The 71,193-nt window shown below is 46.6% G+C and overlaps 1 protein-coding gene and 1 long non-coding RNA gene across 2 annotated transcripts; both read left to right on the plus strand.

Annotated features, from left to right (window-relative positions):
* The first annotated feature begins 914 nt into the window (after positions 1–914).
* On the plus strand, positions 915–20,138 carry Asb13 (ankyrin repeat and SOCS box containing 13). Its single transcript, XM_026391814.2, has 6 exons — positions 915–1,038; positions 10,156–10,343; positions 11,483–11,633; positions 12,245–12,379; positions 16,644–16,835; positions 17,479–20,138. Exons 1-6 carry the CDS (start codon positions 996–998, stop codon positions 17,604–17,606), a joined length of 837 nt encoding a protein of 278 aa, XP_026247599.2. The 5' UTR covers positions 915–995; the 3' UTR covers positions 17,607–20,138.
* Positions 20,139–23,975: 3,837 nt separating this feature from the next.
* On the plus strand, positions 23,976–47,707 carry LOC144256847 (uncharacterized). Its single transcript, XR_013344284.1, has 3 exons — positions 23,976–24,056; positions 26,294–26,378; positions 47,576–47,707. It is a non-coding gene; the product is annotated as an uncharacterized LOC144256847 (long non-coding RNA).
* The last annotated feature ends 23,486 nt before the right edge of the window (positions 47,708–71,193 follow it).

Genomic DNA, 71,193 nt, shown 5'->3' on the forward strand with positions numbered 1-71,193 from the left:
ATAAAACAAACCCTGATGAAGAGGTGTCCATCAAACCTGGAAAGACAGTCTCTGGGAAGAGACCGAAGCATTACCCTCCTGTGAACAAATTCTTTCCAGAAACCAATCACTGACCCCAGGGCCTCCATCAGGTCCAGTACAATAAATTACAGAAATTTCCCCCGGTAAAACAAACCCTAAATTCCTAAGCACTGACTCCTTCACTCATTGATAGAACTAACTCCAAATTCTTGGGTGCCCAAAGAAAATTGATATGCTCAGTAGACCACCTCTGAGAATAACCTATCTAAGCCCAGGCCCTTTCTTTGTTCGGGGGCTCCTTTTCCACCAGGAAAGTGGGTCCTACCATGGCGTCATTTCGTCTCTGCATCCCCTTCTCCTGCGTGAAACTTTATTCCTGAATAAAGCGCTGAGCTGCTTTGTGAAGTCTGCGATCCTCCCAGTCTTTTTGTGGCTAACACAAAAGAAACGGAAGAGTTCTGAAGGGAAGAGTTTCGTGAAAGTGAACAGAACTCGATCAGTGCAAAGCCTCAGAGTGAGTTTTGGCAGCTGGACACATTTTTCACATGGACACTCGTTTTGCGCGCCATGCATGTTTTGCACGTAAACACGCAGATCATGCTTTGCACATGCACACTCACACGGTTTGCACATGGACAAATTTCCACACAGGCAAACGTTTACACGGGAACGAGTGTTTTGCACACTGATATGTTTCGCACATGCAAGTATACACCTCAGTTGTTTGGCAAAGCGCGGGGGCACTTAGCGGAGGGGGACTCAGGGTTGGCATCAGGCGGTGGCCACCGTGTGGGGAATCGCGTCAACACAGTAGGAACTACAACTCCCGGCGCGCTGCCACCTCCGGCAGCTGACCGCCCCGCTCCGAGGCTGGCTCCGCCCAGTGGCCCGGCGCAGCCGGGCAGGTCTCGGATCTGGTCCCAGCGCCCGGAGTCGCGGGGCCGAGAAGTGCCGGCACCCAGCCAGAGAGCCGCATGGAGCCGCGGGCTGCTGACAGCTGCTTCCTGGGCGACGTGGGTATGAGCAGGGTGGCACGGAGGACGCGGGCGCGAGGAAGAAATCGCCTGCTGGCGAAAGAGCGGGGACCGTGGGAGCAGCTGTTAGAGGGGACCCAAGAGGCGCATCTGATGGCATTCGTTCCGGAGATGGGTGACCTGCTCTGTTGTTGTTGGTCGTCAGGGGCGTTTGGTGGGTGGGCCGCGAATAGAGCAGGGTCCTGGTGATCTTGAGCATCTCAGTCTCCGCTATGTGTCCGGCACCTTCACCCAAGTAGGGCTGGTCATCCGTGTGACGCACCAAGTGTGAGGTTTCAGAACCCCAAACCCACCGGAGCCCTGCGCACATTGGGGAAGCTGCGGGGTGTGTGGTGGTGGTGGTGGGGTGTCGTTGTACACTTGAGGGGAAGAACTTGGTACGTGTCCATCGGGTCCCTTGGTTGGTGGCCCTGGTATGAACCTCCCAGCCGCCTTCGAGACCGTGGTTTCAGTGTCACAAGCATCCTATGGACGCGGCCGGCTGTGGCAGGGAATTGACTCCAGAATGAGGGACCCCGTAGCACACGCGGTGATAAAGCGAGTATCAGTTCTACACGCTGTCATTTGGGTCCCTCAAGACTCAAATGGAAGAGAGGCAAAGGGACATTGTTAAGGGGAAGAAAACCTTTTTTTTTTTTTTTAATGAAGTAGTATTATGGCAAATGAAATGAACGCAGAAAGTACTTTGAAGCCTGAAAAGAAAAGAAAAAAAAAAAGCCTTAAAATGCCCCAAAATACTTTTACGCTGGTAAAAACTAATGCAAATGAAAGCTGAAAGTCATAAGGGTAAATTTATTTGAAAAAGAAATTGCAGAGATAGCAAGGCACAGATATTATTTGTTTTTGAGAAACAACCCCCTTCAAAATAGTCAAGGTATTTAATAAAACTTTTGTTTTTACTTGGCATTTCATTGTAGGCAGGCTTAAGACTTTGACCCTGATAGCGTGATCTGTGTTTGATTGGTTCAGTTGAATATGCTGTGAACAGCTAACCACTGAAGCTTATTAATTTATTTGTTTATTTTTATGCCATGTATTTTTATTGGTTCTTTTTAGTTATACATAACATTTGAATTCATTTAGACAAAATTATAAAGCATGGAATATGATTTGCTATAATTCAGTTTCCAGTACTCCTCCTTTTCTCCTCTCCTTCCTTGCAAAGCCTATTTAAATACACATTTTATTTTGTAGAGGATTCAAAATAGTATGGTGGCACTTCAAGCATGTTTTCTGCATAGTTAAAGGATTTATCAGTAGAAGAAAGGTATGTTCTTAGTTAACTGATTTCTAAACCCCTGGGCTCATGGCTGTTTTTGACATTGTCATATTTTAATTCAGTATATTTTTCTAAAAACACGTTTTGCTGACTTTTTAATGACCAACCCTAAGGAGTAAGCTGAATGTGTTAGATACAAAACAATATTGCTGTCCCAGTGGAGGTGGAGGACACCATAGGAGCTTTAACCCACTTTAGCATTGTGACCTCAAATTCTCTGATCTGTGGTGTACTCTAACCAAACATTTAGATTTTTCTTTTTTAAAAATTTTTTATGGGTACATTATACATAATAGAGGAATTTATTGTTATATAATTTTATTTACTTTATTTTTGTTCTTATGATTGAATCCAGGGGTGATTTACCACTGAGTCACATACCAAGTCCTTTTTATTAATTTTCAGACAGGAGCTCCCTAAGTTCCTGAGGCAGGCCATGATCTTGTGATTCTCCTGCCTCAGCCTCCTAAATTGCTGGGATTATAGGTTTGTGCCACAGTGCCTGGTTGTTGCCAAATTTTTTTGGGGAGGTTACATATTTTTAATATAACATCTCACAGAGGTATTGATTACAGTTCTTACACTTTGGCCTTTCAATAAGCACAAAGAATTTAGGTATTGTCACATGTCTGCTGTCCAGTTTCCCAAATTTTCTCAAACTCATCCCACAGCTTTTGTCTCCCAGCTTGCTTGATTTTTCTTTGCTTATGTGGATTTATACCTTCTCTTTCACCCTCAATGGAATGAGATCTTTGGGGATCTAATTCTAACATTCTTTACTTCTGTGGGCGGGGAGAAAAAAGAATTCAATAAGGCAGAAATCCAGGGCATTTTCTAAGGAGGAGAGACACACTTTGAGCAGGAAGTTTATTCTTTTTTTTAAAATATTTTTTAGTTATACATGGACATAATATATCTTTATTTTGTTTATTTATTTTTATGTGGTGCTGAGGATCAAATGCAGTGCCTCGCATGTGGGAGGCAAGGACTCTTCCACCCAGCGACAACACCACTCCTGAGCAGGAAGTTTATTCTAAAATAGGAATTCAAAGAAAACTTGTAAACAAACAAACAGAAAAACTTATTTAGGGCCAAAAAAGGTATCAAAGGAAATAATAGTACGTTACAAACACTGAGCACTCTCATGGGCAAAATAATGTAAATCATTATTTTATTTTCTTCATAAAATGGTCCTGTGAAACTATATCGCCAGTCAGAAGAAATCTGAGGCTTTAGTGGGTTTAAAATGAATAGTTTCCCTTTAGGACCAGAGCTCGGGTCTTTCTGAGGCAAAACCCAGGCTCAGTGTGCCTTGTTGGGTCTTGGGAACCAGGGGACAGGGAACCTCTCCTGGTAAGTGTCTTGGGGTGGCCAAAGGTAAGGGAAGTGGAGGTAGCAGGCTGCTGGATGGCTGAGTGAGGAGGAGAGGAAAGGGAGGTTTGGAGATGAAGGTGTCTAATAAGGTGGATTTTCCTCAAGGTCTTTGTAGAAGGCTCCTTTTCCATTAAGCAGAGAACTTCTTTCCTTCCTTCTGGCTTTTATTCCTTAGGCAAACTATTTTTACTTCCTTTCTCTTTGTCTTTCACTTTCATTTACTGTGTTTCACTTTCTTTTTCCCACTCTTATTCAGTTTAGACTGTTTTCTCCAAGAAGGTAAAAATATTTAATATTTTTAACCTCATCAAACACATCTTAAAACCATACTGTAGGTCATTTGATCTTAAGTCTACTGACAAAGAATATTTTAGGAATCATAATTAAAACACTTTAAAAGACACGGTTGAAAATATCTTTAAAAGCAACAAAAGACAGCTGGGTGCATACTTGTAATCCCAGTTACTCAGGAGGTTGAGGCAGGAAGGTCACAAGTTCAAGGCCAGCCTGGGCAACTTAGAAAGATCTTGTCTCAAAATAGAAAATAAAAAAGACTGGGGATGTAACCCAGTGGTAGAGCACCCTAGGTTCAATTCCCCCTTGGAAATCAAGGTGCCTGCTAATTTCTGGTCTGTTAAAGTTTAAATGCAGACTGCATGATTAAAGTTTGGTGATGACGATCAACACTATTAAGCACCTACTTCTCAGCACATGTCTTTAGTTACCACAATGATTCTGCCATGTAGGTGTTGTCATCCTTGAGCTCTGGGGAGAGAGGATAAACCCATAAGTGCCCAGGGCTAAATCCATGAAGACAGAGAGGCTGGTCTCCCCACCTGCACTTTATGATTGTTGTACTGCAGTTTGGGGAGCATGTGGCAATGAAAGGATGGTGTGCTTGCAGTCCTTTCCTGGGAGTGTCAGTCCTAAAAGATGTCAGAGATCCTCTCAGCTATAACAGTTTTTGGTGGTGTCAAGGATTGAACCCAGGGCCTGTGCATATTAGGCAAACACTACCAACTGAGCTACATCCCCAGCCCCTAACAGTTGTCCTTATGTGCACAGATCTTAGATGTCTGCAGCACTGCAGCACTTAGATGTCTGCAGCATACCAGACTTCTCTCTGAGAGCTAAAGATGAGCCAATTGAGACCTTTCAGAAAACCATCCCCTGCAGCTTCTGGTGCTTAATCATGGTGCTTCTGTTGGTTTCCCAGCATTTGGGGGTCCACTCCCATCTAACTACATCTAACTACATTTATTGATGGGGCATGTGGGAGAGCCCTCATTATTTCAAGAATTTTTTTTTGGGGGGGGAAAGGCTTATACTAGAACCCTCTTATTGTGTTCAGTTCTGAAATGACTGTTCTTTTGCTGGGACCCCAGATTTCCTTTAGTGACTTATGAACAAGATTCCCAGCCTGTACAACATTTAACAGTGCATCTTGGATATTTGAAAACAATTCAAAACCATAGTGCTGGATCAGCTTTCTGTTGAAGGTGTCCTTGGGTCTCTTGATCATGAAGAGGCTGAGCTGGGAGAAGAGTGGCTTGGGTCATGGTCATGGTCAAGTTAGGTCCATCAGAGTGGGCACAGACAGAACATCATGGAAGATGATCTCTGGAGAATTTGCTTGTAGGGCTCTTTCTGGAAGGGTAGACCTGGCCTGGGCTGAGTAGTTACTGATTGGGCTCAAAGAGTAGGACTCTATTCTCCAGAATGACTAAACAAGGTGCCGGCAAACTGGCTCTCTGTGTGGATGGGCGAAGAAAAAGAAGCAGAAATAAAACTGATTTGCTCTTTTTCCTGGTTTAAATACTCATTCCCTGGTTGTCTGGTCAGCAGAATTCCTAGTTATTTAGCAGTGGGATCTGGGGAGCTGGCCCCAGCAAAATCACTTTTAAAAGATTCAGGGCTGGGTCTCAGGGGACCTGGAAACTGAGTAGGTGGGAACTGAGCAGGTAAACTGGTCAGGGACTCAGTGAGTTGCCCGCTGGGGACTCCAACAAGGATTGAGTTACTGGGACTCAGTACAAGGTGGGGCTTGTTATGGAACAAAGAGAGAACTGGCACACAAGCTCCAAGCAGGACTCAGGAATAGTAATAATGATAATAAGGGTTCCTCAATAATTGCAGCACCTGTCACTTGCTGAGTGTTTTCAGTTGGCTAGGCACTGTATAAAATAATGTCCAGGTGTTAGTCCCTTCAGTCTCGGCCATCCTGTGATCTGGGCAGTAATATTTCCATTTTATAAGGGACGAGACAGAGGCTTTGAGAGAAGAATGGGTTGCCCAAGGTCACAGGGCCAGTTGTTAGTGACAGAGACTGATCTGAACTCACCAGTGGGTGATTCCTGGGTCTGGTCACTGTACCCATCAGCTCCCCAAGGGCAGACTGAGCAGCCTGATGTCCTCAGCTAGGGCTTTTCAATCTGGAGGGTCAGGCTTGGTCCTGGTCCTGGACTCTCAGATGTGAGAATTTAAGCAGTTATCTGGCAGTAGATATGTAGATGACATTCATGGAACTTTCTAGGTTCAAGGCAAAGATTTTTGCTTAGCCATTATTTGGGGGTGGGGGTGGGGCTACAAGCAACAGGTGACCTGAGGAACAATGTAAGCATCTCCGTGACTCTGAACTGAAGTGAAGGGGAGAGGCAGGAATGAACTGGAATCCAGCAGTCCGCGCTGGATCACACCCTGCCCTGGCTACAGCCTCCTCTCCTGTTACAACACAAATTCTTCTTTAATTGACGCACCAGTTCCTGAGTATGGCTGGCTGGCCAGAGTCTGCAAGTACAACCCTGTTGTCTCAGGTTATTGTCTGGTAGTGGGTAGATTTGTAAGGGGCTGGAAGTTGTTTGTGGTTTGGCTGAGCAGGGATAGAACTAGCTGCAGGGATAAAAAGCTCAGCCCAGCAAGTAAAAGATGCTTCTGGGGAATATTTATTCATTCAGATTCTTGTGTGTCAGGTCTGTGCTGGAGCTGGACGCCAATCTGCCATGGTCCCATCTCCAAGGTGCCCAAGGACTGCCTTAGGTCAGGAAGGGAAGAATTCGAATTAGCTATTTGTACAGAGATGAAGGGCAAGGGTGGGTGAACGACCCGCTGCTCCCGAGGCTTCTTGAAAGTGCAGACATTCCTCTGGGCCTTAGTGGTAGAGAAGGAATTTAGTCACTAGGCTGGAAAGAAGGTGGACCTGGGGCCTGGGGGACTGAGGGAGGGCAATTCAGGCAGCGGAGAACAGCACACACAGAGGCCTGACACTGTGTGACACTCTGAACCTGAAGGAGTTCAGAGATATTGTGTCACCGGAGAGGACAAGCCTCCGGAGAAGGATCATGCGGAATTCTGGGAGTGAAGGGGGAATGTGGCTCTGGACAAGCGGAATTCTTTGATGGCAAAGAATTTCAGCACATGCCAGTCAAAGGCACAGAATGATGTTTATTTAGGCAAGTAGATGGAGTATTCAAGGGAGAAGGGGGGCTACCTCAAGAGAAACACCTTTGGGGTAAAGCAAGAAATACACACTTGAGGTAGAAAGGTGGTGTGGGGGTCTCAATATTTAGAGTGGGACAGTTGCTGGGGTCTCGACTAGAGGTGAAGCCAAGGTGGATTGACACAATTCTTAGCCAGTTTTTCCTGTACTTGTGCACCACCCTCTTGTGGGAAGGCAAGGTGGGGCACAGGCGGTGGGCAAGTCGCTGGGGAGTTGCCATTGTTCCTGGTTGCTTTCTGCATCTCAGTGGTTCCTAGGTGTTTTCTGCATTTCAATGGGCACTTCAGTTGAGACTCAGTATCTTCCTTTATCCCCAAATTTCTGTCTCAGTTGGAGAAGAGTAGGGAGGGGAGGGAAACTGCCAGGATTGTGTCACAGCAGCAAGCAGGTCCTATGCTGGAGAAAGGAGCCACTGGAGGATTGTGAGCAGGGCCCACATGACCAACTTGTGATCTAGCTGTGTTAGAGGGAGAGGGATGAGAGGGAGCTTGTGACCAAGAGGGATTTAGGGGAGGAATCTAGCCCTAGAGAGAACTTGCCAGAACTGTGCAGGATCTCAAGTTTCCAAGGTGTCACTCCCTGAGGGAGATAGTGCTGGGAGGAGGGAACATCCTGTCACACCAGGGTCCAGACTCCAGGCTGTGGTCAGGTCTGGCCAGTCTATTAGTTAGCCACATTTCTTGTGCTTACTCTTCAGGGATAGATTTAAGGTTACCTTGTCCCAGGGCTGTCCCTGGGATGTCATCTCTGCATTGCTGGCTGCTGGTCTTCATGAAGGGAGTTGCTCCCTCTCCCTTGCATTACAACCCTAGAAGGGCCATCCAGTGGCTTGGGGATATCACCCCAGGCAGCAAGCACCCTCTCCTACTCCCATTGTAGAGCTGTCTCCTGCAGAGAGCCATCAGTAGGCGACTGCCCTCACTATGCCCCAGGTCCTCCTCCATCTTTTTGCTACTCTTTTAATTTTTTAAAAAATTAATAGTGGTAAAGAATATAAGACATAAAATTTACCATTATAGCCATTTTTAAGTATACAATTCCGTGCCATAAACACAGTCGCATATTGTATAATCGTCACCACCCCCCACTCAGGACTCTTTTCATCTTATAAAACTCACTGGATGACCCTTTAAACACTAATCTTCCATCATTCTACTTTCTGACTCTTTAATTTTGGCTGTTTTAGAGGCCTTGTGCAAATGAAAACATCAGCATCTGTCTTTTTATGACTGTTTTATTTCACTGAATGCCTTCAAGGTTTATCCATGTTGTAGCATGTGTCAGAATTTCCTTCCTTTGTGAAGCTGAATAATATTCCATTGTATGTGCACACCACATTTTGCTTGTCCATTCATCTTTTGATGGACACTAAGGTTACATCTATATTTTAACTACTGTGAATGATGATGATATAAACATGGATGTGCCAGTATCTCAGATCTCTGCTTTCAGTTCTTTTGAGTATATACCAGGAAGTGTAATTGCTGGACCTCATGGTATTCTGCGTTTAACTTTTTGGAGAATTGTCAATTATTTTTCACAGGGTTATATCATTTTACATTCCTACCAATGGCACACCGGGGTTCCAGTTTCTCTACATCCTTGCCAACACTTAGCTTTGATTTTTGATTTTTGTTTTTGATATAGTCATCCTAATGGGTATGAGAACATATGCTTGTTGGACATTTTTACGTCTTCTTTGAATAAATATCTCTTCAAATCCTTTGCTCACTTTTCAGATGGATTGTTTGCTTTTTGGTTGTTCAGTTGTAGAAGTTCTTTATATATTCTGGATTTTAACCCCTTATCAGATATGTGATTTGCAGATATTTTATCCATTTCATGGGTTGCCTTTTCACTTTGTTGACTATGCCCTTTAATGGAGAGAAATTTTTTTCTTTTCTCTCTTTCTGTTTTTCTTTCCTTTTTTTCTTTTTCTTATCATGCTGCTTCTTATCTCTGTTCTCAATTGTTGCCACTTCAGCAGGGGCAGCTGAAGTTTATTTGCTAGAAAGTATGGTTACCAATAGTTGCATTTCCTCTAAAGAGTAGTCATATAAAGAAACAAGGGCTGGGGTTATGGCTCAGCTGTAGAGCGCTCCATTCGCACTGGGTGCGAGACCCTGGGTTCGATCCTCAGCACCACATAAAATAAAAAAAAAATAAACAAGAGGAATAAAGGTGATGTGTCCAACTACAACAAAAAAAAAAAAAGAAAAGAAAAGAAAAAGAAATAAAATTAGATTTTCTTTTAAAAGCTAAAATTTCATTTAAAATGTTTACTTAGTAATTCATTTTAGTAATTCAGTTAGATTCATTCATTCCTTCATGCAGTCTTCGCCAAGCAGGTGGACATGGACGTCTTCTTTGAGACATAGGCCATGCCAGGTGCTAGGAACACAGAGATGGATAAACAAAACTTAACCTGGATAACCACAGCTTCCCCTCCTCTGTGATGCTTCCCCTGCCTGTCCCTGGGAACTTGGGAGAGTCTAAGTCTGAGTTCTCCTTACTTGAAAGGTTCTTCCACTACCATGGTGACCATGATTTGGATTGTTTCTACATTTTCTTTGCTCCTGACTGTGCACTACCTATTGCTGTATCTTATTTGTCTTTGAATATGGTAGTAGAGGGTACTAATTCCATCTTGATGAGCTGCTGAATGGACGTAAAGCAGGAGCTATGCATGCATGCCTCCTGGGCTCTACTCCAGGGAGATGGGATCACAGAGATGGGCGAGGTCCACTGACTTCCTTATATGCCTCACCAAGGACTTTGGAATCCACCCTCCAGGCAGTGGGGATCGCTCAAGAATTTTAACTAGAGTCCTGAGACCAATTATGTGATCAGGTGTCCTGCCTGGGGTGTCAGGGGGTCCCCGGAGTCCTTTGTGTGTTTATTGTCAAGGATCAAGTGTCAGGGTCTTAGCGCTAGCTTCATTTCCTCTCCAGGTTTCTGGGTGGAGCGCACCCCGGTGCACGAGGCCGCCCAACGGGGCGAGAGCCTGCAGCTGCAGCAGCTGATCGAAAGCGGCGCCTGCGTCAACCAGGTCACGGTGGACTCCATCACGCCACTGCACGCGGCCAGTCTGCAGGGCCAGGCGCAGTGCGTGCAGCTGCTGCTGGCAGCTGGGGCCCAGGTGAGTGGCTCTGGGCTGCAGCTGCAGGAATAGATGCGACCGACTAGGGAGACCTCTGGAGGGAGGGAAAGAGATGACTTGGGATTTGCCTTATGTGATGGGAAAGCAGCGATATGCAGGACACTTTGAGGCAGGCTGGGAAGGAAAGGCCTGAAGATCGGACAGGGTGTGCTTGGAAGTTCGGGAGGAGGGAGGCACAGCAAGTGTGCTGCGCACTGAGGACAGAGTGCCAGGAAGTGATCTTGCTCTGAGGGGTTTTAGCAAAGTTTGTTGGTGGGGGTGCTCTGCTCTGGGAGAGGAATGGGGGCCTGGGCTCAGAGCAGGGTTCCAGGGTTCAGAATGACTGGTTAGAGAGGCTGGCTCTGGAGGTAGAGGGAAGGAAAAAAAGGAACAAAACCAAAATTCTGATTTGGTGCCTTCCCTAGTGTAAGTACTCACCCGATGGCTGGTTTGAAGGCGCCAGCGTTTTCCAGTTGGCAGAATTCCTGTCTGTTTAGCTGCTGGCTCTGGGGAGCTGGCAGGTCCCCTCCCCCTCCCCCACTGAGTGGACTTATAAGGAATGTGGGGCTCTGGTCTCAGAGTTGGGGGGGGGTAGAAAGAAGTGCAGGCGATGTACCATCTACTTTTCCCAGAAGCTTGCAATGAACAAGTTTCAGCACATAGAAGCTGAATTTGGACAAATTATAAGTAGAATTTGCCAATTTAGGGAGTTGCCTTTTGCTGGCCCATGATTTTTGCACTAGAGGAGGCATGTTAAGCAGTCTTGGGCCTCCTTTTAGTGGAGGTTTCAGCTAAAACCCATTTTTATATCCTGCCTCCCCCAGCTGGCAACTTCAGCCTCTACTTTCCTGCTTTGTGCTTATTAGTTATTTGAGATAGCAGTGAGGCAGAGGTCTCTCCTGCCCCAGGAGAAAAGAACCTCCAGTGGGAGGACTTCTGTGCTTGGGATGCTGATGGGCACTCCCTCCTCCAACAGCATCTCTTTATCTTTGAACTTCTTTGTCTGGCTGATGCCTTGGTACATAATAGCAAACCAGCTTCTAAGACATGTCTTTGCAAAGATGAGTGCACATCAAGATGAGAAAGAAGTTGCACATGTTTGCTGTGCCCTCTGACACTTGTTTCTAATTCCCCCTGAGGTGGATGCTCGAAACATCGACGGCAGCACCCCTCTCTGCGATGCCTGTGCCTCTGGCAGCATTGAGTGTGTGAAGCTCTTGCTGTCTTATGGGGCGAAGGTCAATCCCCCACTGTACACAGCGTCCCCGCTGCATGAGGCATGCATGAGTGGTGAGTTGATGAGTGGTGAGTTGATCCAGTGCAAAGCGTTCACAGCCTAGAGTAGGAATGTGGCAAGGGATGGATTTATTTAAAAGGTTTTGGGGAAGAATTAATAGGACTTGGTGTGACAGAGAGCTGCATGGGGTCAAATATGGCTCAAGTTTGAGCTAGGAGCCATTCTGCGGGCTGAAAGGGATTAGCCAGGAGCAGGACCCCTGGGAAGGGGAGAGACAGGACTGTGTGGTGGTCACAGCATCCAGGTGAGCCGGGCCAGCACAGTTGTAGCTGTGGAGTTGTGTTTCAGGGCTAGAGGTGGAAACTGGGTAGTACCAACAATGGAGAGGTAATTATATGAAAAGTGAAGATGCAGTCTGGGGCAGATGTGCCAGGAGAGGAGAGCAGAGGGCCCTTGATCCAAACCTGCATCGGAGACAGAAAGAGGAGCCAGAAAGAAGCAGGGATACCTGAATAGTGGCAAAGGCTGAGTGAGTTCAGCCAGGAGGCAGGACTGGGATGCCCACAGCCACAGGGCCATCTGTTCCATTTGATGTTTGCCATGCTTATTATTTCCAATGCACATACTTATGGATGTTTCCATTTTTTTTCCCATTTATTCCAAGGGAGTTCTGAATGTGTGAGGCTTCTTATTGACGTCGGGGCCAATCTGGAAGCGCATGATTGCCATTTTGGGACCCCTCTGCACGTTGCCTGTGCGCGGGAGCACCTGGACTGTGTCAAAGTGCTTCTCAATGCAGGTGCGTACGTAGTTAATCACCTGAACTGGTATTTACCCACGTGGGTGGCTTATCTGAGCTATTATTTACCTGCATGAATGGCTTAGCCGTGCTGCGCCTGGCAAAGAGCTGTGCAGCAGCGTCAAACAGATCAGGGTTTGAAGCTGGCTCTCATACTTGCCAGGGAGAACTTGGCCTCCGTTTCTATAAAACTGGAAAAACAAAACCTATTTTGCAGGGTTATTGGGAGGAGTCTTAATTATGTCTCCACAGTGCTTGGTGTGTGGTTGGTGCTCATCAAATGCAAAAGACTATTTTTAGAGGACACAGGCAATCATGCACAGTTGCTGCCTGATAGCATTGTTGTCTGAATCCAAAAGAGACAAGGGAAAAATGGGACGTGGAGTCTGCAGTCTTAAGAGAATGGAGCATTTGTAATCCAACCATTACCAACGTGTCTGAAAGGCTCACTCTTTTTCGAAGGTGGGGAAAAGTCTGTACATGTTTAGTACAGACACAATCATTTTTTTCTGAATATTTTTGATTCTTGGTTGGTTAAATCCATGAATGTAGAACCCATGGATAGGGAAAGCTGGCTGTAATCAGAAAACAAGGAACAACTGGAGAAACGATAAAGGGTACTTCTTGGCTCAGGGGACTTAAAGGATGAGAAGAAGAGCAGGTCTAGGGTCACTTTGACTTGGTGGTTTAACATTATCACTAAGACCTCCATTTCTTTGAGTTTTGCAATTCTGTTTCCCTACGTATTAGCTATATCCTGGGGTAGTAGTCAGGTGGCTGTAGTAGATTCAGGCTTCATATCTAAACACTGTACTTTTTAAAGCTCTGGTAGCTTTTTCAGAAGAGTGAGAAGTCTCCTTTCCAGATGTCTCTGGCATCCTCCCCTAGTGTTCCATTGGCCCAAACTGGATCCCATGTCCAAACCCGAACTGATCCCTTTGTCCCCAACTTGTCCAAAATCTAATTGGCTCTAGTCCGGATCACCTGAACTAATTACTGTGGTAGCGGTAGGTGATAAAACCAGTGAGCACTCACACCTGCAGCTGAGGTTAGGTGGGTCCTCTCACTCCACCCAAGTACCCCCACTGCACGTTGCCAAGTGGCCACAGTGGAGGAGAGTTGGAAAGGAAGAGGGGACAGCCATAATGTCCACTATAGTCTTAAAAAAGGTTACCTACTAGTTTTTTTTTTCTTTTCTTTTTTTTGTGGTGCTGGGGATTGAACCCAGGGCCTTGTGCACGGGAGGCAAGCACTTTACCAACTGAGCTACATCCCTGGCCCTTACCTTGTAGTTTTTAAAGGGAGTTTCCATATTCCTGGGAAATTGCAGATGACCAGGGTTTGGGGAAGCCTCTGCAGTGTTCAGTGCTAGCTCAATGCTTGCTGATACTCACACAGTCAACTCTGTGTGTGATCCTCTGTGGCCATTCTGATCTTCTCAGATGGTCTCCTTTAACAGCCTTTCTTGGATCAAATGGATTATTATAATTTTTTTTTCCTCGAAAACTAGTTTTTCATTGTGGAACATTTCAAACTCACAGAAAAGTAGAAAGAAGCAGTAGCATACTGCTACATACTCAAAATTGCATCGTCTTAAAGTATGATTCTGAACTGTTGGGGTTGGTTTTTTCCTGGAACATCTAAGGAAAGCCATGTTCCAAGCCTCTAGAAGAACATGCAGCACTTCCACTATGATTTCAGCGCCATCCTGAGCAAGCTGAGCTGTGGAGCTGCCACGTCGCACTGGGTGGATACCGAGACAGATCTACTTTTTGTTCTCCGTTAAGCAGTGCAACCAAGTCAAGGAACTAGATTCTATTTGCAAAGGAGGAGGAATGGTGAGGGTGAAAGTCCAGTTATTTTGGGGATGTCATTTTTTTGATCTAAGCACTGCCAGTAAATATTTAACTCTGCTGGAAGCATTTGGAAGTTGCTAAAGGAGGACTGTTTTGTTTCTGCCTTCTCAGCCAGTCCTCTTCATGATTTTTTTTCCCCTGTCTATCGTGGCAGAAAGCTTGCATTGAGCTATTTGTGTTTATGTTCCAGAATTGTGCCGGCTCGTGGCATGCTAGGGTGTGTTAGTCCCTTCACTTTGCCGGCTGTGGTTCTTACTCTGAATCCACTTTGATCCTATTTCGCTTTGAAGTCAGGACTTTGGTAATGACCCCTTTCTCTGAAGCATGACGCTGAGAGTTGCCCACATGAAACCGGTTGTTTTGCCGGCATCCCTGTTCTCTGTCTCTGTCTCATACTACTCAGTTCAAGGCATGCTATCATCATTGCGCTGCACAGAGTCACTTTGTTCAGAACCTCTCCTTCCCTTCCTCTCTGCCTTCCTCTTTCTTTCCTCGGTCCCTGTCCCTCCATGAGTATCCATATATGTTTTCTCTCTTTGTGTTTTTGTAGGATACACATTATCAGTTGCAGTACTTATCTTTAATGGACATAAATGCTATGGGGCTATATATGTCTCTTTTTCCATCCAGCACTGTGTTTTCAAGACGCATTCCATATTGCTGTGTGCACATCCGGGTTGCTGTTTCTAACAGCCACTGAGGCTTCCAGCTTCTTTCCTCATTTATTCATCTTTCTTCCTCTAACACCCAGTCACATGATGCCAGGTGCACGTTTTAGAAAGATCCCATTGTGCTGGGTGTGGTGGCACCCAGCTGTAATCCCAGTGAATTGGGAGGCTGAGGCAAGTTTGAGGGCAGCATCAGCAACTTAGTAAAGCCCTCAGCAATTTAGTGAGAATCTGTCTCAAAATTAAAAGTAAGAAGGGCTGAGGATTAAGCGCCCCTGGGTTCAATCCCCAGTGCAAAAAAACAAAAACCAAACAACAACAACAACCAAACCCCAATGTATATCTTGGGAAGGCTGCTTTAGAAGAGTCTTCACCTGGGCCTCATCTGTGGAGTCACTGTGGCAAATAGCATGGCAGGCAGAGATCATTTTTAGGTTCTTTCCAGCCTCAGTTTCCTCTCTGACCTTGGGAGTATAGTTTTGCTTCTCTTATGCCTCTTTCTGTTGTTAAATAGAGACAATTGCTTTCCTTCCCAGCTGGCAAGAATATTGACAGAATTAAAACAGGAGAGAAGCTACCTGCACTTTAGATACTGTAAACCTTATGCTGGGGACATTTTAGTGTGCATTTAGCATTAAAATTTACATTTGAGTTATGATTGTACAGGGTATTTATTCTTATAAGCAAGCATTGGAAGAAAATCCCTAATGTGACATAGTGGTTGGATATAGGGGGAATCTTTCTTTAATTTTTACTTTTTTATATACTTTTTTGTAATTCATTTGTGCCAAGCTAAGTATATAGGTCATCTGAACCAGGTGTGGTGGTGCATGCTGAATTCCAGCTGCTTGGGAGGCTAAGGGAGGAGCATTACAAGTTGGAGGGCAGCCTGGACAATTAGTAAGAACCTATCTCAGAATAAAATGAAAAAAAAGGTGGAGTGGGGGTGGGGAGCTGGGAATGTAGCTTATTAGTAGAGGGCTTGCCTAAAAAGCATGAGGCCCTGGGTGCTGGGGAGGAAAAAATTCACTAGTCTAGCCTTTTTCTTGATTGATGGATATTTTTCCTGACCTGAGCTCTGAATTTTGGCTGTGAATTTTGACTGTGGGAAATGGGAAAAGTGTTTATCTCTTGTTCTATTCCATTGGAGTGCTTGCTGTATTCTTAGCAGCATGAACGCAGTTCTTAAATTTCATTAGGATGTTAAAAATATTTTAAATCAGAAAGCAGGATGTTTCAATACTTTTTGAGTGCATACTGCTGCCATATTTTATAATTTTATGATTGTGGCTTGAATTTGTCACTTAGAGGGATTACTTATTGATGCTAGGGGATCTATATATTTGAGCCTGGTGTGCCCATGCCAGGAGGGAGCACTGTGACTTCTTCAGGACACAGGAATACTTGGGTGGCTCAGCTGAGATTCCAGACATCTGTGGCCCTCTGAGGGCATACTGCATCAGAACTGACAGTAGACTCACAAGGAAGCCTGTTGTTTTTTCTTCTTTTTGGTTCTATTTCCAGTTATTTTTACTTATTATTGTTGCCTTCTCATAGGGGAAAAAAAAAGTAATTTTACCCTTGGAGTTTGAAAAGCATCTTTGAAGAGCCACGGAGGAGTCTGCCTTGATTTTGCTTTCTGGGTGGGGATTGCTTGGCACGTGGTGCCACGTGTACCGGCTAGTTTTCTCTTGGCTTCAAGTTCTCTCCTTTGACATTTTCTCTGCGCTGGACCTCCAGGAGCCAATGTGAATGCAGCAAAACTTCATGAGACGGCCCTTCACCATGCGGCCAAGGTAAAGAACGTGGACCTCATCGAGATGCTCATCCAGTTTGGAGGCAACATCTATGCCCGGGACAACCGTGGGAAGAAGCCTTCGGACTACACGTGGAGCAGCAGCGCCCCAGCCAAGTGCTTTGAGTACTACGAAAGTGAGCCCCACCTACAGGCACCCTTACCTCCACCCTTGGCCTTAGGCTAGTCTGCCAGTTCTTCCTGAGCTCCCACTTAGAGCTTAGTAGTTAGTCCTGAGCTCCTGTTCTTTGCCTCTGGGATGTCATTAGAGTACTCCATCAGCAGGAGCTGTTTTGTGCAGGCACACCAGTTCTTCCCACGTTTTTTGTGGCCCATGGTATCACCGGGGAAAGAGGGCCTGGGACCTGGAGCCTGGAGCAGTGCTGCCAGCCATTAGCACATGCCCCAGAATAAACCCTGAAGCTGTGCATCATTTGGCTATTTGACAAATGGGACTACAGCTACCAATTAGTTCTTCGCTGACAAATCTGTGTGGAGAATGTTCACAGTGGTTCAGAAAAAGAAAAACAAACCCCCTGCTCAAAGCTCCAAAACCACAAAATGAAACCCCAGGGGCCCTGCATTCTGTTTCCTGGTCTTCTTTCCTTAGTCCTTGGCCATCCTCTCTGCTAACTCTGCTGAGGAGGCATGCAGGCACGTTCTAATTCCAGGGGACAGGGAGGCTTTTCCAATTCTGCCTTAGTGTCTTTTAGGTTGAAGGACGTTAGGCTCCTTGCTGAAACTAACCTCCTATACTTACTTCCTCATTCCCTTTTCCAGAGACACCTCTAACCTTGTCACAACTCTGCAGAGTGAGCTTAAGGAAGGCCACCGGTGTTCGAGGACTGGAGAAAATAGCAAAGTTGAACATCCCTCCCAGGATCATCGATTATCTCTGCTACAACTGAGCTGCAGGAGCGTGGCCTGGGGCGGGCTGGCCACTATCCTGGGCTGCCACCCTTGCTGTGCCCAGTCTCAGACTGGAGAGGGTTCTGCCTGCTTGTCTGAAACACCGTGATTGCTGTAGGATTGAACAACATTCTTTGAGTCTCTTTCAGCTGTCCTGTTTGGTCTTCTCTCTCAAATCCTAGAGAAGATTTCCAAGGCCTTGGAAAGGCCTGTCTCAGGTCATAATTGTGGATATGACCCTGTTCTGGTCCTCTGGAACTGGTGCTGTCCCTCTGTGTGGGCCCAGGTGTCTAATTTTCCTCTTTTTACCCACCTCTCTCAAAGGCTCGCTCAGGACAGGAGACTCAAGGAGCACAGACAGGGGAGGCCAGGCAGGACTGGGGACTCGGGGCACTGCTGTTGTGTCTGGGTGGCATGCCATAGAAGCTCCAAGTCCTAGCACCTGATCTTGTGGTCTGGGATGACCACTATGGTGATGTCTTGCCACCTAGATATTTTTGGGGGGGCAGCAGTTGGCACTTTCCAAGGCCTACCTGCACCCAGGTGTATCCACCACTCAGGGGCTTCATACGGGTCATAGTGGGGAAAGGCTCAAGCTTTGAATTCCCCACAACTAGCAGTGTTTCTTAGGAAGTTTGTCTTTAATGTTAAGTCTCAACTCTTTTAAGAAGTTTATGTAGGATGAAGAGCCTTTACAGGAGGTATGGGCTGCAACACTAAGGATTTGTCAATGAGCCATAAAAACAATAGGTGATGGGAAGACCCTTCATGCACATTCTCAAGGCTGGTGATTCCCAATGTAAAGGGCTGTTAGGAGACTCTTTAGGGACTATTTTTCAACTGTTTCTACAGTTGCCAAATGAATTCTTCTACCCTTTCTCACCAACTCCTTAAAGCAGTAAAACTGGCAGGAGATGGTGGCCTCCCCTGAAGAGCATCAGTACCTATTTACTCATTCATCTTGCAGATGCTCGTGCAACCTATGTCATCTGTAAGACTGGTCCAGGGCTGTGAACTGAGTAGGAATGAGACTCACGGGGCAAGGCAGGAAAAGAAAGTGAAATAGTCAAATAGTAATAGAAACCAGTCCTTCTAGTTTTTAGGCTATGAGGTGAAATATTAAGTAGTGTATTCAGATAACATTTGCCTGGCTGACATTCTGTATCATAATTAAAAAAAAAAAAGAATATGTACGACAGGAGTTGAACTCTGGAATTTTGCATAATTAGACATATTTGGTTTCTAGGGAAACAGGAAGCAGCACTTGGAAATGCTCATGTGAGCTATGCCTGTTCTGAAGCCAGCATGCCCAGAAATGGGGGCAAGGTGGCCACCAGACACTTCCAGGCTGGCCTGGGCCTCCCATCCACAGTGTGGAATAGAAGGAGACTGAGCTGGACACGGTGAGGCCAGTGGTGCCACCAGATCATCTGCCCACATGGTTTCTTGGGTAGGGCCACAGAGCTGTTGAAGCATCTCAGGCTGGTGGCCACGGGTGTTTCCATCTCCGAGTTTTAGCCATTGTTATGGTGAAGCTTTGTCTTATACTGGGAAATTGTTCTCAACAAATCAATGTTTCTGCATGTAATGACAATAATAATTTTAAAAAAGCATTGGGTTCTGCCTCTTTCATCTCTAATAGAAACTTCCCTTTAGTAATGAAATCTGGTATCATCTCCAGATGGTATAAATCTTAATATATTCAGGTGCTGGTAAACTTAGTGCTCAATAAAAGGTTGAATAAAGTGCCTTGCATTCATGTGACCCTTTTCTTCTGGGGCAGAAACACTGGATAGGCTTCCTCCTGTGTGGATGAAGACGGTTCACTCCCTGTATAAGGGGCCAGATGACTAAGGTATAGCTTCTCCACCTTATACAGGGCTGTGATGGAAGACAGTTTTCTTACTCCTTTGGGCCTGGGTTGTCCCAGCTGCCAAATTGGAATAACAGGTCAGACCTAGATCATTAAAAGGATCTTGACCAACTATTGACCAATCCCTTCTCCCCACAGGTGAGGAAATGAGCCCCTTTTAGCCACATAGGTTTTTATGAGGCTGAATTTAGATGATTAAAGGATACTTTGAAAAGTATAAAGTGTTCCTCAAGTGTGAAAATTATGTGGCTATGACTTCTGAGGTTTTGTTAATGTTTATAGATCCTATGGCTTTCGGGGATGCTAGTGTCAGAAAACCTTACAGTTTGCATTTTGAAACTCAATGTGCAATTGACTTGATTTGGAGAAGACATTTGCAATACAAATGACAAATAACTGTAATCAAAATAGAAAAAGATCTTCTTATAAACTGGTAAGAAAAACATTTAACAACCCAATTTGAAACTGAGCGAAGAAGATGAACAGAGAATTTATGAAAGTGGAATCTTCAAATGTCCATTCACAAGAAATGTAAATTAATGAATATTTAATTCATCAAAATGATGCCATATACCATCATCTTGAAAAAATGTTGAAAGATCTGACAGTTTTCTAATGTTGATGTACCTTATGGACAATTAGGAACTATTGATGGGGAATAAATTGGAACATCTATTTTGGAGAATGATTGGATGGTAGCATGGTTAAAAGTGTGCTTAGCCCAGGTCTCCAGGAGCTCTACTCTGATATAAATATACCTTAATGACATCACAAGGAGATGTTCATGAGGATTTGTACTGCAGCTATATTTGTAGTGGTGAAAGATGGTGTTCAGCGGGGACTAAGCTGTAGAAGGTACTTGCATAACGTCTACATCCTGGAACATTTAAGATGAATTAGAATTACATGTTTTAACGTAAGCAAATCTAAAAAAAATATAATGGTGGATGAAAAAAGTTGCCACACACACACATCTATCTACAGTATGAACCTTTTGCATAAATTTAAATTTGGAAGAGCCCAAGCATCTAATACATGCATATGAGGCACACATATGGAAACCACACCTGGTGTCCTTGTCCTGGCTCTGGGAAGTCAGAATGGAATATCTCTATGCATAAGAACAAAGGGAAACTTAACTCTGCAACATTCCCGTCTTAAAAAATGATAATAAATAAACATGGTAGAATGCTGCTATTTGTTCATGTTGGGTAGTGAATAGAATCAGCTGTTATCATGTGTTTGGGTATTTAATTTTTTTTCATAAAAATTGAATGTGTGGAGGAGCAACAAGGGGTCAAATGTCTTTATAAAGAGAGAGAGAGACAGATATCTATGTGACTCTTTCTTTTTTAAATATTTATTTTTTAGAAGTAGTTGGACACAAAACCACATTTTGTTTATTTATTTTTTTTATGTGGTGCTGAGATCAAACCCAGGGCCTAGACGAGTGATCTACCGCTGAGCCACAATCCCAGCCCCTCTGTGTGACTCTTATAAACTGAATCCTGCTTTAAAAATCCCCTCAGCTTCCTATTGCTGTGAGTTTGTGGTTTGGATTATAAGATCTATTCCACCATCTCTTTTTGGATCTCCCTTTGTCAAATAAACAAGGCCTTTAAACTCCTTAGTCATACCCCATGGCTCGCAGACTGAGCTGGTAAGAAAAACATTTACATTCACAAGAAATGCAAATTAATGAATATTTAATTCAACAAAATGATGCCATATACCATCATCTTGAAAAAATGTTGAAAGATCTGACAGTTTTCTAATGTTGATGTACCTTATGGACAATTAGAAACTATTAATGGGGAATAAATTGGAAATTCTATTTTGGAGAGTGATTGGATGACCCTCAGCTTGTCTGAAGGAGAGTGATGCATGAAGTCTTATTCCCCAATCAGCCTCATTTGCTCTGACTTAGCTTCCTTGGCCTCCAGGTGATGAGGAGCCTTCCAGATATGGTTCTGGACAAAGGCCACAGTTTCACAACCTACCCTTTGGAGAGATCAAAAATTGCCTCCAAATAAGGGCCCACCCCGCAGCTGCACCATCTGTCTCCAGCCAGTGCTGGTCTGGGCACTACCTGCCCTCTGCAAGTAAAAGGCTTGGGGCAGAGAGGGGGAGGGGCTTCATGGGATCCCAGCCGCAGGTGTCCATCCCTGGGTTGCTTGTGGTCTGCTGGGGAGGAAGTCTGGCCTCTACCTGGACTACAGAAAAGCTACCTGCATTATCCCATCTATACTTCTAGATGAGTCTGCAGAGAGCTTGGAAGTCACTTAGGACAAAAAGAATGTCCACTTCTGCCCCTTATTTTGTTAGAAGACTGCTTGTGCTTTCTTTCTAGGGGCAACACTCTTCCCTCCTAAGTGGTTGAGTTCCTTTATTCACCAAAGTGAGCATATAACTGGCTCAGAGAATAAAGCTCCTCAGCCCACTCATGTTGGGAGCAGCTGAGCTGCAGGCAGGCTCCGGATGATGCCCCCACCTCTTCACGGCTCACTGTCTCTGCAGTGGCCTAGAAAACATTTCCAGATCTTGGGGCCTTTGCTTTTTCTCTTTTCTCCATTATAGTACCACATGGCTTTGATGACTAGGCCTTAGTTATGTTGGCAGGAAAGTCCTGTGATCTCTGGCAATTTGAATGAAAGTATGTCTTAAATTGGCCCAATCTAAACAGGGTGCTTAGTAAAAGCCTAATGTCTCCAAACAATAATAAAGGGAGAAAAGATTCATGAAAGATATCTCTCTCTCTCTCTCTCTCTCTCTCTCTCTCTCTCTGTCACACACACACACACACACACACACACACACACACACACACATTTATTTGCTTAAATAACAGTTGATTTCCTAGAAGATGGTTTCCAGGTGTGTGGTTCTTGTGAAGAGAGATTTTGAAGCTGGGGGGAGTTTGTCCCTGACTCTGAGCCAGGATGTGTCCTTCATTTACCAGTCTGTATGCCAAGCTCTTGCTTGCTTCTCGGTGTTAATCGAACCCTGAAGCTAGCTCATTCCGCTGTGCTTGGGACAGAGGCCAAGAGGGACAAGAGGGAATGGGTGTTCACTCTGCTTCTCTGTCTCCTTTCCTTCCCATTCCTCCTCACCCTTCTTTTGTTTTCTTTTTGATCATTGTTGTATTTTAGGTTCCTTGATGGGCGCTAAGGATATGAAAACATAAAACAGCTCTCGGCCCTGAAGGATCTCCCAGTCTGTTTCTCAGGGAGTGGGCCCTGGAACAGATACTGCCTCCAGGGACATGCAGGGTAGGGGTGATGCTCTTATAGGTTGAAACCCTCACCCCCAGCACAACGGTATTAGGAGGCCAGGACTTTGGGAGGGAAGAGGTGATGAAGAGGTTTTGTGAATGGGATCCACGCCCTTATAAAGGAGGTACTTGAAATCTAGCCCTGTGTCACACAAGGGCACAGTGGGAAGGTGCCATTTGTGAACCACAACACATTTTTGGGGGGGTACTGGGGATTGAACTCAGAAGCACTGGGCCACTGAGACACATCCCCAGTCCTATTTTGTATTTTATTTAGAGACAGGGTCTCACTGAATTGGTGAGCACCTGCTTTTGCTGAGGCTGGCTTTGAACTCACAATCCTCCTGCCTCAGCCACCTGAGCTGCTGGGATTACAGACATGTGTCACCACACCCCGTTCAGAACACATTTCTTCACAGAAACAAGTATTACAAGTGATATTTGGATACCCAGTCCAGACTACAACAATAAACTCTTTGCCTTCAAGAAACATTTAACTGCTGGGTGCACACTCATGTAATCCCAGTGGCTTGGGAGCCTGAGACAGGAGGATGGAATTCAAAGCCAGCCTTATCAAAACAGAGGTGCTAAGCAACTCAGTGAGACCCTGTCTCTAAATAAAATACAAAATAGAGTTGAGGATGTAGTTCAGTGGCCCAGTGCTCCTGAGTTCAATATCTGGTTCAAAAAAAAAAAGAAGAAAGAAAGAAAGAAAAAGAAACATTTAATTGGTTCTTAAACCAATTATCAGCATGATCTGGAGGGCTTGTTAAACTACAGATTGCTGGGCCCTACCCCCACAGTTCCCAATGATTAAGTCTCAGAGGATGCCTAAGAGTTTGCATTTCTTGTAAGTTCCAGAAGGTGCAGGTGGGGTGTCGGGAGGAGCCACACTTTGAGAACCACTTTTCTAATCTACTGCATTTTCCTGTGCACCATCTTCTCTCATTTTAGTTTCTAGACTCATTTGAATTGATGGCCTTTGAAGTATAGTGTTCTAAGGAGCCCTCTGTGGGAATCTAAGAGAATTAGGCATGTCAGGCCTCAGCAGAGGTCCCTTTTCCATTATGGACTGTGTTCCTTCCTTTCCTACTTCCTAGAGAAATTGCTCCACACTAGGTTTCCTGAGCTGGAGTCCCTGGAAATGGGCTTTGCAGATCTTGGCTGCAAAGAGTCTTATTGTGTTTCTCTCTGTTGCCCCTTGTTAGACTTCCAGCTGCAGCCAAGCATCGGAGCCCTGGAAACCAAACACTATAATCATTTGCACTTTGTGCCCACAGATGACCGCTGGTTACCTCTTGCCAGGTGTGAATCATTTTCCTCGTGATGTTCAGAACACTGAAGTAAATGATTGATGAATGGGAGAGATCTAAAGACCTTGGATAAATCTCTCTCGTATCTATGTATCCTTGAGGACAAGCCACCTTGAATTGTGTTGTTGTCTTATTTCCAAACCATTCAAGGCCCTTGTAAAGTTCTGCCCCTGAGCAGTGGCAGTAAGAGCTGTTCCATTTTGCACATGGGAAAATACTGAGAAGCAGAAGAAAAATTTAACTTGCCGAAAAAGTTCCTCTGGCTAATGGTCCCTGCAGCCAGGGCCTTGGCATGTCACTGTGAATGCCAGGATGGAACACCCCATATTGGGAAGCCATTGCTTCCAGGAAGAGTGGCAGGGTGGAGACAGTTCCTCTACCTTCTGGCAATAACTTGGAGTGAGTCCTTGGTGGTATGCTCTTTTTTTTCCAAGAGGTCCTTTTGCCCAAACTAGGACATCTGGTCCTTTAGGAAAACAGGACATTCACCTGGGCTAGTGGTGTGTTCCCAGCCTCCTGAGCTGCTGAGATTGCATGTGTGTAACACTGTGCCCGGCTTCTAGGGGAGTCGTTTCTAAGATGCTTCTTGATCACCCACTCTAATCTGTTTCATGTGGAAGTGCTTACTGAGAAGGCAGGACTTCTCTGAGCCCAGGCTTTGTTTTTTCCAAACCAGAGCTGACACCCTGCAGATACCCGCCCCCAGTGCTGTGGGGTACAAGGTGCAGTAGGAAGTCCGTAAGCCCCCAGACCCAAAGAGCTGAGTCCTCCAGGGACACAGCCTGGTGGTCTCTCTGTTCTTTCCCATCACTCCTGCCCACCCCCAGAGTGGGTCTGGGCTGAGGACAATTCAGCATGATAGTGAAGGAGAACTGAAAGAGAAAAGAGGGATCTGCACCCTCCAGGCCTCTCCTTGAGTTTGGGGATGCCTGGATGGTGCTCTGGGTTTCTGGTATCACCCATCTTGGCAGCACTCTGGGAAGCCCGTCTTGGACATGGCCTCTTCCTGTCCAGCTCTTTCCTTACTGATGTTCTCTCTTTTCAACTTGGCCTTTAAAAAAAAAAACAACAACAACACATTTCTGGGAATGTTTTTTATGGAGTGAACTGTGTCTCTACACCATTCACCTTTTGGAGATCTGACTCCCCATGTGACTGAATTTGGAGGTAGGGTCTTTAAGGAGATAGTGAAGGTTAAATGTGGTCATAAAGGCAGGTCCTGATCAGATAGGATCTGATGTCCTGATCTTGGACTTTCAGACTTCAGAACTGTGGGAAAGTGAGCTCCTATTATTTTAGCCACATAGTCTATGGTACCTTGTAATGGCAGCTGGAACTCACTAGCTAAGACCATGCCCAGAATTCCTAATGGGAGCAGACTTATCTGTTGATTCTGATATTTATGAGTTTGGGGACTGAACATTTTTTTATTTATTATTTTTTGCAGTGCTGGAGATTGTAACCCAGGGCTTTGTGCATGTGAGGCGAGCACTCTACCTACTGAGCTATATCCCCAGTCATGGGACTGAACATTTTATTTTTAATTTTTTAATTTTTTTTAACAGTGAGGCTTGTACTTTATTATTTTAGTAATTCTCAGAGCGAGGCTATGAGGTAGATATTACAATTGGGCTCATTTGTGGAGAAAAACATGGGAATTTAGAGGGACTGAACATTTTAAATTCCAGTGTAATCTGAACACTATTCTCAAACAATCGTGTTAATGGGGTGGATTGTGGGTGTGAAACATGTCCAGGTGTTCACTGCCCATCTCTATTTCATTTTGAAAGATATTTCAGACTGGGATGAAGAGGAGAATCCTCTTGATCTTTCAGGGCTCAAAAATCATTTCCCACCCTGTAAACCTTTCCTCCAAGGTTCTTCCTCAAACGTGTGAATTCTTCCTGGGCTTACAACTTTACCCAAAGCACTTGATTTTCAATTCTATAATTCATCTCATACTTGATTCTAATTATTTATGTGTCTGTAAGTTTCTCCATACTGGGAGTGTGCTTTAAGGCTAGGGACCAGGTCCTGCTTCCCATCATCCTGTGCCCAGCACATGGCCTGGCTGGGAGAACAAGCTCTGTAATTGTTTGCTGAATGAAAGGCAGGATGAACAGTGGTTTCTGGGGTCCCTGGCTGCCCCCGCTGTGTGCTGGTCCCCCTCGATCTTCTAACTGTACCTGGCTCTGCACATCTCAGCAATTTTTTCTCTTTCATTTCCAGGTGGACACTGAGCCCTGATGCAGCCATCGGGGAGACCTGGTGCGGGCAGCAGAGGGAACCCATGGAGATGCCAAGGGGTCCAATGGTCAGTGCTTGGTCAGGAGCTTCTGCGGTTAGTGGGTAAATGTTTTTGCAGTTTCAAGCTGGAATGTGAATTTCAGTGACTGTGCCGAGTAGATGGGTGAATTAGTAACTGTCCCAAGATGGTTCAGACTTGGGGCAACCAGGACACCTGGGCAGAGAGGCCCAGGATTTCTGATGCAAAGAGCCTGGAGGGAGGGTCTGAGAAGGTATAGCACCAGGCCGCAACCAGAGTCAGCAAAGCTAGGGACAGAGGGACGACATTTATGTCAGAAGCATGGCCTTCTGCAGTCCCTGGTACCTCCACAGCATTGTTCTCACAGCAGGGGCTCCTCCTGCCACTGGTGGAGGCTCAGGGCCTACCTGAGAGACAACAGCAAAGACAAGTGTAGGTATAAATTGTGTATGCAGGCACACATGTGTGTATATGTGTGTGCAGTTAAGATGGTGCCCACTCTGGAGTGCCCACTGTGTCACATCTCCTCACCTCGCCCATTGGGGAAGTGCTGCTCTCTTCCCTAATTTGCACACAGGAAGGTCTAGGAGCTGAAACTTTCCATTCTAAGGCAGAGTGGGTACAGCGGAGGACCTCTGTACCTGACCCACTTTCTCACTGCTTCTGCATTGTGGGGAGGCATGGATCTCTTTGTCTCAACTGTTCTCCTGTGACTTCACCATCCTGGTGGTGGCCTGGCCACAACTCCTCAGGATCTGTTCTCAGAGAAGGGGAAAACCCACAAAGCAAAGGAAAATGGCTCATTGTGCTCCTTATTCCTGGACATGTATTTTTTTTTTTTTTAGTTTAATAAGAACTTGCTGGAGGCACAGCTCTTTGAGGGACCCCTGTGATACAGTGGGACCTGGTCCCTTGGCTTTTATGACCTCTATTCATATTACTCAATTCAAGAAGTAATTTCTTAATTATTCAATTACCTTGTTAATTGAGTCAATAGGGAAAATTATTCAATTACATGTTCTCAACTGTAGTTATCCCACTGTGCTATAGAACATTAGGAATGATTCCTCCTATCCCACTGCACCCCTGTACCTTAATAAAGCTAGCTTTTAAGTGTTGCCAACAAGCTCCTTTAAACCCAGGGTTTTCTGTGTCTTTGGTTTTCATGAATGAGCCAAAGGCTCATCCCACAGTATTTTACAGCCTCTAGATAGGTACAAATTTATAGTCTTAATTCGTTGATGTACAGGCTTCCTTAATGTTGCTGACTGTGACCCTGGGAAGGGGTAAGGTGTAGGTAGGGGTCAAGCTGGTAGGCAGCCCAGGCCCGATTTGCATGCAGCCTGTTGTTTAGATGTTTGGTCACACGATGGCGCTGGGACACCAGCCTGGCCTGCGGAAGGGACTCCCGTGGGGGCCAGGTCAGCTCTGGTGCTGTCTGGACCTGGGCTGACTTAGCCTGTATCTTACAAGGCCTCTGCTCTCTCAACCCTCAACAACCCTTGTGAATCCATGGCACTGTTGCAGGAGATGGAGACTGGGCACAGGCTGTTAGGTGACTTCAGAATCTGGAGACTAGACCTTTCCACCTTTCTGCTGCCAAGCCTGGAGGAGCTGCTGAGTTTGGGTAAAAAAAAAAAAAAAAGCAGGAGAATAGACCCCCACCCCCGTCCCCCAGAACAAATTCCACCCATTCACTCCAGCACTTGTAGTCACCGACAATAACTCTCAGGTGGCTTTGTTCAGACGCCACTGCAACCAGCAGTTGTGATTAGTGGCTTATTTATAGTGCGTCTAGAACGCTGCTGTGGATTCTGTCGCATTTAGACCTCTCAGTGCCTTGACATCTGGCCCCTTATTTAGGGTGCAGAGTCAGCATGGTGCTGCTGTGGAGTCCTGGGGTCTCCCCACCCCACCCCACCCCATGCTGGAGTGGTTCTGTAGGTCTGGGGCGGGGTGGAACATGCATCTTTTAGTTACCCAGGGGGAAATAATGCTGTAGAAATGTGTTGAAGGAATAAATCATTTTCATTAGTGGGTTTTCCCTCCACCCCCCACTCTGTATCCTTTTGATTACCTTTTTCTTTCTTTCTTTCTTTCTTTCTTTCTTTCTTTCTTTCTTTCTTTCTTTCTTTCTTTCTTTCTTTCTTTCTTTCTCTTTCTTTCTTTCTTTCTTTCTTTCTTTCTTTCTTTCTTTCTTTCTTTCTTTCTTTCTTTCTTTCCTTCCTTCCTTCCTTCCTTCCTTCCTTCCTTCCTTTCTTTCTTTTTTTTCTTTCTTTCTTTCGATTGTATTTTTTTAGATTGTATCAACCCTGACCCTAACCTGCCTTCTCGGTGGCACCTTCTGCTTGGTACCCTGAAATTCTGGGAAGAGAGATGTAAAAATAGCAATTTTCCTGAACCAGTGTTTTCCTATCTTCTGTTTAGTCTGAGGCGGTGTCTTCGGCATTTCCCAGGCTGCGGTCACTGTGGAATGCTGGTGGTGCCCCCAGTGCCTCTCTGTAACCCTGGCCACACGTGCCCCGCCTGCTCCTGCTGTCACCTCCAGGAGGGGGTAGTGGGTGTCACCAAGCATAGGGCGTCTCAGGGGCTCCTGGCATTTCTTTTGTCCTAGTGGGCTCTAGAGGCCAGAAGCTAAACTCTGACTTTGTGCTATTCCAAGCAAATGAGAAACTATTGGCTCAAGGTGGATGACATGCTGCCTCAGCTCTGCACAGTCCAGGACACAAGGGGAGACCAGAGTCTCCTCTAGGACCCTCTCTCCTCCTGCTCTCCCTTCTCTGTCTCCTTTGCTCATCAACCCTGACCCTAACCTGCCTTCTTGGTGGCTCCTTCTGCCTTCCTTTTGCTGCTCCTGGGACTCTGTGGCCTGTGGGCCACCCCAGCATCCCTGTTCACAAGACTAAGGGATCCTGTCCAAGGCCTCCCTGCAAGCTGAAGCCCCCTCAGGGGGCTGGACCACTTTCCCGACAGCCTGCGCAATCTCCTTCCCCCTGCGGGCCCCAAACCCAGTCACAACAAGTTCACAGAGAAGGAAAAAGGCAAAAAACTAAAAACATGCATCTTGGCCTCAGAACAAACCCAGAAGTGGATTCACTTCCAAACCACTTTCAGCAATGATGTCAAGAGCCGTGGATGCCTGGGCTGTGGGGCTCTGCTTCAGTGGGGTCTTCCCTGTCCTAGGAGAAAGGGGCTGCGTGAGGGGCATGGGAATCGGGTAAGGAGAAGGGAGGGGATGCCCGGTGGAGGAGGGCTGAATGTTTTGCCTCTGGCTGGCGCTTCCCACATGAAACCCTCCAAGGGGAGGAAATGTGTCTGGAGGAACAGGCTGCATCCTCCCGGCTGAGGGCAGGCGAGCCTTCAGTCCCCTGTTCCCACCACCCCTTCCTCACCTCCAGGCAACCTCAACCTCTCTGATGAGGGCCTGGCAGGGTTATTTTCCTGTTAACTCCTTCCACATGTTCTGCTCAAGGCCTGTGCAGTTTAGCTATTTACTCTCAGGTCCCAGCGCGTGGGGCCCAGGCTCCCTAACCCAAGTCTCCTGCTTCCTTCTGAATGGGATTTCCTCTTACTCCTCTGCAATGTTGAGCAGCAGTGGCCTTGGGCCTGTGCTGGGGCTTGGAGACATTATACTCCCCACGGTGTGGAGGCTGACCCTGCGGTGGGCAGGAGGGTGAGCGATCCTGCAGGAGGAGAGGTCTCGCCGATAGCCAGCTCTGTGTTGCTATAATCTGTGAGAGTTGGGGCTGGGTACTGAAACTGAGCAGTCCCTTCTTAACACAGTGTTTCGAAGTCCATTAGGTTCAGACAGAAGTTGTCCAGAGACTACCTTTAACAGGAGAAGGGGTGGATTCACGTATTCATTCATTCATTCACTCCCTACTTCATTCATTCATTCACTGGCTTATCCGTCATTTCATCATTGAATAGGGACCTACACTGTTCCAGTTTCATTCTGGAGATTGACAGGTGGGCTGTTTCAGACAGCTGGCTTGAAACAGAATGGGGCTCTGTGCATGGAGACCTGGAAGCTCTGCCAGGCTACAAAACCACAGGGCCAAGTGCAGGGCTGGAGCCTTGACCCTCGGCCAGCAGAGGCCGCAGCTGTTACTGATTACCCGCCTGCCTTGGCCTGGAGTGCTGGGTGTCCTTTCTCCAAAGAGGAAATGCTGAAGCTCCCAAAATGTGTGGCAAAAAAGTTCAGGCTTGTGGTTTCACAGAACCAGCCAGGGCTCTGCCTCCACGGCATTTGCCCAGTCAGCTGCCCGTCACAGTCCACCCACCCAGTGCACTGGCCCCGGACAGCTGCTCCAAGGGCTCAGGCAGTGGCTGCAGGCATTTCTTATTCTCTTTTCTTTTTCTTTGTGTTTGGTTCCAGGGAATTGAAGTCAGGGGTGCTTAACCACTGAGTCAGATCTCCAGCCCTTTTTATTTTGAGACATAGTCTTACTAAGTTGCTTAGGGTCTCACTAAGTTGCTGAGGCTGGCTTGGAACTTGGGATCCTCCTAACCCAGCCTCCTGAACCACTGGGATTACAGGCGTGGGCCACCATGCCCAGCTCTTGTCCTTCTTTCTAACACTAGCTGCTTATTAAGGCTCAGTAAGAACTGACCTCCCCACCATATTTGAGAAATCAGTTGCCATCCCAAATGAGCCTTTCTGAGGCTCTGCTTCCTCATCAGGAATGTGGGATAGTTGTACTTCCTACTTCCAAAAAATAAAAGATAATTGTTTTTTTTTTCTCTCCCTAAGATAATGTCTTGCTATGTTGTCTAGGTTGGCCTTGAACTTGAGATCTTCCTGTCTCAGCCTCCTAGTCACTGGGATTATAGGTGTGTGCCCCCGTGCCTGGCTGAGGGCACTAGCTTGCTTGATGGTTTTGGAGTTGCTGGGTTTCTCTGGGTCTTCTACTTGCTCTGTATCTATGACCTCTATGACCTCTGTAGGATGAGCTGCCAGAGTCTTCCTGCCTCTGTTTTTGCCATATTCTGTCAATATTCTGATAAAAGCTCTTGGTCCTCAGGGTAAACTTGAAATTCCTTCATATAGCGTCAAAGGCCCTGCCTACCTTTCCCGTCCCTTCTGGTATCGGCCATGGGGAAGCCAGTCTTCCCTGGCTTAGCTCACCCTCCGCCACTCCTCCTGTTCTATTGCTGCCCCCCCCCCGCCCCCCAGCAGTCCTTTGCTGCTCTCACAGTGTACACAGCTGTCCTCATCTACCTGCCCCAGTGGCTCTTTAGGGAAGTGACCCTTCAGAAACATTTTCCATTCCTATTGGACATTGTGGAAGGCCAGGCATGAGTGACCATCTCACAGATCAGTGATGGAAACCAGAGATGAGAAGGGATTTATCATCCATTATCAAGAAAATCAACAGGAGAGATGGAACTGGAGCCCAGGCCCATCGAGTGTGGGGTAGAGTTGTTCAGGAAGCCTCTGAGGCTTCCTACCCACAGCCACCTGCGTACACTGAGAAGCCAGGAAAAGAAAACCCTCTAAGCTGGGGGCAGACAAAGGATCCTCAGAGTCCAAGATACTGTACTCCCTCATAGTACATTCCTTACCAAGGAAACCTGCCTTCCCCCTCCCTGGATCCTTATATCCAGACAGAGTGAGGGAATGCATAAAATAACAAAACAAAACATGTATCCTCCCCCAAGTCCCCAGACATCCTTTATGACAGTTTTCTGAAGGATTAAATGATTGGTGGGGACCACACAATTTTAAACTCTGCTCACGTGATCAGACCTACATCTGATCCTGAGGGGAGAAACCCAACAGCCTGAGAAGACGAGAGAACCAGTCAATGGAAATTTGGCAAGCTCCGCGGGCTGCTGGTGGTGGCTGCAGCCAGACAGGAAAAATGAGACGGTGTGAGCAGAAATGGCTGGAAGGAGAAGGCTTTTCCAAAAAATTACAGAGGGATCTTTTTCCAAGGGCCTGGGGACCTCTGCAGACATGATCTCATTACTCCCCCAAAGTCTCCTTGGGACTGGGGGCCAGGGGTCTCTGCCCAGTCTAAAACTCAAAGAAAATGCAAAACTTCACCAACTTTCCTACATTTTCTGATTTCAAGCTTGGCTCTGAAGTTGGCTCACTGGCAGTGGAGAAAGTCCCCCTGACATCTGATGACATCAAGCTTCAGGGGTTTGTAAAAATACTTGAATCCCTGAGGACAAAAGTGACTGGGGCTAGGGAACTAGCTGTTCAAAAGAAATCATTTCATTTGGTACCTGGAGGCCAGGTCTGACTGTCTCAATTAGCTTTGATAGGAAGAGAGGGACTAGGACCCAGCACAGTGGAGGGGGATGAGAGGTGCCTGGTGTTGCAGGTGGAGAACATTTTGGGATTGACCTGCTAGTGTTTTTGAGTCTTTTCTATGCCTTGAGCACTTGACTAGATGCCTATGGGTACAGGGTGTGTCGGAGCTGAACTTTATTAGCAAGTGGGAGACAGATTCAGAACAGGTGCTTGAGGAGGGTCGTGGAGTTGGTGTAGAAGAAGAGAGTTTGGCAGCCATGGGTGGTCCGGGAAGGTTTGGAGGAGCTATTGTTACTAGCCAGCTCCCATCAATGGATGCCAACTATATGCCAGGCGCTGGACTGAGTGATCTAGACACATCATCTCATTTAATCTTCATGACAATCTGGGGGCTGCTTCCTATTTGCTGCCCAAGCACCTTATCAGGTGCAGGCCATTGACATTCTTTGAGTGCATGATTGATAACAAAGCCTCCTGCAAAATAAAGAGGTAGAAAAATTACTTTTCATGGGAGAAAAGTAATTATGAATTGATTTAATGTCAAGATTTGAACCCAGGGCCTTGTGCATTCTAAGCACATCTCTACCACTGAGCTACACCCCTAGCTAGGAGAAAAGTAATTCATCCCAGCTGCTGAGTATATGACCAGGGGAATCAGAATCAGAAGCCAGGACCCCAGTGGTTAAGAGCCCCAGCCTCAATTCTAGGCAGTCCAGCCAGACTGGAATATGCCCTTGAGTCACCCTGTGTCTCCCTATGCATTGATTTGAAATGAGTTTAAAAATATTTATTACAGAGCTGGAGGTGTAGAGATGTAGCTCAGTGGCTGAGTGCTTGAGTAGCATGAGCAAAGACCTGGGTTCAATCCCCAGCACAGAAAGAAAAAAAAAATTACTGGAGCTATTGGGAGAACCAAATCAAATAATATATAAACCTGTTTAGCCCAGGACTGGCATAGAGTTATTATTGAATACCTTATTGTTATTCTTATTTTGTTTTTAGCAGTATTAGGGATTGAACCCAGAGCTTCACACATGCAAGGCAGATGAGCTGCATTTCTAGCTCTTTTATCTTTCATTTTGAGCCAGGATCTAAGTTTCCCAGGTAGGCCTCAAACTTGTCATGTTCTGCCTCAGCCTGAGCTTACAGGCAGACACCACACACCTGGCCTAATTAATTATTATTTAATGAGTTTTACTCTAGTGCTGTGTCTATGAAAGCCCATTTGAGGAATGCTGCATGTTATCAGGTAGCTTTTTATCATTCCTCCTTTGGGAATCACTTCTTCATAAACTTTGGAGTAGGCTTCAAAGTCTTCCTACATCATTACAAAATGACTTGTTTGGGAACCGAAGGCTTTTTAGCATATACATTCATGTTTTTGAGTGAAAACAGGCCTAACTAAGGCCCCTATGTGTGATTTAAGGGTAGAGTCTGGATAGGACCGGCTAATTGTGGTCACTGAACAACATGAGAATAAATGACCAAATGCTTGTAGGAACCCACCTTATCTAAGTACTCTCGAAAACAAAATAAATATTCATGCTAAAGATGAAAGAAAAGGAAGAAATAGCTGAAACATCACAACCAAGAAGAATGAAAACCAATTGCTAAATGGAGTGCCATTCGAATCTCAGAGTGGTAAAAATATCTGTTAACTTCATGAAGATTGTTTACTTGCATTGAGTTGCCGTAGGAGAACATTAGTTGAATCTTAGCTTTGGCTATGAAATCTGAGATCTGTGAAACTCCAGTACTAGCCAGGGCTCGCAGCTGAAGTGCAGGTGGGGAAGGGGTGCGGACTGCGGAGAAAAAGGTGCCAGCAGACACTCCCTTGGAAAAGTCCTCCTCTGTTCCAATTCCCAGTATTTATTTTGGCTTTGGGCAGCAAACTCCTCTGGGGAGAGAGAAACCTAGTGGAACAGAGTCAGGGAGGAGGCATTTGAAAACCACAGGGTTAGTGATGAGATGGTACAAAACACACCGAACCAAAATACTGAGCTTAGGGTGGGTCGGTTATGTGGATTTCTGGATTGTTCCATGATTGCCAAGGCCAGTGGGTAGAGCTAAACACAGCCAGGGTCCTGCTTCCTGGATGACCTCCATTTCCTGAAAAACCTTCCATAAAGTGGTCCCAAAGTTTAGTTAAATGGCCATGAGCTCCCTCCCTTCCCCCTACAACATAAGCAGCACTTTTGAAGTTGATGAATTTCCCTATGATAAGCAAGGCTTCCAAAGAAAGACCAGTGGAGGCTTTTGTTTGCCTGAGAGTAGAGTGGCACAGACGTGACCTATAGCCTTCTCTTGTCCCCAGGGATGTCCATCTAAGTACTCAGACTGGCAAAGCAGCATGTCTCTCATCTGCAGCCTCCAATCCTTCACAGAAGCTGGGGTTCATCTGGAATAGGACAAGGTCAGAAGCAGCCCCATGGTCACAGCCTGGACTGGGGCCTTCCACTCATCCTTGTGAACATGCATGAATTGTTTTACTGTCTACCGGAAGGAGAAGTAGAGACCTGGAGGGAGGGTCAGTCTCCTATGGGGCTCAGTATGGAGAAGAACTTTTCCAGGTGCAGGGACTGTGAATGACCAGGTACTGTCTCTCTGGGAGCTGTCCATCATGCAGACCTCCACCACAGTTCTGTGGGACCTGTAAACACAACCCACAGGCCGCTGGCCCCTCTTATAAGCATGGTTTTCCAAGACTCCGTGGGTTGTGTACTTGTTTGCATTGTATTTCCTCATCAGCAAGGCTAAGGGAGTCTACCTGTCCCTCAGCTTGCTAGGTTCCTCACACATTTGGACGTTGGGCACCAGGACCTTAAGTGAATAAAATTCAAGTCCTCATGCTATAGTTTAGATTATGAATATCTCCCCAAATCCCATATTTTAAGGGCTTGGTCTCCAGTGTGGCACTAGTAGGAAGTGGTAGAATCTTTAAGAAGTGGGGCCTAGTGGGAGGTCTTTAGGTGATTCGGGGTGTGTCTTTGAAGGTGGTTGTGGAACCCCAGCCTTCCTCTTTCTTATGCTTCCTGGCTTCGAAGTGGGAAGGTTTGTTCTTCCATATGCTCCCACCATGATGTGCTGCCTCAATGCAAGCCCAAAACAACCAGGTCAACTGAATATGGATTGGAACCTCTAAGACTATGAGTCAAAATAAACCTTTTCTTTTTATAAGGTAATTCATGTTTCCAAGTAAACCCCAAAGCAGCCCAGATTTCTGGGACTGGCCAACTCTTTAGACTGTTGATGTGCAAAAAGAAATAGATATGGACTTGGTTTCTCCACCCCACTTCTCTTTCCTATTCCTACCACCTTTCAATGTGACTTGAAGGCAAGCTTTTCCTCTTAGCTGGGCTTCAGTTTCGACCTCGAGGGCTGGGATGTGGCCTAGTCATCTTTGTATATTCAGGGACAAGCATAAAATTGAGCACAAACTAAGTTCTCAAATGTTGAGTGAAGAATAAATGAGGGACAGGAAATAACAGAGAGAAGGAAAGACAGAGAAGTTGCCCACAGAGGGCGTGCAGGGTAGGGACATGGAGGTGGGAGGGAGTTGGCAATTTGGCTGGTGAAGGTAGACTGTTCTTTGTTCTCATCTTTCTGATGCTATTTGGAAACCTAATAGATTTCCTTTTTGGAGTCTTTCCTAGATTTACTAAAGAAGGCCAAGAGAGAGGGAATTACCCAGAGAGACAACAGGTATCTCTTCTCAGTTGTCAGGAGTTGAGGCTGAGAGAAGAGGATAGGGCCTTCAGACTCTTGCTTTCTCTCCCTTGGCTGAGAGACTGAGCTCTGCATAAGCCTTCACGCTGGCAAAGCTGGCACAGAGAAGCAGACCATTCATTCTCCATGGCAGAGCTGCTGCCTTCTGGGAACTTGTGTTAGACACGTACCACAGTACCACATGCACACAAGAATGTATAGGCCAGGCACACCAACAATAGACCTGTGACACAGGGCTGACGTGTTCACCCTTCACTCGGTGCTGGGGTCCTGCAGAGCCTGGGGGTGCCTGGAGGGTGAAGATGAGGTGCAGACAAGGCTTGTCAATGGGCTATTCTGGTGCTAAAGTGACTGGACATGGATCCAGGTTCCCTAGTGGCTTTAGCATTGGTGAGCAGAAATGAAGACTACCAAAGTCTACAAAAATATTCTAATTAACAATATGCCTTAGGGGCTGTGAACAAGACGAAGAACTTAGGGGCTCGGTGAATCTGTTTGGCTGTTGAATTGGTTCTATCCACATATAGAACAATCATTCACTTAAGATATATTCTGTGCACTCTCACCATGATGTGCAGAACTGGACCAGGGTCTGGGATATAGAAAGGAACAAGGCAGATTTGGTACCTGCCCTCAGGGACATTAGCATCCTTCCATGCCCACATCTGTATATTGATTGAATACAAACATTACACCATAGCTTGTACATTTTGAGTTCTTACACAAATAATTTCCCCAAGTATACAAACCAAAAGAAAGAAGCTCTGTTATTTAACCTAGATCCATCAGAGATGGATGGGTTCTTGGAGATCAACCAGGGAGTGCTTCTTTAGGTCCTAAAAGTAGCCTGGTGAAAATATAGTGAAGGATTAACAGATTTAGGAGATGCAGCTCCAGGTCTGAATGCAAACCTAGGACCTGTTCCACTATTGGAGCCTGTCCTGGATGGGGAATGGCCAGCCAGACCAGCCGTCACTCAGGTGGTGAGGAACAGCTCAGAGTCGGGCAAAACCATGCTGCCCCCTAGGTGGGCAGTAAGTGGAGGTCCAGCAGGGGAGGTTGGACTCTGCTCAGCTCTGCCCCTGAGTATGGAGAGAGGTCTGCTTTTCTTTTCTGGGTCTTGGTTTTCTCACTTTTAAAAAGAATGCACCAGTCCTGCCACATTCCTTCTCTCACCTGTCCAAAGGTGAATGAAAACAACCGAGCAGCGTGCACAGGTTCCCAGAAGGGAGAAAAATAGGGGAAGCTGAGATATGACTCAGGGTCCCTCATACCTTTTAAATATTAAACTGTGCCAGAAAGCCCTCCCTTTTTTTCTCCTTGGCTTCGAATTCCTGAACTGCCAAACAAGGGCTTGCCTCACACTTCCTGACCGTGTACTCTCCCCTCACAACTCCGAGGGACACCTTGGTGATTGCTGTCGGTCATGGCTGTTGAACCTGTGCTTGCAAGTGCTTAGTGACTAAACAACTGTGTGTTGACAGCGATGAGATAAGCAGCCCCTCCCATCTGCCTTACGGCTCTAACAGCGCCTTTGTGATCACAGAGTTCAATAAGTGAACCTAGAACTTTCTAGGTCAGGAGTGTGAAAGGATCAGGCACTCCAGCAGCCCCAGATATGAGGCAGGGACCCGGGTGACTCATTGGCCACAGAAAGGGACAGAGAAATTATTTTCTCCCCTCTTTTCTCTCTCTTTCTTTTCTGTAATCTGTTTTGTTAATTCATAACTGTACATACGGGGTCCAGTGTGATAGTTCCTATTTATATACAGTGTGCATCGGTCAAATCTAACCACCCTTCTTCCATCTTCCCTTGCCACTATCCCTGGCCCCTTTCCTATCCCTAGTACTCATTATTCAACTTTCAGGTTGACATTTATTTACTTATTTAGCATTACATGTGGTTCTTGTCTTCCTGTGTCTGGATTATTTCATTTAACATAATCTCCCCAATTCCATCCATTTTGCTGCAAATGGGAGAGAGGAGTTCTGAGTGGCAGACAGCATGTACTCTATCTCCTGGAAAGGGAGGCCCCCCTTCCCAGCTCCCCCCTTGAGCTCTGAGACATTTTTCATTCTAATCTCAGTTCACTTCCATGGATCTTAGAGCAGACTCATCAAACCTGGTGACCTGGTGGTTGGTATTTTTCATTTGTCTAGTCTCTTAAATCCTGGGCTAACATTTGAGTCATCAAGTCATGTATTGCCCCAACTAGGCCCTTTTCAGAGGTCAGGAATGATGCAAAGAGACTGGGAAGGGAGGGTCACCTGAGCTGTAGTGGAGGATATTTGTGTAAGGGGTCCTCTTTCTGGGCCTCAGTTTCCTTATCTGTCAAACGTTATTTTAGTGTGATGCTTCTTGCCTTCAGTTACCCAATACATTTCAGTGGGTTTACAGTAAGTAGCATGTCTCATGTTGGGAGAGTTCATTTCACAGATTTTAGAATACCTTCTAGAAGACAAGACCTTCTTAGTTGAACTTGCCATTGAAGGACCCAAGCAGTATTGCCAATATGTGAACGCTGGTGATATTTGCCTGCATGGCCCATCGGGTGTTCCCAGGGAAATACCGGACTGTGTTCCTCCTCGTCTGTATTCCTTCTGCTCTTGGAGGAGCAGCAATTTCTCACATCCCCTTTCCCGTAACTCTCCCCACTTGGTACTCTGATGTCCCACCGCCTTCAGCCAAACTAAACCAAACAAAAACACGCTTAAGAAAACTGAAAATGATCTAAGACCCAGAGAGATCTTTCTCCCTTTCGACCTTGCAGGATTTATGGTTCATTTACCACAATGGCCACATTTGAGGTGCCAGCATACGTGGCCTTCCCACAGCACTCTGATTTTTGTGAAAGATCTCACAATGGGGGGCTAATACCCTACCTCCTGCCTGCCCCCCCAAAAGCTGAACTTCTGAGGCTGAAAGTTCTGGCTCAGCAAGGGAAGAAGTAGGTTTGAGAGATAGTTGGGGTGAGAGGGAGGGCTTCCCTGAAAGTTACTTTTTCTTTGAAAATGAAGAGACAGCAGTTCTAGAAAGACTCCTCCTTTCACAGTCAGAATTGGGTCCAAATGTACAACTCATATATGGGAAAGAAAGCAGGCACAGGTCCAGCTTCTCACCCTGTCCTAGGGCCCCTGTGGTGTCCAGCGCCTACCTGCAGGATGGAATGGCTCACCTTTGCTTGTGCATACCTCTGCCCCTCCTCCTGCAGGGCTGGATATTTTCCTTCTGCATACATATTAACTCTAGCTCACGTGACCATGGAAGGGTCAAAAAGTACCTTCCTGTCTCAGTTTCCCCATGGAAAACATGAGAAAAGCTTCTTTATACCAGCCTTAACCCTGAGGACCAAACTGACAGGTAATTTTCCTCAGAGCCCAGTCTTAGAAAACCTCCACCTGCCCAGTTGGTGATGATGCGTGGACTCTTCATTCTTTGCATTCTTGGATTGGAAATGACAAACAGCACCTCACTGCAGTCTACGTTCAGCTCAACCCCCTTTCCTATGTTGCAAAACTCCCATCATCTCGTGAAGAAAAGATGCTACAGCCTGTAACTAGGCCCCTTGTTCGTGCTGAACCCTGGCCTACAGGTGTGGGGGGACATTTATTAGGAGGCAGGCTGCGCAAGCAGAGGAACTCATGCACACACCTGGGCCATGGCAGTGGGAGCCACTGAAGCAGTGGTGAAGTGGGGACCCACATGGCTCCATCACTGGACACCAGAAGACACCATTGCTAAAAGTTAAGCTGGAGTGGGATTTACCCAGGAAGACCAACTAGGTGCTGGCAGAACCAGAAGGGAACTTAGAGGTCCCCATTCCCTCCTTTGAGTTTATACGGAGGGAGATGGAGGCTCAGGGAGGGGACAAGACTGACTCCCAAAATAAACACTGGAAAGTGATGGAATTTGAATGAGCTTTTGTCTTCTGATCTCCAGTCCTGGGCTTGTCATTACAAATATATCACGTAAGTGGATATACTTGATTCTTTAAAGAATTTATGGCTCCAATAATATGCATTATTTTAAGTCCTGAAAGCAACTCAGACAACACCATCCCTCCCTAACTCTTGGCTTTCTTTGCTAGGATGTAACAGATTCTCATTTGTTGAAGCAATCTGAAGCCAGAGAGGCCATTAGGCCTCATTAAGATTCTTAGAGCAACTTCATCAACTTCTGCTAAAGCAGTTCTGAGTACAAATGTCGTATACAGGAGCTGGTTTGCACAGGTGTGGATCTCCCCAAGTCTCAGTGCTGTAAGCAAGTAGGCTGGGATTTGAGAGAAGAAGCTAAAAGACATATTAACCAAGCCAGCAAGGTCTTCTGGAGGCATCTGGGAATCATCAGGGTCTATGTTAGGGGAAATTGTGGCCACAGAAGAGACAGTAAGAGCACAATGAAGATCTTTATAGGGCTGCTCCACAAGGTCCATGCTCGCTGGTTGGCAAGAGTTTTTGTTTTTGTTTTAGAGAGCAGGAGCTCAATCTTTCCATTTCCCTTGCCCCGTGTGCTGTATATAACCCTGTAGGCTTGTTTTGAAGCTGGATTTTATTTTTAGGTGCAGATATGTATTGCTTATTAGGTTTTATGAGGAATGGTACTTAGTGTGGCAGATGCCTGTTCTGGAAACTAATGGGGTATTTTCAACCGAGGTTTGGGAATCAAGCTGCGTGAGGAACATTGTTCAAATCCCATACTGATTCTCTCCTTGGGCCTCAGTGTTAGCCCCACATTCCAGGTCTTCCCCAGAAACATGGACACGCTAATGAACACTTCAATCTTCAACAGTTTCACAAATGATGGGACCTGTGCATTGAAATGTTTCAGCAAGTGCCCCCAGTGGTAGCTCTCCTACCCTCTTCCCCTCCAACAAGAACTTGAGCAGATTCCACAGCTTTCTGGTCACTCTTGGTAATTAAAATTTAGTTGCCCAATTTGAAGCTACAATTATGATCTAACTCAAAGCCTCTCTTTGCACCCTGCCTTCAGGAGGCTGTCATGGACATCTGGCAGAGTGGCTCAGGTGGCAATCACATGTGCCTTTTCCTGCCCATTCACCTCTGTCTTTTCTTTTGAATTCTTGGCATAATTGAAGCAAACCCCTTAAGCACAACAGGCTTAGTTATTGAAAAAATTTCTCTCCTAAAAATTAAGTAAGGGAGAAAAATCATCTCCTTGATCATAGAAAATATTTTCAAATTTCAGTATTTAAGGTCTTTTTATCTGGTCTCGTCCCAAACTCATCCTTCCACGAGACCCAAACAGTATGAACTCTTTGCCTTATATTCTGAAGTACTGTCTGTGTTAAACTTGATTTATTCCACTCCCAGATATAGCCATATAATTGCCAGTAGGGAAACAATACACACAGTGTGTAGATAATATTAAGTGGAGTGGTTTTTTAATACAAATGGCACAAATCATATTAATAAGTCCTAGGAAGAGGCCGTTTCTTTTACTCCAAACTCATTCAAGCTTAGGATGAGGAGAAGGTGAGTGTGTTACAAAAACATTTTCTCTGCATGGCTTGTTGGGGATTCAGATGGCTGCATATGGTGGCGAAAAGGCTCATGAACAAAGGTCATAGTCTGAGATTTTTCTGGACCAGTTGGTTTCACTTTGCTGTATAACCACAGACTCTTTCCTCAATTCTCTGAGACCTCTTGCAAATGTGTATCCTCAGTCCAAGAATATGAGAGAATCTGGTCTCTTTCTGTCTTTTCTACCAGGGGCCAGTTACTTCATTTTGGAAGTCAAGCTCATCATTATCTCACAATCTATTACAAATTCCAACCTGTCAGGACATATAATTCAAGATCTGTTGGAGGCTTTGTGACCTGCAGTCTCAGGGTGTTAGCTTTTGGGGTAGCTGCCGCTCAGGGTTGTGTCATTTATGGGAGCAGCTCCGGAGGAAGGCCTTAGTTAAGACTTGAAATGTTTTCTTGCTTCATTGAAACTAATTTTTTTCTTTTTCAGAATGCAAAGAATACCCAGGAAGGTGAATGAGCTTCCTGTGAACACTTCATCAGGAGGGTCAAACCCTAGATGTTGGATCTGTGTAGAGGATAGAACAGGAATAACGTGTTTGGGGCTTAAAGCAGAATACTGATGTATGACCCTAATTCTTCAGGAGCAAGGGGTTCTATTAAGAGCTTGTTTGCCTAGGGTTGGTTTAGCAGAGGGTATGGAGAAAGAAAGAAGCTTGTGTCCAATGAGATCCTCTGGGGAGAGCTGAGACCAGGAGGGCCAAAAGCAAAGTCAATCCACAAAGTGCCAGAAGCCAACTGCAGCTAGGGAGATAGCCAGATATGGTCCAGGTTGGATGAAGGTGGAGTCTAGAGAGTAAATTAGAAGCAAAGGAGGGGATTCGGTTGATCCTGAGACTGCTTTAAGGATTCCAGCTCCAACTTCTTAGGAAGATGGTGCAATGTCTGGCCAGTATTAGGACTCTTGGGTCCTTGTCTTATAAGGGAGAACCTGGCCAGGAGGAATTTCAGCTGCGTAGGATTGTGTCCCCTGAGATATGGAGGGCACAGTTGTGTTTCACCAGCCTTTCCCAAGAACAAGGTCAACATTGCCAGTATCAACTTGCTCATCTAGTACTGAAAATATTTTCTTGGCAATGCCCCAGTAAATCTGCTGAACATGTTGAGTCTTAACAGTCAAGGGAAAAAAAAAATGGGGATTGTGTGGGCATTGCTCTTTTCCTGGAGATGAGAACACTTTCTGATGCACCAAGTCAGCTCCAGTATTTACTATGGCTCCTCTTTTTTATCTCAGCTATTTGTATTTCCATTTGTAGTCTGATTCTTTGGGGATTTGAAAGTTTATAGCATTCCTCTATGGCTTACCCGCCATCTTGGGTCTTTATAATTCAGACTAACAGGGAGCATTATGGCCCAGACTATCCTGTTCTTCTGAATGTCATCCCAAGTGCTGGAGTGGAATTATGGGCTCTTCCTTCCCTGTTTGCTCTTTTCTTCATTTTCTGTCCCCTGACCCCAACTCTTTCCCAATCTCTCTCCCTCCTCCCTCTTCTCTCATTCCCCAAAATGATAAGATTAAAAAAGTGGTAACAGAACACTAAAATTAGACATAAATGACCAATGATTCTTTTTTGGGTAATGGAAAAATAAACCATACCCACATTTCTATCTTTCCCAGGATCTGAAGAACAACCTTGACTATTTGGGCAGTTGGCTATTCCTGGGTACATTTCAGAAATAACTCATGTTTGTTTATTATTGGGTATTTATAACAGTGTTTCAGAGTAGTCCTCCAAGAACCCCACAAGAGAGCGTGGCTTCAGCAATAGCCGGGGACAGGGCAAGGGGGGCTGGAGGAGGGCAGGTTACCATCACCTCCAGGACTTCCAGCCCCACCCTCTCCCTAGCACTTTTGCTTGCTGAGGACAAAACAGGGCTGTGGCTTTCTGAAAAATAAGGCTCTGAACTTTGTTTCAATGCAAGTTTTCCCCGAAAAGACGTCAGAGCCTATATCGGATTACTTTCTTGAATGCAATGGAGCGTGTGCGCAAGCGTGTGCTCACACACACACACATGCACAGGCTCTGGGCTCAGGCGGAGATTAGTGGTGACATTTCTGGAGGACTAAAAGGATCTTGAATTCCTGAGCAGTCAGCCACAGACCTGAGCAGCCCAGGAATGCTGCCCGTTCCTGGCACTGACATCATCTCTCTCCTCCTAACTCAGGGAGGAGCCCTCTGACCCCAGGTCTTAGGGCAGTTATTTTTAGACGGGACCCTTCCTGTGGCATTCCCCTGGTGTACTCCGGGAGCCATGTTTCAGTGAGGGTCTCTGACTTACTGCATTTCCAGTGTCTGCCTCTGCTGGCGAAAGAACCAGGAGTGAGAGACTTAAAGATGATGGACCTTGGAGCACATCTGGCCAGCATCTTCATTTAGAGATGACACCAGGGAGTTGTCGAATGGCTTGCTCAAGGGCAAAGAGCCACTTGCAAATTTGTTCTCCCTTATTTCCTACCCTTTCTTGTTGGTCTTTGTCTGTATCAGTGATTCTCAAACATGGTGGTCTCATGACCCATTTGCACTTTGAAAATTTATTGATAATCCCCAAGTCCTCTTGTTTACATGGATCATATCTGTCAAAATACACTGCACTAAACATTTTAAAGCTGAGAAAAAAATAAAATGCATATATTAATACATTTAAAAATATATAAAAACCAGTGTATTAACTATATTTTCACACACACATACACACACAAACAAAACAATTAAAAATGTCATTATTTTACATTTTACAAATCTTTTTAAGAGAAGACAATGAGGTTGTTCTACTCCTTTCATATTCAATCAGTTACAAAATTATATGGCATCTGAAAACGTCACCATGAGAGAATGAGAATGAAAGAAGCAACTTATAGTCAGAAGATTATTATAAAAGGATCTAGGATGCTTCAAAGGCCCCTGTATCCCACTTTGAGAAATGCTGATCTATTGAATAGATCACCTACAACACGTTTTTGTTCTGGTTCAAACTGTCATTCTACAAACATTCATTGAATAACTACCAGATGTTACACTGGAAATTTAAAGACAAATAACATATGTGTTTCTCAGGAGTGGAGCCTTCTCCCCAGCTAGTATCTTTGAGATGCTGACTCTGCCCGCTCTACCTCTCCAATTCTCCCAGGGGCTTAGAGTTCTAGGTAACAAAAGTCAGAAAAATGAGCAGGCGGTTTCTACTTCCTATCCTGCCTCAGGTCTCCCTTGAGATTAAATAGATGAATAATAAATGTGTCTGGTAAGAACCCAATAAATGTTGGTATTTTTTGTTCTTGCTTTTTTTACTTGGGAATATTGAGGCACAAAATTTGAAGGGAAAGGAAAGGGAAGACTGCAGGAAGAGAAACATCTCTAGAGTTCACATTTCCATGTGCCCCAGGACAAGGGCAGCAGCTTCAATGGCTGCCCAAGTCTCTCTCTCAAGCTGAAGTGCAGTGGTGAGAGTATCCCCCAGGTCCTCTCTCTTCCTTAGCCATTCTTCTTTCTTAGAACCCATCATGCATTTTATTCAGACAGTCCACTCCTAGGCTGTTCCTCAGCAGGCTCAGTTGGTGAGATGCATCCTCACCAACCTCAGCATTAGCGGAGTTTTAGAAGGAAGTCCCTAGGCCAAGCTTTGGCACGGCTCTGAGCTGCCACCGATATGGACCTGATGAAGCTGTCCAGCCTCTGCCCAGAATCCCCTTCCCCCAAGGATGGCAAGTGGCCCCTCCTCCCCAGCTCCTCTGATTCTCCTTCAGTGACTCACCTGCTGCCGTAGGAGTTTTCCATGACATTAGCCACCACCTGTCCTTGCTTGTCTAGGACTTGATGCTCTCTGGGGAGCACTTACCTGGCAGGCGGATGATGTCATCTGGGCCTGCTCTGGGCCATCTCTGTGGGGCACACAGACCATGGCGGACACACCTTGTGGATAGTCAGTAATGGCTCACAGAATAGTGGGTGAAAAGTTGAGCAGCCTGCAAGTACAGCTAGTTCCTCCCTGTGCAGGCTGAGAGCATTTTCTATAGGACACAGGTACAATTGCCACTTTATCTCCTAATGTAGCTGGGCTGGTGTGGCAGAGCTGTCTTTCCCAAAGCTCATTCTATCCATCACTCCCTGTGCCCACCCTGATGGGTCTGCTAATGTGTGGATACTACTCACAGCACATGCTCCATGCGTGTTTGCCTGTGAGTGTGCCTGTGCGTTTGTGTGTGTGAGTGTGCATGTTCCTCTATACACATAGGCACCCAGCAGAAAAAAAAAAAGAAGAAAACATTACAGGAGCATATTTTTGCTTTCCTCCAAGACTTTGAAGATTTGGGGGGTAGTCTAGAAGACATGTGGGCCCCAGGGTCCTGAGGGTCTGGGCAGCATTATCCTACTGTTTCCTTGAGCGGAAATGAGAGATGAGCTGGATTTGTTGCAGAGAAGCAGGATTAGGACACAGTCCCAGCCTGGGCTTCCTGCACAGGCCCCACTACTTGTGGGGGCTTGAGTAAAAAAAAAAAAAAAAAAAAAAAAACATGATATATTAGAACTCAGAAAAAAACCAGGGTTGTCTGGTCCTGAGAAGACTCATAGGAGGTGAATTAGAGGTGAGTCAAATTCTTTTGGAGGAGGAAATGACTTATCAGGCTGAACTTCCTTACAAGTACATCCATCAATCATGGAAAACAAAAAAGAGCAAGAAAGCAGTTTGCAGAGTTCTGGTTGCAAACTTTCATTTTTTTCCAGGCTTGATGGAACTGTCATGGACCGTAGCCTCCTCAAGGGGTGGGAAATGGGGTGTGTTCTGGCCAAGTAGAGCCCATTCTTTGAGTCCCCTGCAGGAAAAGGCTGTTTTCCTTGTCTGTCCAGGGCTCCCTGCTTCTGCAGTATAAACAGTCCTGGCTTTTCTGCTGCTGCTTTTCTGGCTTTACTACCTTGAAGGCTGACATTGTTGCACCCACAGCATCACAATACAGCTCCTTAGCAGTCTCCATAACATAGCCATTTGTGGTTCAGAGCCCAAATTCATTCCTATGCTCAGGGATTCTTGATATTACATTTATGGTTGTATTCATCTGCACACTGGGGGAAGGCCCAGGCCTTTCTTACCAAAATACTCCTAGAATGCTCTCAGAGTGTCCAATCTGCACCCTCCACCACTCTAGTACAGTGAGTCACATATGACATTATATTCTGATGCTTCTATTTCTGCCTTTCCTAGAGGTGCCTAGGGATCCATGGAAATGCACATTATCTAAACTCTTCATCTGACAGAAGAGGAAACTGAGGCTCAATCTACATGATACAGCAAAAGTCCTGGAGCAAATTCAGGGAGGGACTAGGACAGAATCCAGTCCTCCTGTTTGGCTGGGACAATGGCTGGTTTTATAAATGTCTCCATGAAGTTAGTTAATAATCACTAATTTTTTATGTGCTATTACTAATAATAACAACAATATCTTATTTGTTTTTGTAACTTTGGCAAAAAACAAAACAAAACAAAACAAAACAAAAACAAAAAACAACTCAGGATTGAATTCCAGGTCCTAATTGCAGAGTTAGGTTTGAATGTAGCCTGAATATTCCAAAGCAAAGATTTGCTGTGTTTTTAAAACCAAGTCTTGAACTTTAATGCAATGATTTACCCAAATAGGAATTTGGGTATTCGTATTATGAGGGGATCAGTTTGTCTCTATAGCCTAAAATCTGTGTTGTTTCTCCCCCTTTTCTTACAGTGAATGCAGGATTCCATCTCCGATCAGTCTGCGCCGAACTATCCCAGCAACAAGATTGTCATCATTTCATTTCACACTCATCCATCGGCAACACAAAGGGCTCCTCTAAGAGATGGGGCTCAGAGACCCACATCCAAGCAATAAAAATGAATTCCTTCTGGTGGTCTGCAATGATGCAAATGGATTCAGTGTCTGACTTTAATGGGGACAGGGAAATCGCTACCAGATGACTGCCGCGTTCATAGAGACAGAGTTTCTGGGCCTCCCAACTGAAACCATTTCTGAGGGCAGCCCGTCCCCACATGTGCGGCACAGACGTGGGTTATTTACGGGACGCCCAGAGTGCAGTCAGGCTCAAGGTATAACAGCAGGGGCTGCGTGCGTGACGGCTGAGGTCATGCAGTTATTCATTTCAAGCTGTAAAGACATTTGGTTTTAAAAACCCCAGCGACTCCACTGGGATTGGCTTTCAGAAAAGAAAAACAGCCCTGAGTTCTTTTCCTGTCCAAGCAGCGGTGTGCTTAGACTGACATCACCAGCCCCCTCTTAACCCTTTGGGGTTAGGAAAGTTCCTATCACTTTCTCTGGGTGGTTTTTGCCTTTTGAAGGAAGAAAGCATGAGCCAGTGATTTACTATGAACTAATTGACACTGTGTCTGAACAGTCTGTACCCAAATCAGAAGGCACACAAACTACTAAGAGCACAGGAGAACTCCAAACCAAACAGGATGAGGCTTTGAAAGGGGCCTTTAGATAAGTCTGATTCTAGAACCACTTTCCTCATCTGTAAGGTAAAGGTGGTGGTGGTGGTGAAGGGACTAGCTTATCTCTGTCTCTCTCCATTTCTGTGCACATCTGTGAACATATTAATTTTATGTGTTCTATGGTTGTTTTTAATCTATGGACTGCCTCTTCCAAGAGCAACCATTCCCTGAGGTCACAGCCAGTTCTTGGAGAACAGGAATATTTTTGTACCCTTCTCTGGTCATGAGGATAGACTCTTTAGACAGTCAGTGAACCAAAGAGGCTAAATAAAAGGTAGTGAAGTTTTAAGGAATATTATACATGCGTACCTGTGTGCCACTAATGAGCATGTTCCAGAGGCGTGCGGTGTTGGAAAATGAAGGTGAAATAGGGTTAGTAAGGTAGATAATTGTGTTGGGGAATGAAGAGACCATAATGGGGGGGGGGCTTAGTTTTCTTCATACAAAGATCCAGGTTAGAAATAATTCCAAGGTGTACAAATAATGTGCTCTTTCCAGTCTAAGCAGTCGTTGTACACCTGTGGCAATTGCATGAGGTAATATAAATATACCCCAAACCAATGCTCTCATTCAACATGTTACAACTTAACAAAAATATATGTATAAGAAAATGGAAGAATGTGTGTCATCGTGGATGAAAATACACATGATTTATGTTTTCTTTTTCTTGGGTATTTGTACTTGCTAAGTTTCCTACCATGAACATTTATCGTTCAGATAATTTGAAAAAAAATTCATGATCACATCTAAATGGTAAATTAGGAATGATAGAGCTGGGAGAGTTTCTCAGTTTTCTCCTGCCCCAGAGGAGATACCAACAGATTCAGAAAATGCTCTTGGATAATGGTTAGTGACTCCCTTTTTTCTTCCTTTTTGTTGTGATTTGGACAATTCTATATGCTCCCTTTCCAAAAGCAAGATAATTTTTGAATTCTGGTATTGATATCAATACCTTGCATAGAATTCCACTGTCTTCCTTTAGAACATACAGACTTTCCTGGTCTGTGGCCCTGATGACTCCTCCGTGCCTATGGTAGGTGCTGAGCTATGCTTTTTCTTGTGCCGTCCTCTTCATGTTTCTGGTCCAGTTGTCAGCCACACTCCTCCAAATCTTCAAGCAAACCACATGAGGGGATAATGATACAACATCTTCCCTTTATTTATAATGGCCTCACTTGGTGCTTCGCATATAGTAAGTTTGAGAAATAAATGCAACCAGACAAATAGCTCCATGCTAAAATTCTAAGAATCTCTAAGGCCAAGGTTTCAAATCATCTGGGGTGAAGTTTGCCAAATATGATGGGGAAAAGATTTCTGAGCATCAGGGATAATATCCCAGTGAGCAGGCAAACATGCAGGGAAAGGGTATGAAACCATGGCTGTCAGGGGTCACCTGGTCACGGGTCACCTGTTTCTATTTGCTTCTGGGTGGTGGAGGAGCAGTTGTTGCAGGTGTGGCCTGGAGGGAGCTCCCAGAACAGATCCTGATCCCAGCCACAGGACCACATCTATAGAGTATAGGGTTTCCCTCTGTCTCTAGAGACAGAATGAGAGGGATCTCTTCCAGAGTTCACCCAATGAAAGCAGGACTGTCCAGTTCAGTCCACATGAATGCCAGGGGTGAGGACTTCTGAGGTTTGGAGGCCATGAATCCTTACATTCAGGTCAATATGAGTCTCCACTGCATCTTCAAGACAGGTTTGCCCTGGTGCGTGCACTGAGGCCACTTGGACCGAGCTTGGGGGTCTAGAGCCAGCCTTCCCTTAGCTGCTGGCCCCACTCGGGCTCATTCATCTCCCACAGCTGTCAGGAAGAGAACAACAGGTGAAAGCAGGCCCAGCACATTGTTCCCAGGAAGCCTTTAGCTACGGCTGCTACCCCCATACTGGCCGAGCCGACCTCCAGCTTAGAGAATTTCATGGTGGGAGGCCGGCTCTCAGAGCCACATGGACAGGGAAAGCCATCTTCCCCTTGAAAGTCCCCTGAGTCTGTGCCTGGGAAGCTGCCTTTAGGTCCCTTGAAATACAGGGACAGGTGTGGCAGCCCCTCTGGGAGCTGAGCCTGTGGCCCTGATGGCTGTGGGGTCAGAAGAGCACATTCCATTTTCAGGCTTCAAGCCTCTCTGTCACCATCAGGACAACCCAGAGCATTGAGGTTTCAGGCCTGTTTGTCAACCACGCCCTCCGAATCTTCAAGGAAATCCCATGAGATGGATAACCATGTCCTCTTCCTTTGGAGTTAGTTCTAGTTGCCTAGCTTGGTGCTTCATGAACAGTAAACGATGAGAAATATTTGCCTAGTTCAGTTGTGTTTGAACTGCACCGAGAGCATCATGACTAAATTCAGAGAATCTGTGGGTCAAGAGCCTCAAGCTAGGGCTGGGGATGTGGCTCAAGCGGTAGCACGCTCGCCTGGCATGTATGCGGCCCGGGTTCGATCCTCAGCACCACATACCAACAAAGATGTTGTGTCCGCCGAGAACTAAAAAAAAATAAATATTAAAAATTCTCTCTCCTCTCTCTCTCTCTCTCTCTCTCTCTCTCTCTCTCTCTCTCTCTCCTCTCTCACTCTCTCTTTAAAAAAAAAAAAAAAAAAAAGAGCCTCAGGCTTCACATTAGAAGTTTGCCACATAGGAGGGTGAGAGAGACTTGTCACCATCAGGGCAGGCTGACATGCAGGGAGAAATAAAGGTGGGGGAGGGGTACACCGGAGAGACCCCGAAAACTGTGACAAGAAATGTCAGTCCTAATTCTGTGGATGGGACCTGCTCCACCAGTTTGGGAGGTTTCCTAGCCCTTCTGTGGCCTTGGCAGCCCCCAACCCACTGTCCCTCCAGGAGGGGGACAGCAGATATGCTGTCTTCTCTATGGTGCCCATGTGCTCTACCTCTCTGTAGCTGCATTACATTTTTGTGGAGAAAGAAATTGTGGAGACAAGTTTAAGGAAAGTGACAAAATAGTTGATAACTAGCCCAGGGAGGGCTGAGACAGGGAGCGCATTTTGGAGAAGGGGGCAGCTGTTGAGAGCTTAGGGCACCCAGATGGTGAGAATGGTGGAGAATCTCAGAAAGCAGGGGGAAGCCTCATTGAGTTCAGCATAGCATTAAATTAAAATTTAAATAAAAATGTGACTCCCATCAAAAAGGCCTGGATAGGTTGCAACAGAGGGATAGCTACCCCCTTCTACACAGGGACTTCAGGAAAGCAGACAGAGCTCTACAAAGGCAGGAAGCTCCCCTTCCTGCTTCCATAGAGGTGGAAGGCTGGGGACTGGGGCCTGCCACTGGTGGAGGTGAAGGGTTTCTTTCCCTACTTCCTGAGGGGGCTTCAGTGCCCCTCAGGGACTGAGGCAGTATCCCAGCCCTGCCATGTCCTGTGCATAGGAACTGGGTAGTGAGATGGGACAATATGCCCCCAAGCCTCTCCTTTGCTGGGGTTTGAATCCCTGGTATCAGTCTTGGTCCTTTCTGCTTTTTTTTTTGGTGGTGCTTGGAATCAAACCCAGGACCTCACACTTGCTAGGCAAGCACTCTACCATTAAGATACATTCCCAGCCCTTTTTATTTTTGTTTTTTATTTTGAGACAGTTATCTTGCTAAGTTGCCCAGGCTGGTCTCAATCTTGAGATCCTCCTGCCTCAGCCTCCTGAATCAGTGGGATATCTTTTTAAGGTGTTCCATGAAGAGTGTGGCTTACTCCAAGCATGATGTGCACATCTGTAATCCTAGCTATTTGGAGAGGCTGAGGCAGGAGGATCACAAAATCAAGACCAACCTAGGTAATTTAGGAAGATACTGCCTCAAATAAAAAAACAAAAAGGAGACGTAGCTCCATGGTAGAGGGCTCCTGAGTCCAGTCTCCTGTACCATGGGGGCAGGGGGAAGGTGCCATGTGGGTCATAGCATGCTTTGCTTGATCAGAGTTTATGGTCTGAGTCCAGTGAAGCCATGGTCCACCCTCCCTTCCTCTGAGGCCTCTCTGCTCATAGCCTGATCAGGAAGTGACTCCTACCTTTACTCTTTCCCTCCATGGTCTACCTCGCACATCCAGACTGATCCTGAAAACCCCACTTGGCATTCTGCCTTCTCCCTATTCCCAGCCCCACCTTAAGCTCTGATAGTACCCACTGCCCATGGATTTAGACTCGACACCATATCTGAGATTTATGACAGTGGAGAGTATCATACAGCAGGGTACTAGCCTGGGAAAAGTTCCAAATTCAAAATTTGAGGTGTGATTTTTACTGAATGGGTCACTTTCACTCCATCGTAAACCTGAGACATTGCAAGCCGAACATTTTAGGTGGCTGACTGTCTGTATTCTATGCAACTAAAATCCATTCTGGGTAAGATCTGTGTCTTGCACATTTGAAACGCTGGGGCATGCACATGAATAGTTTCTCAACAGATGTTAGAATCTGATCATTGTCACAGCTAACTCAACGCATGGGGACACAGAACACAGAACATTAATAGGAATTTTTTATTCAAATATGGCAGGTCCTGGGGGCTTAGGAAAGCAATAGAATTGGGGCTGAAAGAGGACTCAAAAGAGGTAGCCTCGCATCTGGGGGCCTGGAACTCTACCAACGAATTGGGGATAGACAGGAGTCATAGGCAGTGACTCATTGATAGCTGCAGATCAGAATCCCAGGGAGTGGGCTTGGGCAGCAGGAACTGGCTGAGATAGTAGGCGATAGCCGGCCAGACCTTGGCACTGTGGTGGTTTTCTATGGAATACTGTGGCAAGGGACCTCTATACGCCCACAGCAGGGTTGGGCAGTTGGCACTGCCACAGGTTTCAGCCATTGGGAGGGAATTACCCACCAGTGCCAGAGATGTGGGTGGACAGGTACTCCAAGACAGCTAGTGCCCTGGCTCCTGTGTCACCTCGGGCACATCTCAGTCCAGCTTGCATGGCAGAACCTGCTCACCTGGGGACTGGGCCCACCTGCTGCAGCAATCAGACTCAGGCCACCTCTTTCTAGCCAAGCCCTCAAGTGGCAGGAGGTGTCCCGAGGCTCCTTAGAGCCCAGAGTAGCTCCCAGCCGAAGGTGCTGCAGTCTGGCTGCAGGCCTCTGGTGACATGCTGTCTGTTGCCTGTTCTGCCTTCTGCATGTCTGTACTGCATCCTGCTCCTTTTGTTTCCACCTCTGGCCAAACCAACTTTGTCCTGAGCTGCCTTCTCTGTCATCTCCCTGGACCAAGTGCCTCTGAGGGTCACCAAGAAAGCATGTATGAGCCACTGTGGCTGCCCAATAAACTGGCTTCAAATAGCTTGCTTAAGCTCCCTGGGGACACTTAGTCTCCCTGGCTCTTGCTCCCCCTGTGCTGGACCATGTAGTTCCAGCTGTGCCCAGGGAGAGGCTGTCACTCAGTGGTCGGGTGTGCATGGTTATTTTTAAGCACTTGTTGTCCAGAGCAGCCACCTCCCTGAGGGTCCCCAATCTACCCTCTTCACCTTCTTGGGCTAATAGACACTGCCTGTACCTCGGTTTTCTCCACCCACCTTTCTCTCTCTCTCTCTCTCTCTTTTCTTTCTTTCTTTCTTTCTTTCTTTCTTTCTTTCTTTCTTTCTTTCCTTCTTTCTTCTTCTCTCTCTCTTCTTTCATCTTTCTTCCCTTTTTTCTGATGGTGGGAATCAAACCCAGAATCTCATGCATATTAGGCAAGGGCCCTTCCCTACCCCTGACTGACACCCCCAGACTGTCTCCCTTGGTTTTCTTAAGGAAAGATGCTTTTGACAGGAGTGTCTTGGAATAGACTCCTGTCTATAGCAGAACAGGCAGCAGGGAGTAATAGAATGTTCTAGAGGGAAGACACATGTGCTAAGTTTAGGGTGGGTTCTCCTAGGAGTGGAATTGGGAGATGACTGGGCTGGTGGTACCCATAAGGTTCTGTCCTGCCTTTATCCTGACTCCAGGGTTGTGATATTTTCTATCTAATTCCTTGCAACTCTCCTTATTTTGCTCACCTTTTGCATGGGTGACCTTACTTGATGGCAGTGTGTTGAAATGAAAAGTACAGGGGATGACAGAGAAGATACCATTCTGGAGGTCACTTCTCGGGTACTCCAGTTCCCACATCAGCGTAATGGGCACAATCAAAGCCCACCCCATCTATGTTGCAGGGACGCTGTGAAAATCCACCCTCATACCTACGGATGATGCATGGAGAACGAGAGGGGCTGCTCCAGTTCCAAAATGCCCTCTGGCTTCTGGAAGGAGGTCCAGAGACAGTCCAACACCAGAAAGCAGCGAGGCAAGAACAAAGGACAGGCAGTTTGTGTAGCTGGGTGATGGGGCTGGATTGGGGAGATGAAAGCTGGTCTGGGTCTGGGAAGACAGAGATGGCCTCTGGGGGATTGAAATGCTAATACCTCCAGAGCCCTTCTGCCCACCCTCTGCGGTTACCAAGGTTACCTGTTTACAGGGAATAGTTCCTGCAAAAAGGCTGTTAATGAAGCACCTCCAGGGTGACCCTTCTTCTGCCTGTTTTCTTCTGACCTTTTGGCTCATCCCCTGGCAGCTTTATGTACTCAGGATGGGGAGAGGAAAGAGGCAAGATAAGGGGAAGGAGGGCAGGAGAACCAAGAAAATCTAACATGTATAAAAGGGGCAGGACACCCCCACTTCTTTGGATACCAACTCTGTCTGGGTCGGTCCCTTTCTTTCTCCCAGGAGAAATCTCTTTTTATTCTTCAAATAAAACTTGATTTCTACGCCTGCCTGGGCATTTCTCAGGGTTCAATCTTCACATCTGGGGAAATGGAACTCAGAGTTGCCGGGTATCATAACAGCCCGATAGCTGATGGTGCACTTCACTTCTTCATTTTTCTGGTGTGGTCATGTCTCAGTCTCACCTGCCAGCCTTGGAGGGCAGGTGGGAGGAGCCCCAGCAAGGTAGGAATTCCTAGTAGGAGTTCTGGCTGCCATTGCCTTCAGAGCAGACCTTGCTCTAGTTCACACAACAAACAAAAACCCATCTCAGTGCGGGTGCTAAAAGCTGATCCCCTGACAGAAGTGAGGAGAGGAATTAAGGCCTATGTGAGGCCTCTGTGGCATCAAGCAAGTGACGTTCCTGAGAACAGTGGCTGCAGCCCCTTGGAGGTGCTTCTGGCTTCCCTTCCCTCTGTCCTCAGCATGGGGTGCTCAGGCCAGGCAGATTGCTGAGATGGCATCCTGGAGCCAGCCAGCCCACTGCCAGCTGTTGTCTCCCTTCCAACTCAGCATCTCCAGGTGGGGACACTAACAAAAGAGACAGGGCCACTCCCTAATCTGCAGGCTCAGGCAGGAGCTCTGGGGCACAGGGGCATGGGTGGGGACAGCGTGCAGACTGCAGCCTGTCTTTCATGTGCAGAGCTGGGGGCCTGCAAGAAATTTGTTCTGTGCCTGCTGCCAAATTTCCTCAAAGAACAATGAAAGCGAAGATGCTGTTTTGCAGTCCAGGAAGCTGGAAGAGGTGTGGCGGAGCAAGTCTCGGGAAGGTCAGGCAGACCACTGCGGGGGAAAGCTGCCTCCCCCTGGGGTGCAGGTGTCCTGAGACTGTGCCTTGCCCAGGCCCAGGCTCCTCTCTGAGACCTGGAGTGGCCCTGGTGGCTCTGAGAGCGACGGGCAGGTTGTAGGAAGCTGGAGCTGCAGCAGAAAGGAGCTGGCTTCTTCTTCCCAGTGTGGTTTTCATATAGTGACTTGGAGGTGAGTTTTTGGGCATTGCTGTGCCAGCTAACGGCCATCAACATCATCACAATGCATCAGGATTTTCGGGAAGACATGGTGTCTGCCTTTTAGAGGATTCCAGTCTATTTGGAAAATGCCCGTGTGCATAGCAGAGTGACTGTTGGGGCGGTGGGTTGAGACCATGGACGCTGGTGCTCACTGCCTGGTCTGTATGCTGATTGGCTACTTGCTAACTATGCACTGAACCTCAGTTTCCACCTATGAAAATGGAGATGAACACCAGCACCTACTTCATGGAGCCGTTGTGAGGATTAAATGAGGCATAGTTTGCAGTAGAATGGCATCTGGCATCGGATGCTTGAGTGTTTGCAGAATAAATAACACACAAGTAAAATTGAAAATGTGGGTCGAGACAAACGAGAAGAGATCACATTTAGGTTTTAAGAGGAGGTTTGGCAGTTTTCCATCGTGGGTGTTGTCTTTTACACATGGTTTCTGTTACTTCCAATCTGTTTTAGGTTTGCGGGGAAGGCAAGTGGGAAAGAATGTGATTCTGAAACATGGGGAACTGTACAAAGCTTGGAAAGACTCCATCTTGCCTGACTGAGAGCCACTGTCCTAGAGATGGTGGCTGCATTCTTGCAAAGCATGGTGCCAATCCATTCCCAGACAAGTCCGTGTGGATGGGAAGCTCCCAGTCTCTCCTGAAATCAATGCCACTGTGTTGACAAGGAGAAGTCAGAAATAAGACTTGGCCAAGGTCCCAGAGCCAGAAGAAGCCCCAGGTCGTGTGTTGAATGTCCTACCAACACATCTTCCAGGGTTTGCACTAAAGCAAGCTTTTTCTCCTCTAGACAAGTAGATGTTTATAGAATGTTCCATCGTCCCTGGTAGATGCCCTGGTGAGAAGAAGAAGGGGTCTGTAGCTAAGCAGGAAGTTGGAGTGCCAGGTTTCCATGGCTCCAGCTTTACTGGTGAGGATTTGCTAGAAGAAGACGTGCTTTCCCAGAGCCACAGGTCCTCAGAAGACCAGATCCTTGAGGACCAGCCAGCAGAGGATCTGACCTCTCCACAGGAAGTCTCTCCAAGGGCCACAGGAGTAACATGGTGCCTGTAGCCTCAGGCTGTCCTGGGAAGAGGGCTACTGGTTCCTTTTACTCATAGCCCCATGGGAAGTGGCCAGACAGCCTAATGACACTGAGGTCTTTGAGTATTTGACTTTGAGACTTGTCAGGCAGAGTCTAGAGGATTTCAGATGAAATTGCTCAGCAACATTTTGAAAGCACACAGCTGAGTCAGTAACACCAGTAGCAATCACTATAAGGCTTTACTTCCTCTTGTGAGTGCTTTACTGGCTCATTTCTCACCAAAACCAGAGGAGGGAGTAATCTTAGCATCTCCATTGCATAGACAGGCAACCCACACCCAGAGGGTTAAGTAACTTTCTCAAGGACACATAGCTTGTAAATAATAGAGCTAAGATTCAAACCCAGATAGTTTGGCTCTAGAAAATCTTGCTCTTGACTACAGTATACAGGCCCTGAGTTATATAAGTAAGTACATATGTTTTAAACACAATACTGGAAACAGTTAAAGCTTTGCTTCTGAGACCTGTACAATTTACTTAGGGGGTTCCCAATCACTAGGCAAAGTGGGGGGGACGTGTAGATGATAACCAAGCCCACAAATGCATTATTCCAATTGTACCTGCTTTCTGGGCCTTAGATTCCGGTGGGGTCACACCCACCAAGTTTCCCCATAATACACTTTTTACAGTGGTTGCTGTCAGCCCACTGTTCCACGCTAATGAGGTCTTTTTTTTATGTATCTGAAGTACATTTGCTGTCCCTTGAAGCTCTGGGGCATCTGCAGATCTGATCAGCCATTTCCACTCAGGTCACTGCATGAAGCAATCCAGTGCTCCCGGGGCTGTGATTTAATCAACCGCAGGCTCATCGCATTGCCGGCCCCCAAGCTTGTCATAGGGAACTTCCATAGTCCAGGTTCCTCCTCTGCATTGCTCTGAGCTGACCTGTCCCCTTCCTCACCTTTCCTCCCAAATTCTGTTCTCTCCCCTTATTTGGTATGTGTGTGGGTGTCCCTGGGGACAGGTTCTGCAACCAGAGCTGTTTGGCCAGCATTCCTCCTATTGTCCTCAAAACCGGCCAAGCAGAACAAACCTGCCTGAGATTCCCATTACAACGCCTGCTTTGGGAGTCCAGGGGCCAGCTGCAGTGGTCGCCAGGGCAACCAGTGGTGCAGAAAAGGGTAACAAAAAAGAGCCTAGAGGCTCTTGACCGATCCTTCAGGAGTCAAGGAGTTGAGGGGAGGGCTGGAGGTCGACTGTGAGAGAAGGTTGTTATTCAGGGGTGATTGTTCCAAATGTCAATTGTGAATCCCTTTTGCCACCCTCTGGGGCCTGGCCAGCCCCCATCCAGCACCCCACTGTGCACCACCAGTATGTGCCTTCTATGTGTCTGCTGCGTCAGGGGTCCACTCGGCCCTGTAGAGCCTTTTCGTTTTTTGTGTGTGTTCCCTCCTCACACTTGACTGTCTTCAATCCCTCCCTCCCTTTCTCTCATCCTGCGCTGGGGATTCCCTTTCCTCTTCTTTCCCACATGTGAGAGCATCAGCATCAAAAGACTGAAAAAATAAAAAAAAAATAAGTAAAATTGAAAATAAGGCCAGAGGAGGTGACTGATGGTCTAAAGGTGGGCTATTGGCCTCCGTACCTCGACCTCTAAATGGCATAGGGAGTATCTTTGGCCTGTTCAGACCATGTCTGACTTGAGTCTCTCTGGTTGGTGATTTTGTGAGGAGTCTTGTGGTGGATTCCTTTCCAGTTGCTCATTGTAAACTGTTGCTGTTACATTCTGGAGAACCAGAGGGGGGTGTTTTTGCTTCAAAGACTGATACTTAGGGCCCAGCCCTTTCTTTTCTCTGAGGTGCCCCTTCCTGTCCCTGTCCAGGGAAGCCCTATCTCAAGGTACCAACTATCCCACGGTGTCTGACCCTAGCTGTCTAATCTCACAGGGAATCCTCTGTGGGGTTTAGACTTGCATAACTCACTTGTCCAAGCACAGGCTTAAAACTTGACCTTGCTTTTTTTTTTTTTTAATATATTTTTTAGTTGTTGATGGACCTTGATTTTATTTATTTGTATGTGGTGTTGAGAATCAAACCCAGTGCCTCACACATGCTCGGCAAGTGCTGCTCTACCACTGAGCCACAACCCCAGCCCATGACCTTGCTTTTTATAGGTACTCTTCTTCTCATTCCTACCCCATTTGCAGGTTTTTTTTTTTTTTTTTTTTTTTTTTAGTGATTCCTTGAAGTTATAATACTTTTTGTTAACTTTATAGTTCTCAAAATATCCTGATCAGGAGAATCACTCAGAAACTTGTGTTTAGAATACGGATTTTAAACCCCACCTCAGATAGAGCAAATAAAATGCTGGTGTTTTGGAAAAATCACCCCAAGCGATGCTCATGTTTGGGCAAGTTTGGGGAACCTAGCCCAGGGGATGCCTTTCCCTTCTCAGGTTTATCTCCTTATCGTTCTCGCTGACCTCAGGTCACCGTTTCAACTGCAGTATGGCACTGGTCCTCACAAAGTTTTGCCAGCCTGCCCACAAGTTGGCCGGGTCAGGGAGGCCCTGGTGAAGTCACAAGCGTGTCATACTGGCCCTGTTGACCCAGCTTTGCTTCCTCTCCAATGTTGTCAGACCTGGGGTCATTCCCCGGTGCCCTTGGCCTGCCATGCTATGGATACTCTGACTGTGCTGATCAGCTCACAGCAACTGAGCCCCAGAAGGAGCAGGTGGGAGAACTCTAGGTGCTTCACACCTCCTGGTTGCAAGAGCTGGACAGGAGACTAGTCTGGTTTTCCACTGCTGTGTCACCAACCCCCAAATTCTATGGTGCAAAAGTATCTCATTGTGCTCATGGCTTTAGTTAGGAATTCAGAGGAGGTTTGTGTCTGCTCTGAACTTTGGGACCTCAGCCAGGGATACTTAAATGGTTGGGGGGTGACTTGAATGACTGAAGGCAAATCCCAGCCTGTCCTTTGCGGGTGCACCAGAAGCCTGAGCTGGGAAGATTCCCAGGCTGGGCTTGAAGCCAGATTTAAAGTTAGGTAGTCAGTGTAGTTAGGTAAATCGGGTCTAATATCGAGTGAAATCTAAAATGGAGGCCATGCTGGGAATGACTCAGGGAAAACAGGACAACTCATGGAGTGTTAATAAAGTTCCGAAAAGGCCCTAGGCCAAAGTCCACCTGGGAGAAATGTTAATGAACATCCCCCAACAGATTCTCAAAGACAGCCCATCCCAAAGAAGTGTTAATGAAGCCCAGGATACAGCCCCCAACAGATTTGGAGATAGCTCATCCCAAAGAAGTGCTAATGAACAGCAAACTTGACTGGAAAGGACCAGATTACTCCTTTGTCCCAAACCCTTCCCACCTACATTCCATCACCAAACCTATAAAAAGGGGAACACATTGCCCGCTAACTGGATTCCACCTTTTGGGTCCCCTTCTTCCTCCGGGAGAAGTCTTTTCTTCTGTCCTTTAATAAATTTCTAATTTCTACTCTGACCTTGCCTCGGCGTGCTTCTTTGGTGTTATTCTTCAACATCGGGGAGCAAGAACTCGTCACCGGTCAACAGCGGTAACAGGCTCAGCTGGAATGGTGAACTCAAACACCCCACATGTGGCCCCTCCATGTTGCTTGGACTCCCCCAAATCATGACAGTCCCCAAGTGCTTTAGAACTCCAGAGTGAACATTCTAGTGGCCAAGTGGAAGCCACATGGCCTTTTACCTCTTAGCCTCAATGCCACAGTGTCACTTTCTCCATTGTTCAAAACAGCTGCAAGTCCACTTGGATTGAGGGGCTGTAGGCCCAGATCTCAACTGGAGGAGAGCAGAAGAATTCAAGGCCATGTTTTTCAACTGCCACAGGAAGAAAGAGCCGTGACAGCTAAATGCAATGCATGGAGCTGGGTTGGGACCTGGACTAAGAAATGAAGTAGCTCTAAGAGACATTATTGGGATAGTGGGAGAGATTTAAATATAGGTCATAGGTTAGATAATAGTATGGTATCAATGCTGAAATTCATAATTTTTGAAAATGCAGTTTATGATTTTGATAATTGTGTTGTGGTTGTGAGAGAGAAACATACCCCCCTCCACACATACAGGAAGAAGGTACCTATATAGAGAATGACAAGGCTAATGGGCAAATGTAACCCATGAGTGAGTTTAGGTGAAAATATATGGAATTCTTCTAACTTCTTGTAACTTTTCTGTAATTTTGAAATTATCTTAAAATGAAAAGTTACCAGAAAATATAAAAAAAAGGTAACAAAACAGAAACTTTCTGGAAAGTTCTCTTAAATGTGTTGAAGATGACCGGTGGTTGTTGAACACAACTTCCCTGGAGCAGATGCCCTGTCTCTCCTTCTTGCTGCTTTAGTTGGAGGTGGGGGTGCTCTGGTCACAGCATATGTACCTCCTCCCTGAGCTCATGGGCCAGTTACTGCCCCTGCGGGGACACTGTGAAATGTGACGTCTAATCCAGTTGACACCCTTGGTTTCTGTGTCCTTTTGTCTGCTAGCTGATCCTCAGCTTTGCGCCCGCCTCTCCCTGACTGGTATAATCCTGACCATAAGTCAAGGGTGACCAGAGCCAGGCCATGCCCCCCATTTCTGTTCTGGGATGGGAACCCAGCGCTGGCCTCAGCTTCATGCTCCAGAGAGACCTTTCATCATATCTTTGGGACTTACCCCAGCCACAGCCTGGATTCAGGTTTTCCTCAGACGGTCACAACCCCCATGTTCTGCTACTACTTCCCTTGATCTCGTTTCTTGTAACCAAGGACCGTCATGGACACGTCAAGGTCCCCTTTAGCTATGTCTCCCTCACTTGGATGTGATTTCCATTCCAGGGATCAAGGAAACCAGGGTCTCTTGTTTCTCCCTTTTCTCTTTTTTTGTAATGCTGTCAGGCCTCTGCAGAGTCACAGTGCCTCCCTGCCTCCCTGGCCCACGCGGTCCCACTGCAGTGGCAGTGGTGGGAGTTCGGGATCTATTTTGAGTCAGAGATTTTTATCTATTAACCTGGTGGGGCAGCTTTTTTCTATTACCTGCCCACCAGCCTGCACCCTTTCCTGGAGTCAGGAAGCCCCAGATGGAGGTGGGCTGGTGTAATATTTGAGGGTCTGGTGAAGGGGAGGCCTGTGAGCTGGGAGATGGCTGCAGTCTGACTTTCCACTGGTCCCTAACAATGACCCTCAGGTCTGGCCCTCAGGTTCTACCTGCAGGGGCAACATGCCAGGCCCCCAGAGAGTCTCATGCAGGTATTTCTTCAAGCCCTGGGGAGGGAGTGGTGTGGTGGTCCTCATGTGAGTTCATGAGTAAATCCCAACCAGGGCTTCGGAGTCTTTAAAATCCAGCATGTGCCAAATTGTAAACAAGGTGACTGAGGCAGTGGAGGGGTGACAAAGAGTCACCGAGGTCACTAAATGCTTTGGATCATAACTGTTTAGACATCTATAATTTCTGATTTTTCTGCATTTTGTTAAACAGCTAGCACTTAGGGTAGTTTTCTTGGTTCACATATATCCCCTTTACCTCTATGGACATGCTGAGGAACAAAGTGTGTATGTGTTTGTGTATATGCCAAGTGTGCATGGATGAGCGTGTCAGGGCATACCTGTGAGAGCATGAGCACGTCAGTGCATGCCTAGGGATATGAGAGAGACTGAGTGTGTCAGCACATGTCTGTGAGTGTGCCCAAGTGTGTGAGTTTGTAAGTATGTGCCTGCGTGTACATGTATGTCTGTGTACTTGTGAATGGTCTGAGTGTGAGCATGCCGGAGTGTGTATTTTAGTGTATGAATGTGTGGAATGTGTGTGCCAATGAATATGTGTATGTCTGAGTGTGTCAGTGCATGTCTGAGTGTATGTGTATGAATGTATGAGTGTGTCTTCATGAGTGTGTCAGTGTGTACCTGTGAGTGGGTGTGCAAGTGTGTGCACACTTAGATGTGAGTCTGGGCATGTGCAAGTTACAGGGGAGCCTTGAGGCACAGACATGGGTGGGTTCTGTTCTCCTGAGTTCAAGGTCCTGGTGAGTGTGCTCAGGGCCTGGGCTCTGAGGAAATGGTTGATCAACTCCTGGAAAAGCCCAGGAACCCCCAATAGAAGTGTGCACGACTCAAATGGGCACATTGAAGACCGAGGGCTCCACTCTCCCCTGCTCCATCCCTGCACCTCTTTGTTCTCACTGAAGGGAATGAGAGAGAGGGTCTGAGAGCTGGGGAGGCAAGGGGAGGAGGGGCCAGAGCAGGCTGCAGATTCCATTAGAAGAGGGACCTGGCTTTTGTCCTGAACTTCTCCTGTGCCCCTGTTGAGACACAAGCCACCTGGCTACACTGACCCCTGAACTGGGGCAGAGGAATCACTGGGCAGAACAGGTCTTGGCCTACAGGCAGGTAGCAGACAGGGATAGCTGTACCCTCTAACTGGGCCACAGCTGCCACAAGCTGGCAGGGAGCCCCTTTGTTCCCCCAGGTGAGGTTCACAGATCTGCTGAGTGGTTCAGGAACCAGGTGCAGATGGAGAAATGCTGACCCGGTGACCCAGTGTGAATCTGTCACAACATCTGTTAAGGGTTTGCTATGGATCCAGAGTCTCTCTGTCCAGTTCCTGCTCTGGGGTCACCACAATGCACTCCCCAGGGCAAGGAGCTGGTTTCTGTTAAGTCCAGAACATAGTCAGAGAACAATGAGCAGCTTTGGTGTCTTTCCCTTTAAGGGATCTTGTGTAGAATCAGGGTGTGAATCATCTGCCCTACACTTTAAAAGGGAGTTGAGTAAAAACAACCTCCTAAGGATAAACCCTTCCAGGAAAGACTGAAAAAAAAATTGCTTCTCTCTAGCTGTGCAATGCAGTCAGCACCCTTTCTGTTTTCCTCAGTGTGATTAACTTGAGTGATCGTGTAATTAGAAACGGTATCTTCTATTTTGGGTTATTTATGTTTTCCTCCCTCACTTGGTACAGATAATCAAGAATGATCTGTCTACCAAACAGGCTTCACTCACAGAGGACCTGTCCTGGTCCTGCCCTCCTGGGTCCCCACAGCAGAACAGACCACACCACTGTGCCAGGTGAGAGCAGGTGCCACCCAGTGCAGGAGCAGAGGGAGTCCGGTTGGGCTGCGGCCTGCTTCTCTCACACTCTTGTCTCCCTCTTCACAAACAGGGAAACTGAGGCACAGAGAACTGAAGCATCTCACCTACATTTGCAGGGCTAGTGAACTAGATTGGAGCCAAGCCACATTGCTATCACAGCCCAGGTGGCCTTGCGGGAGGGAGGTCAGAGAAGACTCTTCAGGAGGAGGTGCCACCAGTCTTCAAAATCAGGATCAGGGCCTCATTGCTTCTGTGTGGAAGAATGAACAACTGAGAAGCACCAAGGCAAGAGCAAAAAGTTTTACTTAAAGGCTAGGAGAGAGAGAGAGAGAGAGAGAGAGAGAGAGAGAGAGAGAGAGAGAGAGAGAGAAGAGAGAGAGAGGGAGAGAATATGAGAGGGAGAAACTCCTCTGGAGAGGAGGGGGTCCAGAGCTGGTGCCTGCCTGAGGAGTGGAGGTATCTTGCTCCTTTTATAGGTTTTAGGTTTCCTTTATTCTCATGCCCCTCCTCCTCTTATTTTGCCTACGTGACCAAAAGGGCAGGAAGAGAGCCATCCAGGGGGATTGCTTGTGTTGGAAATGTGATCCTTCCCCTTCCCCAGGGAGGTGTTACCAACCAGGTGATGGGGGGTGCTATCTACCCATTTCCTTTTCTTGATATTTACTTACCTGAACCTGTCGTTTTCCCTAGTCTCAACACCAACTGTAGGAGCTTTTTGGAGGAGGGTGTAGCAGAGAAGGCCATCAGGGCTGCGTGGGTGGGCAGTGGTAGCAGGTGGTTCTGGGGCTCCTGCACCATGAGAGAAGTGTGGACAGAAGAACGGAGTGTCTGAGCATCTGTACAGGTTGACTGTGCGTCTGTGGACTTGCCTTTGAGGTTCCAGGATTCTGTGTCCTTTGCAATCACAGGGCATTTATGACTGTTCATAAAACAGCAGATGCCTGGTGAGCCAGCAGCTGGGCACACAGCCCTTTGCCCTTTGGTTCCTGGAGAACGTGATCAATCATAACCAGGTGCCAAGGGTGTAGAAGTTTTGCAGGAGTGGGTAAAAATAATGGCACTGGGATGAGAAGATTCAACTAGCTGGTGTGACCCGAGGAAGGTCACCTTCTTTGTACATATGTGTGCTACTCAGCTTTCTGATGCTGTGACAAAATACCTGAGAGAATCAGTGTATAAGAAGGAAAAACTTATTTGGCTCTATGGTTTCAGTTCATGGTTGCCTTTTGGGGGACATGTGGCAGTGCAGAACATCATGGCAGAGAGCATGTGATAGAGTAAAGCTGTATACCTCATGGGGTCTGGAAAGCAGAGAAAGAGAGACAGAGGAAGGAGATGCCGTCCTAGTATCCACCTTCAAAAGTATGCTGACAATGACCTCACTTCCTCCCATGGTCCCACATCCTGAAGGGTCTGCCACCTCCCAGTGACAGCAGAGGCTAGTGACCAAGCCTTCCACACAAGGTCTTTAAGAGACATTTAAGGTCTAACCCATAACACTCAGTTTAGTCAATGGTCATATAACACATGCCCCACAGAGCGTTCTGTGCAAGTGCTGAGAGGTGCCGCCATTACTGGTCAGAAGTCCTGGGTTCTGACTCTTATCTAGCTGGGCGTGACCTCCAAAAATCTCTCTGCACTTTCCTCTTCCCCTTTGTGCTAAGCCTGACTGGTTCAGAGAAACCCACACTCACTGGTCTTTGGAGTGAGGTCGAGTTGATGGGCAGGCCTAGGGTCCTGACTCTGGACTCAGGAAGCCTCCTATCTGCATCTCCCTGCTCACCTGGCTGTGCAGAAGATGGGGTCAGCCTGGATCTTCTCCCCTTTGGATCACACTGTGCCGCTCCTGCTGGGATGGAGGCACCCACCTGTAGTCTGAGCCTGTCTCTGGCAGAACTCAGGGCTGGGTGTGGGTGATGATTGGTGGACACACAGTCTTAGGAAATCCCTGTTCTTGGATATGTCAGGCACAGAGTTAGCGCCATATGCCAGTGACGGAGTCCCTGAGGTATGTCAGAGGCTAGATTCGCTGTCATGACCAGGATGAAGGCCCTGACCGTCGAACCCAGCCTGACTGCCAGAGGTAGTCTCCAATCACTGAACACACGCCTCAGGGCTATTGTGAAGTTTTTAGAAGACAACACAGAGAAAACTCTTAGCATGAATCTTGACACGTGGCAAGTTCCCAATAAGTTATGTTCTTAGGCACCTGTTCCTTCTTGGGCTGAGCTATTGAACATGCGTATTAATTTCCCCATCTTTCCAACCAGGTGTACTTAATGACGCTGACTTATAAACCTAGATAGTCCACTGGCCTACAAGCCCCTCTCCTTGCTGAATTGTCACACCTGCTCCAGAAATTACCAGTCACGAAATGGAATCTCCTCAAATGGAGTGACCGTTCCACCTAGGGGGCTGGTCCATGCTGAGAGCACCGTTTATTCTTAGCTCACCCTCCACCTGCCTTGTTTCTCTCTCCCAGCACCTCATTTCTGTTGGGACCCTGGACTATGCCGCTTTAAATAACTTTCACGAGGGAGACTGGATGACTCAGTGGCCAGTCACTGTGTGTATCCTTGGCGTTGTATTTAATCCCTCTGAACTTTAGATTCTCTATGGTGAACACAGGCAGGCACGACACAACTTATCAGACTCTGTATCAAAAGCCAAGCAAGTGCTACGTGAGCCGGTTCCGAGAAGAGACATGAGGAAGTGTTTCAGTGCTTGTCTTGAGAAGGGAGGACTGGAATTTGGGAGAATGAACTCGGGTCCATGGGAGCCGATTAAGGGAGAAGCAAAGCACGGCCCTTCCTAATGCCAGGGCTGTGCAGAGCTGGTGGCTTTGAAATCCTGATGGGTTTGAGAGATGCCCAACACACAGAGTTGAGGGCTGTTTGCTCCCAGGTCTGCACATGTGCTTCTACTTGTGCGTGAGAAATGACAGTGACAGAGAGGGTGAGTCATGGCCAGTCATCCTCCAAACCCAGGAATGCCCTGAGTGTATAGGACACCCTCAGAGCTCTACTGCAGGAAGGGACGGGAGCATCCCTAACTGCCTGGACAGACACTGATCACTGGAAACCCTGGCTGTGGCCTCCTAAGAAGGTCCCCTAGTGCCATGCTCCCTCCCCAACTGCCTATGGACATTCAGCTGCTGAGGCTGCTGAGGGATGTAAGCTGAGGAACCCCTTATGCTGCTAAAATCAAATTTCAGGATGGAGGAGAGTAGGAAGGAGAAAGTTGGGAATCCCTGGCCACAATCAGGAACAAAATTGTTCAAGCCTTTAGCTGTATACAAGTATGGTATTCATCAAATGGCTCTGTTCCTGGCTTCCCTTGCTAAGTCCACAGCATGAAGGGGGAAAAAGACCTAAATTGGAGTCACTGTTAAGATCCATAGGTGCCCTCCTGCTCCTCCCTGAACCCCCTGTCCTGACTGCAATTATTAGGCTGCAAGATTTTATTTAGAGTATGAGCTGCCTGTCATTATCCCTGGCCTGAGCCCAAGGTGTGAACAGGTGTGGTGAGGTGTGTCAGCCTAGTGGCCATCAGGAGGAGCAGCTGTCCTCTCCATATCTGGACCCCCTGGGGCTTTGAGACTGGAGTTCTCGTCACAGCCAGTGCAAGTCCCTCTTCCTCTCCTTACCAATCCCAAACAGAGTTGATATTCAGTACATTGTGTTAATGTCAACAGACTTGCTTCAAATGATAAAAAAAGTTATCAATTAAACTGTCTCTCATCCACCTGAGAAGATCAGACCAGCACACGGCACACAGCAGATCCCATAGATACTTGTGGGATAGATACATCTGGCTCCAAGGATCCTTCCCTCCAACTCCACCACCTCAGGAGTGGTGCTGGCCAGTGACCTGCCTCTCCCAGTTCCTGAGAACAAAGGCTGTGATTCAGGAACACAGGGTCCTCAAGGACAAGGACCTGGGCTTTTGTAATGTGGACCTGGCACCGGGCCTAAGTAGCTCTTTGTTCAAGTGTCCAAGCCTGGAGTGTGTACATCCCCACCCAAAACCACACCATTCACACTTAATAAGCAAGGATAGTAAACACACTTGGGTAAGAGTGTGAACAAACATGCAGCAAAACTTAAACCCTGTCAGTATTAACAAGTAGAGCTTTACTTAAGCAGAGATGAGTTCTACACACAGTTCCTAGACCTGCAGAGTCTCTGAGCTTGGATCCTGGAGTTCAGCCCCGCCTTCTGTCCACAGCGGTAAGAAAGTCAAAGCTCTGCAATTCTGAGACACCTTGAGACACAAAGCCTGAGGCTGGGCTATCCCCAAATTGAGAATATAGTACCAGTTGGTTCTGCAAGATTTTACTTTTTTAGTGGTTCTGGGGATTGAAACAAGGGCCTCATGAACACTAGGCAAGCTCTCTACCACAGAGCTATACCCTCAGCCCCAATAGTTACTTCTGTATACCAATCACAGTTTTTGTTCCATGCGCTTTAAGTACCTTAATCCATCTACTTGCTCTGTAAGGTGGACTTTGTAGGTCCTTTTCACAGTTGAGGTAAAGTACTCAGAGGTTGAACCATTTGTCTAAGATCACACAGTGTAGGACTGAGATGCCTCATTTCATTGCTTTTCTCCAGGTCAGACGGAGGCAAGAACAACCTCAAATCTAACTTGTTTGCATTTACAATTTGCATTACAGTAGAAGTTGAAGAAGGAGGATGAGGGCAGGGGTTATGGTAGAGGGTCTAGCATCAACGACGACGGGGATAAAGTCCATTGGGACACATGGGAAGCAAACCAACAACCAGAAGAAGAGAGGATCCTAGACGTTCATAGCAAATCAACAAATCAAGAACACTCTGAATGTGCTGTGTGCAGGTTATGGGCTGGACCCCCCCAACATGAGTGAACCTGTAACAAGAGAGATGGATGCTGAGGTCATTGGAAAAGGAGTAATCAGTTCAATTTAACAAACACGCATCCCATACTTACTGTGGACAGGCTTAACACAAGGCTCTGGGCCTTCTAAAAGGTAAGGCTGGGACTGTACTCAGGAATGGTCAATGACTAGCGAGAGACATTGACAAAGTCAAGGATGAAGAATTAGTGCTCCAAGCCTAGGGACATTTTGGCTTCCTTCTGCCAAGTTCCCCCAGGCCTCCTTGTGCCCAGTGGGTTCTGCAGCCCAGCTGGGAGCAGGCTCTGAAAACCTCCCACAGGTCTGGGCCCCTTCCAAGCCTGGGCTTCCTGCCCCTCCGTGTGTGATGGAAACAGCCTGGCACGACAGGCTCTGTCTCGTGCCCCCGTGTCCTGCCCAGGGCACTCAGTGGTGACTGGGGGAAGTATGCCTGGCTGGCTTCAAAGCTGGTGACCCACCCTTTCCTCCAAGGCCAGCCTGCTGTGTTGTGCTGCTTGTGGCCTATGGTGGGGGTGGGGGACAAGTCTGAACTTGATATGAAAGCCATGCGGCCGCTTCCTGCCCTTATCCCTCCGAATTTAGTGCTGTGCTGGGCCCCTTCTCTTCCGGCTTCCCAAACAGCTCTTGGTGCCCTACAGGGTCCTTTTCTCCCAGACCCTTCAAACAATGTCCCAGGCCCTCACCTGAGATTCCCAAACCTGGTTCATCTTCAGAGTTACCGGTGGGTTTCTTAGAAAGAGCTGTTCCCAGTTCCACCCTAACACAACTTCCAGGAGGTCCCCGTAAGTTTTTATGTGGCACTGGAGATGATTGAACTCAGGGCCTCACATATGCTCTCTACCACCAAGATACATTCCGAGTCCTTTTTATTTTCTGTTGAGTCAGGGTCTCACTAAGTTGTCTAGCCTGACCTGGAATTTGCAGTCCTCCTGCCTCAGCCTCCCGAGTAGCTGGTAGTAGAGGTGTGCACCACCATGCCTGGCTTGGAAGCCTTTCTGTTAGAGCTTCTCAGGTAATCCCCAAATAACCCAGGTTTGGAGCGACTGCTGTAAAGGCATGCCCCAAGCTGGGGAAGGAGCGTCCATTTTTCTGGGCTGTAGCTTCTGGTGAAATGTTTTTGAGAAACTTTGCCCATGAAATCCTCCTTTGATGACATGTCCATGGATCCGAGGAGCCCACACAGCAGATTGCCACTGTCCAGAGATGAATAAGCCGGCTCCTTAGAGGAGAAGGGGATATTTCCTGTCACCACAACAGGCTCTTTCTGGAGAATTTTGATTCTAGACCTTTTCTTACTTCTTCCCTCTTCTCCAGCAAAACATCCACCTTGTGCCTGTTCTTTGCAAGGGTGCCATGGAGTCATAAGGGGAAAACGACTGGAGAAAAGAATGTTGCATAATCCATTATTTCACGTATGAGTTCCCACCTTCCAGGTAAATAATTCTGTGATCCAGTTAAAATATTTATATTTCCTCCAGGTTTTCTAACTGGAGACCTCAAGGTTACAAATGTCCGACCTGTGTCAGGTGGATAATGGATTTGGGGGAAGGTGGACTTCTGAGAGTACATCATTCTTTAATTCATTCAACCAATCAGCCAACCACCAACCACCAACCACCAACCACCCACTACCCAACCACCAACTATCAATCACCAACAACCAATTTCCAACTAACCACCCAACAGTTATCAAGTGTCTATGAAGTGTACAGGATTCTTCAAGCTACTAGCTCAAAATCATTCCTTTGGGGTCATCATTAAAGTATAAAATTCTGAACAAAGAAGAGGGAGCAATCAGCACTCGGGTGTTTCTTAAAGGCTGGTTAGAGGGGTCAAGGTGTCCCTCTGAAGATTCCATTCTAAGTCATCTCAGATGGGCCTCTATTTTAGAAAGAGGCAATTGTTGTGGCCTCTGGAGCTGAACTGTGACATTCTAATGTGGAGTTCAGGTTTCCACACACAGGAAGGTTATTTACCTTCACAGGTCTCAGTTTCCTTACCTGTGATGACACTCTTACATGGATTAAATTTAAAAAGGCCTGATAGATATATTCAAGGAGTAAATGCTACTATTGGTGAATGTAGAAGTTGTG

The sequence above is a fragment of the Urocitellus parryii genome, chromosome 9 (genome assembly GCF_045843805.1).
Source record: "Urocitellus parryii isolate mUroPar1 chromosome 9, mUroPar1.hap1, whole genome shotgun sequence".
In the NCBI taxonomy this organism is placed as follows: domain Eukaryota; kingdom Metazoa; phylum Chordata; class Mammalia; order Rodentia; family Sciuridae; genus Urocitellus; species Urocitellus parryii.

Coding starts and splice junctions, on each gene's coding strand:
- Asb13 (XM_026391814.2), top strand. CDS start 996: ATGGAGCCGCGGGCTGCTGACAGCTGCTTCCTGGGCGACGTGG. Junction 11,634..12,244: donor GCATGAGGCATGCATGAGTG/GTGAGTTGATGA, acceptor ATTTATTCCAAG/GGAGTTCTGAATGTGTGAGG. Junction 12,380..16,643: donor CAAAGTGCTTCTCAATGCAG/GTGCGTACGTAG, acceptor CTGGACCTCCAG/GAGCCAATGTGAATGCAGCA.